General features: G+C 42.5%; 1 long non-coding RNA gene across 6 annotated transcripts; it reads right to left on the bottom strand.

The window, feature by feature from the left end:
• Positions 1-26,150: 26,150 nt before the first annotated feature.
• LOC122466718 lies at positions 26,151-53,534 on the bottom strand. 6 transcript variants are annotated; one of them, XR_006292455.1, is made up of 6 exons: positions 53,052-53,534; positions 33,330-33,466; positions 32,588-32,638; positions 32,066-32,366; positions 27,581-27,676; positions 26,151-26,608 (listed from the first exon to the last, which is right to left on the bottom strand). It is a non-coding gene; the product is annotated as an uncharacterized LOC122466718 (long non-coding RNA). The 6 variants fall into 6 exon arrangements; XR_006292456.1 differs by lacking the exon at positions 32,066-32,366; XR_006292458.1 differs by lacking the exons at positions 32,588-32,638; positions 33,330-33,466.
• Between the last annotated feature and the right edge of the window lie 18,555 nt (positions 53,535-72,089).

Below are 72,089 nucleotides of genomic sequence, written 5' to 3'. Positions count from 1 at the left end.
TGCTGCCTCCATGATTATTTTTAATTGTGTGGCTTGGAATAAATTTTTACGAAAGGAGCAGATGGATATACAAACAACCAACAAAAACCACCTTTTCTCTGGCTGGAACTCAGAGTGATATTTTTCAAGCCACCACCTTGCAAGCAGGTGTGAACACATACAAACCCAACTGCTGCCTGTCGCTTAGAATTTCATTTCAAACATGAGAAAAGCAGGTTTGCTCAAACCAGAACCATTTCCACAACCTGTGAACCGTTCTGATTAAAAAACAAACCAGCTCTGTTTCAAACAAATGTTAATATTCACAGCTTCATTGCAGGAGTTGCACTCATCTCAACTTAACAAGCAGGCTAGGTATTCAGTAAACAAGCTGAAGATGACACGAGAATGGAAATGCCATGTAGAATAAGAACTACACAGCACTGAAGACAAGTTTCAAACTGATGTAAGTTATTCTCTGCTCGAAGAAACACCCCACTAAAATGAAACTTTGACAACCTAACTGCCATTTCTTCAGCTATAGGGCTGTCCAGTACTGCAAAACTGCAGTTGAAACATGATGATGCTAATATACAAACAGCCAGGCTCAGGAGGATGTTAAGCGCTGGAAAATTCATTTAATGGCTTCATAAGGAAGATGTTTGTACTTGAAATGAAAACACAAAAGTGGGAGGTTTTTAATTCATCCCCTGGTGAGAGAGAATGGAACAGTCAAGTTTAATCAAGTTTCCAATGAATTTATAGTATACTTACTATGCTCTTTTAGACACAATCCCAATGGAGACATCTCTTTCGTCACTGATAAGAAGCATTGGGGGATTGGATGGTTGCATTTCCAGTGCTTTGTGAATCTCATGGTGTGCTGTATTATAAGATTTAAAATAAGTAGCGTGACAAAGCTCTGTCCTTGCCTCCGTGGGTCCCGCATTTCCTGGCGGATTTCGCTAGCCTCAGACGCTCACTGTGACCCTCCACATAACCCTACTTTCTCTAGAGACAAGGGTCACAGTCTACTGAGCCATTTTCATCATACGCCAGCAAGGGAGGTGAGGAGGAGTTATCCTTCCTTGCACAGTCTCTGTTGTCTCCCAGTCTCAGAGATTAATCAGGGGGTAAAGGTTGGGGGGGGAGCCCAGGTCCACCCTCTATTCCAGGCTCCAGCCCAGGGACCCTAATAGTATCAGCTATGGTAGCTGACCTTTTAGAAACATGACATGTACAATTCCCTGGGCTACTTCCCCCACAGCAGCCCTCACTTCCTCACACTCCACTTCACCCTTACCTCAGGGCCTCCTTCCTTGTGCCTGATATGGTGTGTACTACTCAGTCTCTCCAACAGCACAACTTCCTCCCACAGCTCCTGACATGCACACCCACCTGACTGACTGGGAGGCTTTTAACTAGTTTCAGCCAGCCCCTGATTGGCTTCAGGTGTCCCAATCAACCTAGCATTCTCCCTGCCTTCTGGAAAGTTCTTAATTGGCCCCAGGTGTCTTAATTGACCTGGAGCAGCTGCCCTTTCACTTAACCTGGTACCAGGGATTTGTTTAGCCTGGAGCTAATATATCTATCTCCCACTACTTTTCTATAGCCATCTGGCCTTGCCCCATCACAGTAGTTGTAGAGGAAGCTAATCTGATTTGTTGCAGACTGTGTGGGTCTGTGTGATGTCTAAGAATATCCCCTCTTGTTTCTAACCAGAATTTCGGAACACCAGAAAAGAGACTGCTTCCACAGAGTCCATTCCAGATTTTACACAGAGCCCAAGGCCTAGTGGGTCATAACTTTGGACGTTTAGGCTGTGATTTGTGAATTCGTGTTTTATGCTTCATCTTCTGCCATATAAGATCTCACTCTAACCAGGGTTAATTAACAAACTCCAGCTTTATTGAGGCTGCTTACATCATAGCTTCTTCAGCCTCCTAGCTTCTCAGATACTTCCCCAGGAGATGTCATTCCAAAACAGCTTCCCCCTAGTAAACAGTATGCTTCCCCCTAGTAAACAGTAAGAAAGTGTCTTATTCCCTGTAAACATGGCTCCTACCCGCTCCTGCGGCTGGCCACAGCATGCCATAAAGCAACTAAGGCTGTTCTAAATTACATCTGGCTGCTATACAGTAGCCCTGCACCATCCAGGAAATTCACCATGCCAGGGGAATCCTGGTCTGGGCAGATCCATTGGATTTCCAGCTGCTCTGTGCCACTAGAGTGGTATAATGCAGGTAGAACTGGGCCAGGGATCTGGCCCATGATCAACTACACTCAGAGCTATGTACCTCGAGATCTAAAGAACTTATGTGGCCCCTATAACCATAGTATCTGAGCACCTCACAGTCTTTAATGTATTTATCCTCACAACACTCTTGCAAAGCAGGGAAGTGCTGTTATCCCCATTTTTCATATGAGGAATTGAGGCACACAGAGACTTGTGTAAAGTCACAGTAGAAGGGGGGGGAGGGATAGCTCAGTGGTTTGAGCATTGGCCTGCTAAACCCAGGGGTGTGAGTTCAATCCTTGAGGGGGCCATTTAGGGATTTGGGGCAAAAATTGGGGACTATTCCACACTAGAATAAAAAGAAGACCTTTTGACATAGTTTGCAGAAAAGCAGAGCAAGTGAAACTCAACCCCAAAATAGCATGGCGGTGAGGGCTCTCACCTAGGATGTAGGAGACTTAGGCTACGTACACACTACAGCTCAGGTCGGGATAAGTCATGTCACTCAAGGTTGTGAATAAGCCACCCCCTCACCCCCCCCTCCCCCGAGTGATGTAAGTTACACCGACCTAAGTGCTGGTGTGGACAGCGCTATGTCGGTGGGAGAAGTTCTCACTCATGGGGGCTGGAGTAATTTAGGCAATGGGAGAGCTCTCTCCCACAGGCTCGGAGCATCTGCACTAACCGTGCTACAGCATCACAGCTGCAGCAATGCAGCTGTACTACTATAGTTCTGCAGTGCAGCCGTAGCTGTAGGTTCAAGTCCCTGCTCTTCCTGACTCAGAGCAGGGACTTGGGTCCCCCAGATCCCATCTGGGTTATTGGCTGCTCTGGGATGAGTGTGGGCCTCTCCCAATTCCATCCTAAGAAGCCTTCTTGACAAGTCAGCATTTTCCAACAAAAGAAGAGTTGTGCCAAAAAATTCCTAGCTCTAGAGACCATGTACCTTAATCCAGCAAGGTCCAGATAAAAATCCTTCCTTAAAGCTTTATGGAGACTTAAAGTCTCACTCCTTCCTAACAAACATTCAGGGACCTTATCCAAAGCCCAGTCAATCAGAACCTTTCGGCTGATTTCAGTGGGCTTTGGAACAGTCACTAGCTGTACTGAAAGCCAACCTTTCAGCAAAGAGAACACCTTCCCTGACACAAATTTAGTCCTAGTGTCATTACACTTATATTCATCTCGCTTGTTTTCAGCTCATCCCTTTGCACTTTCTTTTTATTTTTTATTCCAGCTGGCTATTGTTTCTTCTGCATTCAAGAGCTGAGCATGTGCCACGGTTACTGTGCATCAGTATTAGTAAATCTTTTCTATTTGCCCCCAGGAAGGTCTTTCACTTTACAAACAAGCTAAAAAGGTTCCAGACTTTGCTTTGCTTACAAAAGGAATATATTACATTTTAAAGGTTATTTACATCATTATTCAGTATTGAATGACATTGCTAAAGTTCAGCATTTATGTAGTTTTCTTTTATATATCAGGTGTTGAAGAAAACAAAGTGGAGATACCAACATGGGGTACTTAGTTCAGTGCTTGCTTTAGTCAGAAACAGAGTCTAAGCAATCCACGGGCTTGATCCTGCAATGTGTGGAGCACCCTCATCTCCCATTAAGTAGGAGAGGAAGGTGCTAAGCCCCACATAGGAAGTGCTTAGCATCTTGCAGGAAACTTATGGGACTCTGTGCTATGGACAGCACCTCATGTACATAAGGCATTCTGCAAACAATTACTAATAATCACCATCCAAATACAACCTGCCATTCTGTGGGGACAGCACTTGGAGTTCAGTACGTCTCAACAACCTTTGTAGGAGAATGAATACTTTCCTGTGGAAAGGTAAAGACAGGTTGAAATAGAAACTAAAGCATGCTCTCGTCTGGGCTGTGACTAATTCTGCTGAGCATTGGTCCAGCCGTACAAGACAGATATAAAGCTGGACTAAATAGTCAGCTAAGTATTGTATTAGTGTAAGCTACACCACACCCACTCATAGCCCCTGCTCAAGGGACATGTCAGATGCGGAAGCGGGGCATGGTTTGAGCACTGCTGCATTCAAGTAAACAGTGTGTGACATAATGGCCCCCATGTAGCCATTACCAAAAAGCATAAGTTAAAGCAGCCCGAATGTTGGTCTAATTTTGGACAGTGGCTGGCCCACCTAGCAGCTCCAGAGATTGGAGGAGTGCTACTGTGGCTCAAAGCCACCTTCCCTCCCACAGTTGTAAACTGTGCTGAGCACAGCTTGGCCACTCCCAAGGATTAGAACCTGAGCATGCCCTGAGGAAAAGAAATTACAGTCATATTCTCAGAGGGGGTGACAATCTATATTAGGCTCTAGAGAAGCAGGTAAAGTGCAAATGGGGAATAGCCTATGTGGTTATATTGGATTTAGGCATTTCTGGAAGGGAAGTTACCAAGCTGAGAAGACTTGAGATAGAAAGTATTGACTGACGACATAGCTGAGTAAGGCAAGAAGGGGAGAGAATTACTGCTCAGGAGACGTGAGTGCTTAGTCTGGAAAGAGCAACAATGCATAAAATATACAGGCTGACAGGCAAAGACATCTCTTGAAGAGGATGAAAACCTGGAGATAGAAAGTACAGTAAAGATAACAAGTGAGTATGGTCCCTTTGGAAAAGCCTGAACAGGGCAGGATGACAGTGTCTGGAGAACCATTGTAGGGAACCACTGAAGTTAACAGTAACATCCACATTTATAATCTCCAGGAGGAACATGTTCTGCTTTACAGCTGCATCACCAGAGAAGTCTGGATCGAAAACTGTATTTCAAAACCTTTAGCTCAGTGTAGTTTCTACTTACAGAGGAGGTGTAGTTTTCATCCAGCTAGGGGAAGGGTCAGCTCTATTAAACCTTATGGTGAATTATATCTAACAGCCTCATGACTGCTCCTGTTTTTCCCTCTCTCTTTCCCAAACCTCTTAATTTTTCACTGGAAGTGCTGTAGGGCTCAACTGTGCCCATAGGATTCTAGGTCTCTTGGAGGGGAGAAGGGGGTAAGTGGCTCCTCAGTGAGAACTCCAATAGAGAGACTGTGCCTCAAGAAGTCATAGTGCCTCTGTGCTCCTTGCTATGCAGAAGGATACTACCTGCTTCTACACCACATAAGGATGTATACGCTTTCCCTCTGGCCATTCCAGCTGGAGAGTCATGGCCCTTTCTCCCACTAACCCTTTTTGGGGGGGCTAGCACCCCAAGGGGCAGTCTTTTTGCTCACAGGAATACAAAAACTATAAACATGGCTGATTTCTGTGTGAGGAGTGCAAGAAGGATTTTTGCCCTGCCCTCTCTGTTTTTCCATACCCACACAGGGGATTAGCCAAAATCTGACCCTTAATAGGGATCACTGTTCCCTGATCCAGATTTTGCCACAATCACATTGAGTGGTGACCGACGCTGTAGTGAAATTAGTGGAACTACTCAGAGATTAAAAAGCACGAGTGTCAAAACTGGACCATATGAATTTGTACTGTGCTAGAATCTCAGAATGGGCATTATGCTAGTGATGGCAATAAGTAACTTTTAGGTTTGATTCTGCTGTCCTTATTCATACTGAGTAGTGCTTTCCTCTGTGAGAAGTCTCAGTCTGGACCTAAATCAGGACTAATATTCATTAGCTTACCCTAATAGATCAGTCAGAGGTAACCATAATTCATACAACACTTGATTGTAGATTGAAATTAAGACAGGGCTTTTCTGACTATGCAAGGAGCAAAATGAAAAGGAAAGAAGTCAATGCCAAGATAAATATGAAAATCTCAAGATTGCTTCCTGTTTTTCTCCTTTTCATGTTCTGACTACAATATATTATAAATGCTTTTATTATCTGACCTTCTGCAAATAAATGAGACTGTCATGATAATGAATAGTAAAGTCAGTCTTCTGTAAGACTCAGGCTGCTGTTGAATATAGATGTATAATTATAACCAAGAAGTAATGAAAGCTTCCATGGAGATGGTGATAGATTTGGATCTGACTAGTCTCAAAACACTGCTATCTGAAATATTAAGCCAAGACTTAGGCGGATTTCACCAAGCAGCCCAACTCTTAGGTGAATTTTATGGTTTTGCATGCATGTAATAAAAAAAATACACAGCTGTTATGTGTTGTTGTTATAGGCTGCCATCCAAAACATGTCGGTCACTGAATCTACAGGGACAGGTACCTTTCCATGGCTTGGAGGTATATAAGATTCTTCTATATGTTGGTTTGATTTATTACTGAGCAGTAGAAATACATTCCATGAAACTGCTTTCTGTTTAGATTTTTAGTATAATAAATAATAGATATGAAAAAATAATTTAGTATTTTTGGTGCCTTCATTCACTCTGCATAGAGTACACCTGGCACTGGTTGTGGGATGAACTACATGATCTAATGCTGTTAGGAATTTTCCATTTCTAATTCCTCTGATTCCATGAATTGAATTACAGGGATATGTTCTCTTGAGCCAGCTAAAACTTTCATTACTGCTAATGGGAGCTTTGCACACACACAGAGAAAAATCGGTCAGTGTGAAACTTTGAACTATAATAATTTACCTCCAGCTGCTTTCATTACCCTACTAAAGGGAAAAAAAATACTACACGGGCAATTTTAAAAAGAAGATTCTTGTTTGGGTCACGTCAGAGATATTTAAACTATGTCCAGTAATTGAACATAAAGTGATTTATTAGCATGTAAGGAAACACTGGGTATGACTATACTGAACTAATAAGGGATGAAATGCTGCCAAAGTTCAGTTGTGTCCATTGTGATTTTATTGAAATGATAACAGTTAGTTCAACCATTCTAGATGTGTCTTATCCAAGGCCTATTGAAATCAATGGTAATTTTTCCATGGGCTTTATATCAGGACATAAAAGGTCACGTGTTATACAGGCAAGACTCTCACTGAAATCCTTGTGAGTTTAGTATTCATTAGGTGTCACTATCTGCGCTCCAGTTCTGCTCCTTGACTAGTAAGAGAAGCAGTGTCAGTTCTTTGGCCCTAAATGTTGGGCTAATCAGCAATAGTGGGAGAACTTTAAAACTGTGTAAATGTTGAGTATAAGCCATCACTGAGAGTTGTTTCTATCCATGGTCCTCACAAAAGCAGTTCACAGTAGGCCAGAATAATAGCCACAGCTGAATGAATTATATTTTTAATGATGGTGATACCTGATAGAGAATTCTATTCTATTGTATGTTGCAGTGTGTCTTTGCCGGGAAGAACGAATTTCCTAACTGAGATCTACATAACATTTCTGAAACATATCACTTCCATAGAAACCTCTGCATTCTGCTGTGAACTTTTGAATTCAGACTCCTCACTGTGAAGCTAAATTAAATTACAAAATGAAAATAAAGAGGAAAGCATTATCAGGAAAATAAAGAGGAAAGCATTATCCACTTGGATGGTTTCTGCAAGCATGAGTTATTAACAAAAGCTACAGAGCCCAATTTTTAGTTGAATGGAATTATTTCTGGATTTATGCTAGTATATTTATACTATTATAGACAGATATAATTTAACTTCAAAAGGGCTATGTAACAGGTGGCCTGGAAGGCCAGACTGCCTATTAGTTAGAGCATGTGACTTCCGGCCCCTTGCTTAGTTGCATGGCCTCAGTCTTTAAGGCTTGGGGGGTGAGGGGGAGCAGGGAGACCCAGGCTCTCCCTCTCCGCCGGGTCCCTGCCCTGAACCAGGGCAGCCCTCACGGTAGGGAGAATAAATTCTCTGCCCTGGGCTACTTCCTACCAGTGTCTGTTCAGTTTGGGACATGGCCCGTCTTGTCCACTTAGCTGTGCAGCCTGCTTCCCAGAGGGTCCTCTCATGCATCTCGAGCACTGCCTTGTCACAGTCCCAAGCTCTTTTGGGTGGGACAGCTGCAAGGTGGTGAGGCTGAGCCCCACAATGTCTCTGGGCTTTGCACACTCAGTCGCCTCCGGTGCCGGAGGCTCCTAGGTTTCCTCCACAGTTTCCTGTGGCTGGGGAGCTCCTGCATTGGTGCAGCTGTGCCAGTGAAGTGCTTCTAGCGTAGACCTGCCCAAAAAGAAGACCGAGAGGTGACTTGATTACAGTGTATCAATACCTTCACATTCACATGAACCCGTGGTTCACTTCAAGAGTTGTCACGATCAGTTATTTGTCAACCTGTTGAAAATACTTGTGTTTGTAAATGGAAACATAGCAGGTTTGTCCAGTGTGTTAGGATTGGTTGGAAAAATGTCATCAAAACTGTTTTGACAAAAAAAATGTTTTTTTTAGAAAATGATTTTGTTGTTTTATTTAGTTTGTTTACTTTATTTATTGCAAGAAGTATTTGCTTTCAGTGAACATTTCTGAATTTTTGTTGAAAATTTCAGTTTCTATTTTGAAAATTTTTCACTATTTCAACAAAAAAGTCTACATTTTCTGGGAAAACCATCCATTTTCTGACTAGCTCTGTAATGCTTATAATAGATATATGTTACGTTGAGTGTATACTTAAGATTAGACTGCATCTTGTGCAACTGAATCTGAAATATTGCATCCTGTTTTAGATACCTCAACCCAGAAAGATATTGGAGGGAATTTAGAGAAGTTCCACAAATATGATTACGAGCTAGAGGAATTGATTTCAGTGGGACTAATTGTGAAAGTAAAGGATTCAAAATATGGCCCTAAATTATTTTAAATAAAATATCCATGAAATCAAACCTCTTCTTTTGTTATTAGACTCAGCATGGGTTAAACACTCTGACTCATAATGCCAAGGAGTGATACTGTTCTAACATCAGATGTATTTTACCAAAGAAAATGCATGTATTTGATTGGTTGTTTTAGCAGAATAAAAACAATTATTTTATGTAGGTGAAGAATTAAGAAATGTAAAAGGTATCGTGAGAATATTTTCTATTAAATAATTTAAAACTAACAGTGAACAGCATCTGGATTGTACTTTACTAGCTTAACAAAGAATTAGTTCTATAGAAGAAGGCATAGCAGAGGACATAAATTTAAGCTCAAAGAGGCAGATTCAAAAGCATTGTACTCTACAGGGAAAAAAAACAAACCTAATCTGTTTCCCTCTGTGAGGAGGAACAAAAGTATCATGCTGTAGACTGGAAGTCATCAGCTGACTAAGAACATACTCTCAAAGAACTAATAATGTTGTCATGATAAGAAATAAAGACCCCAAATAGCTTCCATCAGGAAAAGCAATATGGGTGTGCGGGGAATCAGCTCACCTAGTCATTGTTCCTGGGAGTGGGGCTGAAATTCTAAAAGCCTACAGCTACATATGCCACAATCCCTTGAACGGCTATTAACAGCATGACATGATGTTCCAGAGGGAAAAGAGGAACACAATTCATTTTTGTCCTTTTGATTTTCAAATGCTTTAAGGAACTTACTCTTCCATTCAATGATCTTCTACAAGGCAGTAAGACAGTGGTTCTCCAACCTTTTGTAGACACTTCAAAAGACTATGATCCTCTCATGAACAATCTTCCCCCACAACGTCCTCCATTGTCTAAATTAGCTGTTACCACTCAAGAAAGCTCTTGGAGTCACTGTGGATAGTTCTCTGAAAACATCCACTCAAGGTGCAGCAGCAGTCAAAAAACTAAACAGAATGTTGGAATCATTAGGAAAGGGATAGATAAGACAGAAAATATCATATTGCCTCTCTCTCTATTAATCTTGAATACTGAGTGCAGATGTGGTCAACACATCTCAAAAAAAGATATATTGGAATTGGAAAAGGTCCAGAAAAGGGCAACAAAAATGATTAGGGGTGTGGAACAGCTTCCGTATGAGGGGAGATTAATAAGACTGGGACTTTTCAGCTTGGAAAAGAGACAACTAAGGGGGGATATGATAGAGTCTATACATTTATATGTCCAACTGTTGATTTAAGTGTCAGAATTGATGTGGATCCATTAATGGGCATCCAAATTTGTACACTGGGCTCTGCTCTATGAAAAAAAAAGTATATTCAGCCAAAACTGCAGGGTCTATACAGCTTAATCTGCTTGTGTTACTAAGAAATGCAATACACTGTATAAGATTTGCCCCCACTTCTTCTCCTGCTTCTGGCTGTTAGTATCACAAAATGCTAGGCACAGGTCAGCAACACAATAGGTAATTAATATGATTTTTGCAGCTGAGGTTGGAATATTCCATAACATTTGGTGTGTGTGGTGGTCCGGAACTCACCCCTGCAGTGCCTCCTGCTGGTCGTCTAGGGAATTAGCATTCCAGCCTTCAGAGTGCCCTCTGCAGGCTGATGTCCCGCTTGCTGCTGGGCCCCGAGTCCCTCCTGGATCCCGGTGCCCCCTTTCATGCCGGGGGGCTGCCACCTGAAGTACCCAGCACAGATCTGGGTCTCCCCTCCCTAGGGAACCCACAACCCTCTACCCCCACCTTGCTTCAGTCTGTGGCCACTGCCAGTCATCACCTAGCCCCCGTTCCCTGAGGCCGACTGCAGCATAAGCTCCACTCATCATAGGCAAGGGGGGTTTGGACCTGCTGCCTCTGCATACCCCTTGGGCTGCCCTCTGCAACCCCAGTACCTATTTGGCCTTCCACTAGGCCTGCAGCCTGGGGGGGTTTCCAGGCCGGAGCTCCCCAGCTCCTCTGGCCTTCCCCCAGCCCTGCTCCACCTTAGGTACTTTGACATAAACATAAACTCTTGTTTCAAGGAGTTACAGTGTGTATGGTAACACCCATTGTTTCATGTTCCTTGTGTATATAAAATCTCCCCACTATATTTTCCACTGTATGCATCCGATGAAGTGAGCTGTAGCTCACGAAAACTTATGCTCTAATAAATTTGTTAGTCTCTAAGGTGCCACAAGTACTCCTTTTCTTTTTACGGATACAGACTAACACGGCTGCTACTCTGAAACCTATACATTTCTAGCTCTCTCATTCCCAAACTGAGTTGCCTAAAGCCATTTCCTTGGTGATATCAACATTTTTTTGCAGTCAGTATCATTTTGTATTAGCCTATTATATTTACTGAGCATAATTGCTTTTTTTGTTTTGTTTTTAAAACACATTACTGAATGCTAGTCAGTGATTTAGATTATTTTTTACTTGAACTATCAGGGCAATTTTTTCAGTCTGTATTTTTATATTGGGCTCATCAAAATAGTATGTGAGTGCCTTTTGAAAAAAAATCTTTTAACAGTTTATAGAGTTTTTTTCTTTTTTCTTTTTTTTTTAAACACGGAAGCGTATAAGGTGAGGTAGCCTAGCACCTCACAGAATTGGCCATTTAGGGTAAATACAGTTCAGTTGTTTATGAGGATCGTCATCATCCACTCTTTCTATAACACACTTTGGCACCAATTCAGGAAAGGACTCAATTGAAGAAGTCCTTGAAGTCAATAGGACTTAAAAAGAAAAGGAGGACTTGTGGCACCTTAGAGACTAACCAATTTATTTGAGCATAAGCTTCCGTGAGCTACAGCTCACTTCATCGAATGCATAGCTCACGAAAGCTTATGCTCAAATAAATTGGTTAGTCTCTAAGGTGCCACAAGTACTTCTTTTCTTTTTGCGAATACGGACTAACACGGCTGTTACTCTGAAATAGGACTTAAGTAGATGCTTAAAATTAATCTATCCCAAGCAGCTGTCTTTTCTCCAGTCCCTACTTTAAAGCAGCACAACATAAAATAAAATAAATAAAGGCCTGATCCATCCCCCATTGAATCCAATTGGTGTCCTCCACTGATTTCAATGGGCATCGGATCAGGACGCAAATAAATACAGAAAACAGAAAACTAAAGACAGGAATGTGTGGCAACAGTCTTAGAAGAACTGGCTTATTTATTAAAAAGGAGTTCCCCAATTATATGGCGCTATCAAGTTGTCCTGTGGCTACCTATGTTACTGCATGATCTTATTATCTTGACCCTAGTTTTCCCCTGACCTACTCCTCCTCCCCGTTTGTGAGCCAAACCCATTGAAATCAATGGGAATCTTTCCACTGATTTCAATGGGCTTTGGAAAGGATCTTGTTTCAAAGTAGATTGAAAGCTTGTCAGGACAGAGACTGTGTCTCTCTGTGCGTTTGTGCAGCGCTTAGCCCAACGGAGCCCAAGCCACAATGCAAATCATACATAATATTATATAGTCTAAAAAACAAAAGATTTGAACTTCTTTCCTGTTTGGTGATAATTCATGCAAAGTGCAATGCACACAAACTTCCCACTGAGTGCTGGGTATGCAGCACTTTTGAAAATCATGCTCTTTATTGCAGTGTCTACATAGAGATTTAAGATGCATTTTTAGGCTTCCTTTTTTAAAAATTTTGGTCAAAAGTGTTTTTCCAGACCTTAGCTTTCCCCCATCTTCCATCTCCACCCTGCATTCCTCTTGGCAGCCCAATCCTATTGTTATTCCCCTATATTGTTTTCCACCAGAGTACTCCTAATTCTTGATAATGGGAGTATCACACTTAATTCCTCATAAAGGAGATAAAAAGCAAATTGAATGTTTATAGGAACAATGTGTTTCTGCTGGGGTTTCTACCAAGAACATAAGAACATCAGAATGGCCATACTGAGTCAGACCAAAGGTCCATCAACCCCAGTATCCTGTCTTCCAACAGTGGACAATGCCAGGGCCCCAGAGGGAATGAACAGAACAGGGGTAATCATCAAGTGATCCATCCCCTGTGGCCCATTCCCAGTTTCTGGCAAACAGAGGCAAGGGACACCATCCTTGCCCATCCTGGCTAATAGCCATTGATGGACCTATCGTCCATGAACTTATCTAGTTCTTTTTTGAACCCTGTTATAGTCTTGGCCTTCATAGCATCTTCTGGCAAGGAGTTCCATAGGTTGACTGTGTGTTGTGTGAAAAAATACTTCCCTTTGTTTGTTTTAAACCGGTTGCCTATTAATTTCATTTGGTGGCCCCTTGTTCTTGTATTATGAGAAGGAGTAAATAACAATTGCTTATTTACTTTCTCCACACCAGTCATGATTTTACAGACCTCTATCATATCCCCCCTTAGTCGCCTCTTTTCCAAGCTGAAAAGTCCCAATCTTATTAATCTCTCCTCATAAGGAAGCCGTTCTATACCCCTAATCATTTTTGTTGCTCTTTTCTGAACCTTTTCCAATTCCAATATATCTTTTTTGAGATGAGGTGACCACAGATGCATGCAGTATTCAAGGTGTGGGAGTACCATGGATTTATATAGAGGCAATATGACTATCAGGCTATGTCTACACTTGGGGCAGGGGTGTGATTCCCAGCCTGTGTAGGTGTACCCACACCAACTCTGTTCGAGCTAGCACACTAAAAATAGCAGTATATCTGGGGTAGCATGAGTGGTGGCTTAGGCTAGTCTCCTGAGTGCGTACCTGGGGGTCCAGGCAGATACATATTTGGGGCAGCTAGCCCAAGCTGCTGTCCCCGCTACCCTAGCTACATTGTTATTTTTATCATATCAGCTTGAGCAAAGCTAGTGAGGGTATGTCAATGCAAGCTGGGAATCACATCCCCCAGCTCCAAGTGTAGACATAGCCACAGATCTAAAGACAGTAGTTAACCACTTGAGCTGCATTAACTGTTAGCTATCAGTTTCAGGGGTGATGATATTCTGTCCCAAGCCTCTAACCTTGGGTGAGGGTATCACAAAGGCAGGAACCTGTAAAGAAGAGAGAGATTAAGGAACTGCAAAAGTAAAAACCCTGATCCTTTATAATCCTCTGCCTTTATTCTACATCTTTCATAGACTTACTTGTTCTGTGTCTTCCAAATCCTGACATCCAAAGGGAAAAGGTTTTTTTTAAATCAACATTTAACGTAACTAATTTTTTACAGCCTTTGCTCCAGTTAGCAATAGGGAAGGATTGAGGATATAAGGATCAGGTCCTCAGCAGATGTAAATTTGTGTTTCTCCATGTATGTTATGGAGACTGGCAGTGCTATCTCTCAGCTAAAACAGAATGCTGAAGTGCTGACTACTTGTGCTCATCAGAAATCAGATGATGCTTTTTAATGCTAAGCCCAAATTGATAACTGCATTTGGCCTGTAGTTTTGGTTGACTTTTGTAGCAGGGTGCCATCCCAGAACTTTCCCACTCGTGACACAGTGTACGCCTGCAGGCACCCTACCCTCAGTTCACTCCTAGATGTCCAAATAAACGTATTCACAGTTCTGAATACTTAGGAGTAACATTCCCCTTTTTGGGGGCTAATTTATTCAGTTTTTACAAAATAGTTTCCACTGGCTCTCTAGGGGTTTCCAATTCACCTCTTGTTCCAGGACTGCAGGGTCTTGGTTCCCCTCTAGTTCTCTCTGGGCTAGGGAGCTATGCCAGATCCACTACAGCCCCAGGCTTCTCTGCAGAGGCTTTCCCTCCAGACACTTCCTGTCCTGGTCCCCAGACTCAATTTATTCCCATTGGTTCAAGGATTTCACATTCTTCTTTTATAGTGCTGTACTTTGGTTCAAGCAGGTTTCTCCAGCCTGCTAGTATCCAGATTCCAGCCTATTGCACAGGTCTGCCCTTGGACACCCTCACACGTTTTCAGCTTGGAAAAGAGATGATTAGGAGGGGATATGATTGAGGTCTATAAAACCATGACTGGTGTGGAGAAAGTGAATAAACAATTGTTATTTACTCCTTCTCATAACACAAGAACTAGGGGTCACCAAAGGAAATTAATAGGCAACCGGTTTAAAACAAACAAAAGGAAGTATTTCTTCACACAACACACAGTCAACCTATGGAACTTCCTATGGAAGCTGAGAATGAGCAACAGGGAATGAATCACTTGATGATGATCTGTTTATTCTGTCTGGGCCGCCTGGCATTGTCCACTGTCGGAATACAGGATACTGGGCTAGAGGGACCTTTGGTCTGACCCAGTATGGTCGTTCTTATGTTCCCCTTGGTTCAGATGCCCCACAGCCCTCCTGCTTGAGGCTGTGTTGTGATTCAGACAGGCTAAAGCCCTAAGCCAGCGTCTCCCAGTTGGCCCTTCTAAATGACCTTCACCCAGTTCTACCAAGGCTGGCAGTAAAGTCTTTCAGACAAATAGAACTCAGAACAATACCTTCATTACAAAGTCCTTTTCTCCAAGGCATCTCTCTTGAGGTGCAGCCTTCCAATCATCCTCATAGTTTAGGGACCAGGTCAAACCCCCTCAGTCCTGTCTCCCTGGGCTGGAGGTAGTCAGCAGGCAAGCAGTCCTTCTCCCTCCAGTGTATCTGCCATTATGAGGGGGAAAGCAAATTATATGATACCCTCCTTCCCAAAACTTGTCTTAGCTGTTGAGAAAGAGGGGACCCTTCTCCCACCCTACACTGCAAGTTTCCTGGTCCCAGGCCCTTAAAGGTCCTGGGTTTTTGTCCCTCGGACCACTTCCTCTCTCCCAGCATCTGCTTCTATCATACCCTTGGCCCTCATCTGTCCCAGAACTCCTGGAACCTTAAAGGAATGTGTCATGGAAGAGGGTTGGCTGGCTCCGGTCCTCACTATCCCTTAAAAGGAAAAGATCACCCTGTTACAAATAGCCTGTGTATTCTGTGATTCTCCTTATCTGGAATTTTCTCAAGGTTCCTTCCTCTGCAGAATTGATCACTAGAATTTAAAAAATTGTTTCTGCCCTCCTGGTTGAGAGGAAAGCCTTAAAACCAGAACATTGATATAATCCATGGCAGTGCAGACAGCCTGACAATTGCTCAGAGAGGTGCAAACTGCCCAACATTCATCTCAATCTGAACATACATGTCATCTAAATTCTGAAATATACAGGAGACTGTTTGAATGTTAGGATTGTTACCTGTTTTACTGCTGATCCCTTTAGCTGAAACATCTAGCCAGTGTCCTTATTCCATTGGCCCAAACCACTTCCCACACCTTCTCATTTGCCAAAAGCCCCAATTTCCCGCTAGCAACTTCTCAACACCGCGATGTGTTCTCACTGCAAAAATCTAGAGCAAGTCTGAAGTAAAAATGTGGGGAAAATATAAAACAAATTGAATGTAATGCCAAAATACAGAGCACAGGTGTTACTGTATTGATTGTGCTATTTATTTTCATACTGAATCTATTAAACACTCCGTTTTAAAATTTAAAAGAAACTGCCACAGAATTTCCAGTCAATGACACAGAAATCAGAGAGCCCTGCCACAGAATTTAAGTCCAGTTTGCTACAGAATACAAGTATGGAATCTCTGGATACCATATTCCTCTATACAAGATTCCTAAACATTTTTGCAGTATTGTTGTTTCACTCTAGAGAGGTTTTATCCATGGGCAGTTTCAGTGTAAAGTATTATTATTATATCAAATGAAAAGCTTCATTTCTTCCAAGACACCAAAGGTCATCTTTGGCAAGATGAAACTAACTATTGCAATCCCCCCCCCTCGCCCCCAGTAAGATTTAAAATCCTGATCTTCAAAACCATATCCCCCGAACACTAACAAAAATGGTGACAGTGAGACAAAAACGTCAAACTGCTGCATTACACCCCTCCAGAATAACGGATCTGAGTGCTGGTAGTATATCAAGTTCGAGTGAAATAGATCCCTAAGTGAACATGAATATCTTGTTAATTAAACAGATTACACTGGCCACAATCCAGAACCAAGTGACAGCACTTACATAAAAAGCATTGGGCCCATATTCGAAAGCTATGCTGTAAATTGTACTTGAGCAACCTTGGCAGTGAAAAAAAGGTCTACTCTGACAGCATGTTAAAACAATAATTCAGCAGTTCTGTGCCAAACAGCTGTTTATATCCCTCCCCCTGGACTAAATGGCACTGAAGTTAAACTTCATTAACTAAAGATTTGCTTACAAGACAGTTGTACCTCCCATGTAATAAATTTAGGAGATAATGGGGCATATTCTGCTCTCACATCAGTGTAAATGCAGAGTAACTATTTTAATCAATAAACTTAATCTGGATTTACAGTAGCATAGGTGAGGGCAGAATTTTGCCTTATATGCTTAAGGCCTGGTCTACACTAGGAATTGACCTGGGTATATCTGTGTCTCTCGTGGGTGTGGAAAATCCACACCTCTTAGAGATGTAGCTCTACAGACCTAACCGCCTGTGTGGACAGCACTAGGTCAACAGAAGAATTCTTCCATCAACCTACCTGCTGCCTCTTGGGGAGGTGGATTGCCTACACCAATGGGAGAATCCCTCCCATCATCATAACTAGTGTCTACACTGAAGCACTACTGCAGAGCTGCTATAGCATTTTTGTATAGACCTACCCAAAGTGAGCTGGGAAATTCACAGCCTTAGACATATATACATACAACAGAACACGCTATCACACAGGGGACAGATGCTGGAGAAGGGCTCTGGCTATTCTTTCCCTACGATAAGTCTCCAAGCCATTGTAGCATCAACGAGTCACAGATCCAGGACCCAGTTTTACTCCCACTGACATCAAGGGGAGTTTTGCCATTAACATCAGTGGAAGGACTGGGTACAGAGTGTGCTTTACTTGTGTCCCAATGAGCTCTTTGTTGTTCAGTGGAGAGTTGGTCCCTTCCACTTCCCTCCATTTTCCTCTTTCTGTTGCAAAGGCCCTCTTTCTACATCATGGCCCCTCCATACAGGTGTTATTCTAGTTTTCATTGGACCCTCTCTTTCTCTTGGGCAAAAATAATGCTCAATGGAGGGGGGAAATGGTCAGAAAACAATAGGGTACAATTTCAGCATAGTGTATAGGAAACAAGATACAGGAATGTCCAGGCTCAGAGTCCAACAGGACTGAGGAAAGCACAGATTTCTCCCTGTCCCATTTGCCCTGCCTCACTCCACTGCCCCTACACACAAACACATGCACGGTTCTGTGTTAATAGGACCTGTTTTGCCCTGAAGTAACGTACTTCTAATGGTTCATGCTCTCATGCAGAATCTTTGCTTCTTTTGCCATGCTTAGAAGCATAATGGGAACAAATAGAGAGGGGAGTGGCAAAATACAAGCTTTGGGGACCAGGGGGTAAATTACTAACTAAAATAAGCACTAGCCTAATAGAAGGTTGTTGTAGGAACCTGGCAAATAAATACTTTGCCGGACTAATAGTGGTTCACTCTTGCATTCTTTCCTGTGAGAAGACATCAGTATGAGCTTATATTTTTATGTAATTACTACCTGCAGACATGATATCTGGTAGAGGGTGGAGGTACGAATTGAAGCCAAGAATAGCACTGCATTTTAACTGCATATATAACAACAGTATGAGAGAATTTTTAAAAAGTATCAACATTTGTTCCCATTGTATGATACAGAACTGTCGAAATTTTGCAGGAGCCTCTTGTTTTCATATTTTTTAGGTTAAACTAAATGTAATGGAAGATTAATTTCCACAGTTAATAATCCAGCAAGGCATTTATTCCTTCCTTTAAAACTACTGTTCGATGGAAGAATATTTGAACCCAGAATAGTCCATTTTAAAAAATTCCAAATAACAGGGCCCTATGGACCTGATCCAATACCCACTGAAGTCAGTGGGAGTCTTTCTGTGGACTCCAATGGGCTTTGGATCAGGCTATTAATGAAAGACACAGATTCTCTAAAATCTGGAAAATAAGCCACAAAACAAACAAGCAAACTCACCCATCACTGTCGTATTTTCACACACTTTGGGTACATCTACACTACAGACTATACATGTGTCCATGTGCAAGATTGTGCCATAACCCCCCTATGGTTCACACCTAGGGAGGGTACAACCAAGACCCCAACTGTGGACTTCCCAGTCCCAGCATTGTTTGCAAAGAACATAAGAATGGCCATATGGGGTCAGACAAATGGTCCATGTAGCCTAACATCTGTCTTCCGACAGAGGCTAATACCAGGTGCTTCAGAATGAATGAACAGAACAGGTAATGATCAAGTGATTATTACCATTCCCAGCTTCTGGCAAACAGACACTAGAGACACTCCACAAAAGACCTATAGCTGCCTTGGGTAACCAACTTCCACAGGGCAATAGCAATCCACTTCTGAACTGGTATGGCTTCCCTGAGTTGAGTTTTCCAGCACTTAAGAATTTGTGCAAGCTCCTCGCACAGCTCCATGAAGGTTTGTTTCCTTATTTGGAAGTTCTGATGCCACTGTTGGTCACCCCAGGTTCCCAAAATGATATGATCCCATCACACCATGGTTGTTCTCCTGCACCAGAAGCCACAGTCCATCCAAGGGCACACTGTGTCAATACTAGCATTCACCATATCTGTACCATATAAGCTGAATGAATTGTCACTGACCCCCCCAAGGTCAGCCAACTTCAACGTGTCAGAAAGTTCCGCCCAAATTCCATCCAGCATCTCACCAATCTCCCACTCCACTGTGCAACCACTTGTCCCACAATAAGGAGCAGGAGGAGAAGCAAATTATCATCCCATGCTCCAGTCTTCCAGGGAATAACAGTGAGGGGCAACATGATCAGGAACTGCCATTGGCAAGTGTGTGAAGATTGGACTGTAACAACAGCACACAGGGAAGTGGTTCCTAGAGCGTCTCCCGGTCCTCACAAAACCCTGAAAGGTAGCACTAACATTGCACAGTGACAGTGGCAGTGTGGACATAAGTATACACATGTACACAGGATTAATCCTGTGTCCAGCATAGCATAATATGCACATTTGGTGCACATATGGAGAGCACGGACAAGCATGTACACAGGCCAATAATCGAGAACTCGCACAAGTGTAGATATAGCCTAGACTGTATTTGCTTTACTTTTTTAAATATATTTAAACAATAAAACCTCCCCTAAGGTCTAGGTACCATAACAATTAATTATATGACCACCCAGCAGCAAACTATAATCACATACACACAGTGAATTAACTTTGCTATTCAATAACTCAGATCAGCAAAATACTCCCCTTTAGCTGCACATCCCTCCCAGGCACTTACTGTACTTTCTCCCAAAATACTGTGTCATCATTACTGTATCCTTTGGTACTCACATCCTGTGATATTTCATTTCCTACCTTTAACTATGAAGAAAAAAATTCTAATGCAAAATGAACATATTGCAACAATTTCTGAGGGGCCAGGAAGATACAGACTCCAGTAGTGGGTTACTTCTTAATTCTTGCGTGAAATTAAATGAGACAGACATAGATGACTACATCCTAGTCTAAATCAAAGTATGCATCTTCCTGAACAGGAATATTAGTTAGCAAGACCATCATGCAAGTTATAAGCCCTATGTGTAGCACATCACTTGCTACCCAAACATTTCTTCTATTTTTCAAGCTTCTTTCCTGTCCAATGCAAATATAAACCACTTCCACCTCTCTAAGCATGTCCCTCAGCCTTCTTCAGTCTTATTTCACTTTTAGATCAAGCATCTGCTTCTCAGTTTCAAAGCATTCCCTTCCTCTCTACCTATCTTTGTTCTCATTTTCTTCAACATCCATCCCTTCCCATTCTCTCCCTTAGCTCTAAGCTAAGCTTCTCTCCTTGTTACTCTCTTTGTCTCCTCCCACTTTCATCTTCATGGTTCCTTTCTTGCCTGCCTGTTACACCAGGAACAGCCTTCTTATTTGAGCCTAATCCTGCACCATTGAAGTCACTGTGCAATTTGCTAGTGGGACTGAATCGGGGATTAACGGACACCAAACTCCCTTCCTTTTCCATTCACAGACCTGCCTCTCAGGGTACGTCTACATTGTTATGCTATTCTTGTAGCTGAAGTTGCATATCTTAGGTCAATCCCCAGCCAGTGTAGACCAGTCCTCAGTGTTGTCCGGTTGCCACTCTTTGTATGCTAGGTGCAGTGTTTCCGTTCATGATTTTAGATTGCTTCCTTGAGGAAAAGCTTTGTTTTTACTTTCCACATACAGTTACAGTACCATCAGTATAACAGCACAAACTGCACTGGCTAGCTTCCAATTTGATTCAAGGTGCAATCCAAATAGTTGTTTTTCACTGCTACAGCACTTGCTTGGATGTTGTGTATCTCTCTCGTCATCTTATACTTTGGTAGTTGAGATCAGCAAAGCACCTGAGGTTTGCACGACTGGGGGCTTGTGGAATTCATTTTCTTCCTTGGCCCACTGAAGCTAGCATTTATGACTTTCAGGGGGCATTGCAAAGATTAAAATTATCCAGATTTTTAGGTACTGTGACTCACACTTTTTCCAGTACAAAGAACATACTCTGCACACAATTGTCTTCCTATAATTTTTTTCCATTTAGCAAAGAGACATCATACTTTCCCTACTTAGTGGCTCCATCTCACTTTTCCCCACACTGTCAACTTTCAAGCAACTTTGCCACCATTAATTTGTAGCTTTGAAATCTGCTATAAACCGTCATCCTAAAGATATTTTCTAACTGGAAAGTATACTACTTTCCTATAAACTTTTGATAGAAAGCTCCCTTTTGTCATTTAGCTCCATTTCATCTATTCATACTGAACCATAACAGCATGACTCATTTCAGTGACAAAACACCAACTGCCTACTGGAAAGTGAAGTATTATACTTTTACCTGAAGTTTAGAGTAAGGCTAATTACAGCTAATACCAATTGTACAAAATGGAAAGCAGAAGCCACTAAGTGATGCTATGGGAAAAGTCTGGTTAGTATGAAAAGTGAAAACAGGGTACCATCCAGATTATCAATCTGCCCATTTTTACATGTCTAGCAATCATCTCATTTCTCTAAGTGTAAATGGGGCCCATCGTCTCAACAATGTTATTTATGAAATCTAAGGAAATTGTACATTATACAGTTTTATACCAAGTTGCAGGCTGAAAATTGTGCATTTCAAAGAAGACTCCATGTCAGTGGGATGAAAGATCGAGCTTCTTTATGGAAGGATTTCTAGGAGGCGGTCTTGTTATATCAGATTTCCCCCCACCACCCTCTGATCATATGCCCCAGTAGAGTCAAGATTAGAAGATGGCTTCTCAGCTGAGTGAAACGCCAGCTGAGCTGGGGCGCACCACCATTAATTTCAGACAGCAGGATTGATGTGTTTAACAGATTCTGAAATACTGAAACCACCTTTAGGAGCTGGCTATGTGGAAAAATGCCAGAGTAATTTTTACCAGAGACAGATGTATATAGAAAATTCTTGTGTGTTTTCCAAACATCAGTGAAATTCCAGTCCAGATCTGAATTTTGCAACCTGCTTTCTTCTCTAGACTACGAACCTAATCAATTTCTAGACACTAAATGCTAACATATGTCTCTATGATGATGATTAATGTCCAGCCTGTGATGCCATCCATGAGTTATCCAAAAGGATTTGAAAAATGGCAAGAGTCATTCGAATGCTCCCTAGGCAGCCAACTTCTCTTACAATGCTGAGACGTCACAAACAAATAATACACATAGTAAGTCAAGTATTGCTAGAGAGACCCTAGCATCTTTTTTGCTGCCCAGGTATAAGACTGAGTGGTTTTACTATCTTGCTGGTGTTAATATTAACATACCAGGTCGAGGACACAATGCTTTACAGTTACAGTCCATCAATTTGCTAAGTATCCTCTCAAAGCACCTAATCAACATTCTGAGAGGATGCCTCAAGAGACAATAATGGCTAGGGCTGGCTGTCAGTACTGATGAGTAGGGGTAATCATAATATTTTGCAATAAACATCATCTTCTCTGTCTGCACAGCAAATGAAGGATGACAGCAACACTAGCACCTTCTAGTTATTTTAAAAAACAATTACCAAAGCTGACAATCTTTTCCAAACTAATTTTGGAGGAGGGGGGGCAATTCTTTGACTATTTAAGCACCAAGGAGCAAATTCAATGATACTGTGAACAGTAAACAGTGAAGGGGCAAAGGTGGTTTTAGGTCACTGATATATTCTCTGAATTGTGGCCACAAAGGGCTGCTCTAAGCTGTGGTTGGCTTGTAGAGATAGCTATAGGCTATTAGTAGGTCAGATAGCCAGAGCACACTTCTCTAATCAATGCCCTCCCATCAGGGGCACCGGAACAGGAGGGGGCAAGGGGCCATGGCCCTCTCACTTTTGCAAGTGGAGAGGCCTGGCCCATCCACTTTTCACCACGGGCCTGGCTCACTGCCCCTCTTCTTCCCCCCAAGGCCCTGCCCCCTGGCCAGGCTGGAAGCTGGAGCCCAACCTGGGTAAGAACAGCCTGGGGAGCCCGGGCAGCTGTGGGGAGCTGCAGACCCTCCACCTGCCCTGGGCGGGGGGCCCAGGAGGCAGGAACATAGGCCAGGGACTGCTGTTGGGCCCCCACCCAACCCAGGCAGGTAGAGGGGCCCAGGCTCCCCAGCCTGGCTCCAGCTTATCTTGGGGGTGGGGCCTCGGGGGGGAAATGAGGGGCAGGGCCAAGGAGGGGGTGGGGCCTCATGCCCCCCACACACACACTTTTAGGAAGGATCCATTGCCCCTGCCTCCCCTCCCCAGCCATGCCCCTGGCACAGCTCTACACATAATAGGAAATTCTCCTGCACACCTCATCCAAACACTCCTCCTCAGAGCCCGTGGCTGCGAAGAAAGCTGGAGAATCTGTGTTGGGGAGCAGGAGGACGAGATTCGGGGCTCTAGCCACCTTACAGAAGGGATCAAGATTGGCTGTAATTAGTGCAAATGGACTTAAAAGATGCTCTCTCCCTGGATGAGCTGAGCTACAGGACTGGGGCAGCTGCAAAACAAAATGTAAAGTCATGCCAGTCGGTGTAGTAACCCTGGCCCGGGCGCTAGCTGTGATGCAGCAGTGCAGGAGGCTGTCCAGGGCAGAGAGACAGCCAATGAGAGGGCAGCTCGAGCTGGGGAGGGGGCTTAGAATCGCCCAAAAGGGCTCTGGGAAGGCGTGAAGAGAGTGTGCTGGCCAGATTGGGGAAGTTCTGTTAGAGAAAGATGGACCGTGAAGGGTAGCATGCCAGGTGCCCAGCTCTGAGGGGCACAGAGCGTATGACTGATGAGGTTGACCAACAGGGCACTGACAGAGGGAATCCGGTTTGGGTGCCCGGGGAAATGGGTGTCGCTCTCTGCGGGCGGAGCTGTCGTTCGCAACTGGACCTGCTGGAAAGAGGTGACATCAGTGCAGCGCAGAAGCAAAGGACAGGCGCAGGATAAGAGAGAGGCGAAGGCAGGAGAGTAGGGGTGAAGCTGGACTTGGCAGCCAGGGAGAGAAGGAGCTGATTCTCTGTGGAGGTGACACAGCATGTTGTTGAAAAAATGTCTTTTATTGAGATGGTAATTTATAGTTTATCATTTTCCTAAGCAAGTATTTGATGTTACTTCATATTGTATCATTAGTCTATTATTTATATTACTGTTCCTGCCAGGTTTCTGGGTTTAGAATTTAGGCTTGTTTGTCTCCATCGCATGGGTTTGCCTCTGCCTCTCCTCACAGTAGGCATAGTCTGGCTGACGCCTGAGTCACTGCATAGGCAACAGTTTATACATGCACTAAGATACATTCATCTGCATGCTCCAGGCCATTGTTCTGTGGTAGGACAGCTTGGCAGAGGCATCACTAGAGGGGTCTACAGCATGATAAGAAATCTGAAGGCGAGGAGTTGTGCGTTGGTTTGTTGTGGTTCCCTCTTTGCCCCCCTTCCCAATTATTATGGTTAATTTCTCCATGATCTTTACTTACTCACCAGAGACAAGAAAATCTGATGACCTTGGTAAACATTGCAAGCTCTCAAAAGATGGATTTTCCCTTGTGTTGCTGACTGTTAACATACAGGGATTAAACGTGGAGAGGCTGAGTAACAGAGACACTAAGATAATTCACTTCAACAGCCTCAGGGGAGAGATTGGACCATAACCTGGCACTTGTGACACAGAACTTTAGAACAAGGGATTTTCAAACAAACAGAGGAAGGTAATCTAAAAGCCCCTAAATGTAAAGGAAGGAAATTAAAATCCTGAGACTCAGCTAACTGACTCAGAGAAGGTATCCAACAAAAAACGGAATCAGGAAGGCAAGGAGAAAACCAGTCTGGTAAAATTGCAAAATGCAAGAGAAGAAAGGAACATAAACCAAGGGAGGTGAAAGGTTAAAGAAGCGATTTTAAAGGCATGGACAAAAGCCTAACTCCCACTGACTTTAAAAAGGAGTAAAGACCCTGATCCTCAAAGGTATGTAGGCATCTAATTCCCTTGAGGATCTGAGTCTAAGAGCCTGCCATTTGTGCCTTTGAAAATCTTGACTTGGTAAGTTGACTTGATTTCTAACACTTGATATTGTAGATCCCCTGCCTCCCCCCCCATCTCTTACCACTGTGTTCCCCATCAGAAAACTTCCACATCATTTTCCTTTTGGGTTAGAAACATATTTTAATGCAAATTAGGATATTTCAGAGACAGTCCATTATCAAATGGTTTGAATACAAATGGTAACTAAAGGAATTACAGTGATTTTCTCTAGTCTATCCAGTATAACTTTTATTAACTGTAACACTGGTTAAGCCTGGGGCCAGCAGTTTCACAAAGTCAAGTTAGGAAAACAATGTTGTTCCTATTGGCAACACTACAAAATAGACAGTTTCTGCAGCGTAAACAGTGTCTGTAATTTGAGTGCTCTGGTGATATAACCGAAGGAATTAATGGTATTATGTTACACTGCTATAATTTTCTTCACAGGAATGAATCTTATCCCTTTACAGCCACAGCTCATGGCAATCTCTAGTTTCTGAATGCTACTTAGCAGATGGCTGACTAAGACGTGTGTAGATGCTGAACGGAAGTAAGGTTCTTGAAGCCTTCATTAACGTATTGTTCTAGGCCCTGACACAAGACCTGCTGAAGTTAGTGGGATGGCTCCCATTAACTTCAGTGGGCAGTGGACTGTGCTCCTAGAGCTGTGTGAATTGTTCACAAAACCCATTCCAAGTTATGTGAAGCTCACCCGGCTTTCAGTTTCATTACAAACTCAGCCCGGGTTTGAGCCCTCAAAACAAAGCAATATGAAGAAAGAGGGTATATGTGTAGGTGTTTGTGTGGGAAGGCTGGGAGCAGAAGGTGTGCATCTGCATCACACCTGGGTAAAAACAAAATGCAAGTTTCACACAAATGTCAATTGTTTTATTTATTATAGGTAGACAGATAGTGTAGTTAAAGCTAGGTGTCCGTAAAAATTTCAGACTGTTTTCAGATTGTTCATGGACAGTTCACAAATATGAAAATGGGGCTAAATCTGCCAGTTTCTAAGGGTTTCGCAGCTCTAACTAATGGTCCATTAGCTCTTTATGTCCATATATGTTACCTCCATAGGCCTTCTGTGGCCCAGCTCCAGAAGGATGGCTACCACGTTCTCCAGAATCCTGACCGATACAAAGGTTCACACCCCTCCTTTGTTAGAAGATAGAAGTACATTCTTCCCTTCAAAGCCTCCCACAAATGTTAGATCTGTCTCAGACTGGAGGACTCAAAATGTGCATTTATTTCAGGATACACCTGGGAAAACAGAAAACAAAATGATGTTTAAATACGAATGCCATCCTACCAAAAAAGATTCTGCATATTACTCTATAACCTTTAATTGCATAGAATTGAAAAGTCCCGAGTATGTATTCCCCCTCCTCAATTTCCCTGGGTATGTACTCAAGTGGCTAGCCCAAACTGCTGCCCGCGCTACCCCTACACTGCTACTTTTGCATGCCAGTTGGACCAGTGCTAGCATGGGTACGTCTACATGAGCTGGGAATCACAGTCCCGGCTCCAAGAATAGACATAGCCTGATAGTCCTTGATATATATCCCAGCAGAAAACACATTGCTCCTATAAGAAGGATTGAAAAGCATTAATCATACTTTACTGCTCTTACAGTGAGCACTGATGCAAGTGGGTCCCATTGAAACCAATACATCTACCCACCCAGTGTTCATCAGTGTGATCAGGGATTCTACAATCGAGCACATAATAGATACACTGACCCCATTGATTCAATGTCAGAACCACTTCAGATTACTATTTCTTATTTGTATTATGGAATTGCCGAGAGGCTCCCACCAAGATCAAGACCGCTTTGTGCAAGGCCGCAAGCAATAATAAGAGATTGCAGAGCTTGCAATCCAAGTAGACAAGACAGATAAAGGATGTGAGAAAAGTTGTATTATCATCTTCATCTTACAGAGAAATGAGGCACCCTATTTCGGGTTTTGCCAAAGGGTTTGCCCAAAGGTCATACAAGAAGTGAACTCAAATATTCTGAATCCCAGTCTTATGCCAAAACCACAAAACCGTCCTTCCCCTCCACAGAGTCCACAGAATGTGATTTCTGTCTTCTAGAGCCAGATTTGCTTTCTTATTATTGCAGTTCACAAAAGCGATCCCTGTAGATCATTCCTTTTCCTGGAGCTCTGGTGCATATTGTCTTTTCCTAGAAATTCATGTTCATTATGAGGTCATTTCCTTCCGTTTACACACCTATCATTCATTAAATCATGCCTGTTCCCCTGTTGCTCTTCAGACGTTTTGCCAAAGCAAATCTCATCCCACAATTTACTTCTCTCCTTGCTACCACTGTAAAATAAATCGTTAATAAATAAATAAAAACGCAGAAGGGGAAATAATAATTAAAATATCATTGATAATCATATGGTTGATAATTACATACCAGTGAGTAATAAAATTAATATATAGTCCAGGATTTTCAAAGAAGAGTAAGGGCTTGTCTACATGGCACCAGCAAAGTGCACTAGAGGGGCATTATTTGTGGCACTCAATAACGTGCTGCACTCTTGCTGCTCCATGTAGACCCTGCGACCACACTCTAAAGGGTACTGCATTAAACTTACATTAATTTAGTTCTGCTTGAAATGCAACTACATCAACATGAGCTAAGTCCCCTTTAGAACACGCCAGCAGGGTCTACATGGAGCAGCAAGAGTGCAGCACGTTACTGAGTGCCACAAATAATGCCCCTCTAGTGCACTTTGCTGGTGCCATGGAGACGATCCCTAAGGGAATTAAACATCTAACTCCCATTTGTGCCTTTGAAAATGTCGCCGAGTGTGTAAAGCTCATATCTCGCTCTTAATCAAGAGGTTTTTAGTTAACATAGGGATTATTCTATTAAGTTTAAATTAAAATGAATGATTGGGCATATTTGAGATTCAGAAGTAAAAGGGACACTTTTTCTTTCAACATTATCTGCCACCTTTTTGCTACCAAGAATACAAATCTACTTTCTTTCTTTAACTAGACTTACGGGGTGACATCCCGTGGGGTGAATATTTATGAAGAAGATGCATCAGTGACTGTGACAGAGAGCTCTGGAGATGAGAAATAACATGCTTATACCGCTTAGTCCCCAATTGTTTGCAGTGGAGGGGCATTTGCATGGAAGTCTTTCATTAAAATGATGTATTTCTTCCTCTGCATCCTTTTTTATTGATACCTTTAGTAGGGAATGTGGTGTAGTCTATAAAATTAACTACACTTGGATACGATTTGGAACAGTCGTTTCCTACAGGGCCTCTCACTCTTCCTCCAGAGAGATTAGCAGTCTGGTGCATGGGGCTGCGAGTAATTCAATTGTTTTGAAGTCCTAGAATGAACTGTCTGTCTGTTCAGTCAAAGGAGAGAATGGAGGAGTGGGAGGTGCACCTTGCTTTCCAATATAGTAGCATTAGCATCATGTTTATTAGGGTAGAGCCTAGGGGACAACCGAGAATGGGGCCCCATTGTGCTGGGCTCTGTACAAACAAATAATAAGATACTATTTTGTGTTTATCCCCATCCTGCTTAAGATCAAGGGGAACAGGGTTTTGCTTGTTTGTGTTGAGGTATTGGGAACTAAGTTGCATGACTGGAGGAGGGCAGAAGGTCAGATAAAATGTACTTGTGTGTGTGTGTGTGTTTGTTTGTAAGTGTAGTAGCAGCTAACAGGTTGGGAAGGTCTGGTAGAGCAACAACTGGGAGACAGGGGAAGGTCCTAGAGTGTAAAGCTTGAATGCTGGAAAGGATCAGGTGGGATGGAGTAGGAGACGAGTGGAGCAGATGCAGCAGGAACCCAGGAAGAACTTAGGCTGTGGAAGGAGATGGATAGGCCATCACCAGGCCAAGGAGGAGTCCAAGGGGTTTGCTATGGGGCACTAGAAGGCAGAACATGGGCAAAGACTGAGAAGGAACACGGTCGGACCTCTGCAAGCCTTTGATCAGGGAGTGGCTTTCATACACCAAAGAAGGGGCCTATTGGGTCAGAAGGGTTTGAAAGAATAATCTGTAGTATGTTTGAACAGTGGAATTTTATGAGTCAACAATGTATGATATTGATTATCATTTGTTTCATGCACTCCTGAGGCATCAGTGACAAACGATACAGTCAGCCAGAAAGAGACGTCCATGTGAAATAGGACGGCATCTTAAATTTGAAATTAGAAGTGCATTTAATTACTGGAGCCCCAAGAGAGCCCTGAATTATGAGCTGTGGTTTTGACATGTTTCTGTTAATTAAAACCAAATTTATAAGAAGCTTGGAAATTGCTCCATGATAAACACAGCAGGATTTATTCCGCTCTCTTTTAAGGCTTTACGTAAAGCCAGCCATTCTGTTTTTTAAGCATTGATAATGGGGAAATGGCCACGGATAATCAGTATGGTAGTGCTCTATTTAATGTGTGATATTTATGGCTCACTAAATCCCTCTACCTCCAGTGCCCTACACCCCCTTAACTTGGCTCAGATGGTACCCTGAACTATCAAGAAGCAATATAGTAGCCTTCGTACTATTCACTGAGCTTACACATTCAGGTGCACAGTACACGTGTCACCCAGGGATTCCACTTTTATGTTTGTTCAGCATGACTCTTTCATGCCTGGTCACAGCCCAGCGCTGTAGAAATCTAAATGCTCCCATAAAAACATCAGCATGAGTGGCAACCCCAACAGAGCTGCAGCAAGTTGCTCAAATGAAGAAGGCCGCTAAGTTCACACATCTTCTGCCATTCAGCGATTGTGACCTACCCTTAGGAGGTTGCTCAGCCAAGTAAAGAAGTATAGGTGGGGCTGGCAGAATTCAATTTTTATTTCTGTATCCTTTTGATGGATAGTATCCACGAGTTGAAGCATTTTTTGTCTATTTTTAATCTATTTCAGTTTTCATAGTTGCACAAAATTATGGGGAGACAGGCAGCGGGGGGGTGGAAATCAGACAATAATTATTTAATGACAGATGCTGAAATTCAAAAAGCTAAAGCCCTATATTACCATTAAAACACAAATGGTCAACATCACGCCAAAATATATGAAGTAAATATCCTTAAATCAAACTTTAAATAAGGTCTTAAGCCGCATTTTTCTCACTTTGTCTATCTGTAAATTTCAGTAGTCATCAAGGGAAATATTTTTTTGCCAGTTTGTGTCTGTACCGTGAAACTGATGTTTACAGACACCTACCACTACAAATCAAATCCTTCCATGCCTAGGTAAAATAACCCCTTTACAGCTCTGTTATTTACTTACTTTGTGGCTCTCTGTCCACCTCTAGTGCCTGGTTTATGAGTCTGTACAGAGGTTTATGAGTCTGTACAGTCTCTGAGTTAACACAGAAAGATCTTTTAACTCAGGCACTAGATGCTCATGCTTTTAAGGTTTTATCCCCACTGCCAGTCAGCCTCATTTTACAGGTGGTGTCAGCTCAAGCAGTGAAGCCTCTGAAAGGCTGATACCTCCTCTCTAGCACAGAGGGGCAAGGAATGGGCTCCACACACACCTGCCTCCCAGATGAACAGATGCAGAGGAGGAAATAATCTGTTCCTAGAACAGTCCAAAAGCAAGTTACTTCTCCACTCCTGCTCTGCTCCTGGGGCAGCACAGTTAGGTGTTTCCAGTTACTTAGGACAGATTGTTAAATAACTAAGCCGCCCAGCAATAAATCAGAATAAATTGAATTACTTCCTCGGTCACGGCCAGGATTTTCCTTAGACAGTCCCGAGCCCTCCCGGATACTCCCACCCTTCTTCCCCTCTGTGGCTTTGACACAGTCAGGCTAACAAGAGTTGCATGGCCTCACAAGATTGGGAAGCACAGAGAGCAGAGGTTTTGTTTGGATCTTTAATAGCAAATTCCTTCCCCAGAAGGCCTCCTCCCCCACTTTCATCCTTTCCCACTAGGTAAACCGTAAGATTTGTTAGATCAATTAGGGAACAATGAAAATCATGGAGAATCCAGCCTAAGCTACATGAGCGCATTTCTCCCATTAGAGTCAGATCAGTGACTCCACTTTCTGTACATTTGTTTTTAATAGGCTGGCAAAGGTTGTAAGAATAAACGAGAATTTTCCATTGTGGGCCCTATTCCAGCTGCCCATCCCAGCAAAAGAGGCAAATGTTGATATTATCAGCTCTATGAAAAGCTTTCTCCAGTACAGCCGATTGACAAACACGGCACCAGTTCAAAAATTCAAATGCACATAGTCTCACTGAATAGGTTTGTGGCATACAACAATATGGGCCCCTGGGTCTGGGCAGAGTTACTATAATGATATACTTGTGCATGCTTCTAGCGTACCACTCTCCTGTGATTTCCACGCTCCGACAATGTAAATTTGCTGGGGGGGCGGGGGGAGGAAAAGAAGCTGAGATTTATCATAACTTGGAGTAAGTGATGGGTAAAGGCTTAGATTCTGCAACCCTGACTTTAGTGAGAATTTATTTACACAAATAGTTCAGTTGAAACCAATGAGTCTTCTTGCGAGAGTAATTGCTCACCAGGGAAAGTAAGGGGTGCGCATTTGAACCTAAAATGAGCAAGAAAGAGGAAGGATAGGCCTGTGGTTAGGGTGTTAGGCTGGGACCTGGTAGACCCACCTTCAGTTTCCTGATCTGCCACGGGCTTCCTGGGTGACCTTGGACATCGCAAGCAAGCGCACTGAAATGGATGGGACTGCTTCTGGAATCAGGTACTTACTACTCATTATAAGAGAAGCTTCCATGCCTGGGGGTAAATGTTGAAAAGGGAAATTCCAAAGGACTCGGATGACTACTGGGTTTCACTTTGAGGCCCAAAGTGCTCATAAAAACAGATTGGAGTATTTCCTGGTTCTCCTGGAAATAAATAGGAGTGGGGACAGGGCCTGCCATCTCAGAAGATACTAAGAGGATTTAAGAGGGAGTGAGTCTTCATTGCTGACCCACTGAAGTAGGATGGGGAACCAGATCATTCATCCACTCGCTGAGGAGCTAAGTAGGAAACAGGTCAGTCAGTTAACCTGGAATATGGGAGAGCAGAGGAAACATTAGAAGGCCACTGAGCCTTTCCCCACACCAGATAGAAAGTGAAGGTTAGAGAGCCTAATTCTGAGTGGATCCCATCAGAAATACAGTCTCCTGCCACAGGGAGTTCGGTGAACTGCAGCACGTTGCACAGCAGCAGGCAACTCCCCTCCTCCCCCCACGGGTTTGCCGAACATAGACACGCCGCTGTAGTTACCAGGCGGGTTGAACTAAAACACTTCATGGTATAGTTGAAGGACAGGATCATCTGAAATGAGAAGCAAAACTCAATTGAAAGAGAGAAGAAGGGAGAGAAAAGGAAAAACAAAGGTAGGTAGCAATGCTACGGAAGGCTCCACGGAACAACACCTGAGCACACCCGCCCACAAAAGGAACTCTTCTGATAACCAGACTCATTTGTGTGGTGTGGTACTAACTGAGGGAGTAGAAAAGAGGCTTCTTTTTCGAAGAAACCTGGAATGGGATATTCAGAGGGGCTTAACTTTGGTGTAACATCAGTAGGAGCAGAGTTAGGCCAACGCGGAGCATTTTTGAAAATCCCACCCTCATTGACTATCTTAAAAATTGTGACATTCCCAGGTGCTCCTCTCACGGCAGAAGTAGGGACATGAATAGAATAATCAATTAATAATTAATTACTAATAAGAGGGCTATCCAAGTTCCTATGGAGGATGCAAAAAATCTTGCCCAGGCACATAAAGCAGAAGTCAAACTTCCTGGAGTCTCTGATGGGACTTAAATATTTCCAGACTACATGACAGAGTTAACTCAACGGGCCAGTCTGAAACAATCCAGAGAACAATTAAAGAATCCTCATAAGTCTTATGTGACAGCAGCCTGTCAGTATAATATCATGGTGCTTTTCTCCCCTCTATTTTAAATGAGGCTTCACTTAATTATCTTGCACAACTTGTGTTGGTATCTGAATGATAACTCACCTCCATTCCTGAGACTTGAGAAACTCAGGAGAGTTTCAACAGAAATCACAAACCACAGAGCACTTTTGAAATTCATTTTCATTCAGGCTGATCTTCAATTAAGTCAGATCTAGGAAGTCTTCAAGTCACAGAGGTCACTGGAAAATGTCAGCAAATTCATCAATCAGCACTGAAGTTTAAAAAAACAAGGTCAAGTTCAGCTTTTCTGCTATAGTAATGACTTGCAGTTGCATAAAAGGTCATCAAAACATCTTTAGACATTGGGAAAAATCTTACCATTCAAATTACGACTTAGTTGTCAAATAAATGCTTTCTTCAAGGTGAGTTGCAGTTGAAGTAAATGTATACTATGAAGTATCTAAGAATGTCATTTCCCATCATGACAGCTAGCAAAATGTTTCCCAACTTCATTAAGGAAAAGCATTGTCTTGATATAATCTTTACTGAAGGGAACAAGCACCTACATAGATGTATTTCTTAAGTCTGACCAAAATGCAAAAACACTTTCCATTGAAGAGTCTCACTTCATATAGGACTGAAATCAGCCTGTGTGGTCTGTGCACAGGACAAGCAGCCAGGAAGTCCAAAGTTCTAAACCTATCTCTGACACTGACTTCTTCTGTAGCCTTTAGCAAATCACTTAACCTCTCTGTTTCAATTTCCCAACCTGTAATAAGGAGGTGATATTTACGTATCACAGAGGGGTATTATAAAGATTAATTATTTAATATTCACTAAACACTTTGAAGATGTAAAGGTCTATGAATGCTAAATATTATTGCATCCAAATGTCTAGCTATCTCATGGCCAACAATTCATCGTTCATTGTGTTGAAAAGCTTGTTTATTCCTTTTCTCTTTGGCTCTGGCAGGCCATTGGAGTCTTTTGTAGCCGTACAGGATACAGGCTACATAAACAGGCTACTTTCTGGGCTGCTTGCTACTGTGCTGGAGTACTCAAAGGCAACATATGGTGCATAGCGCTGCTGGGTGTGGGTGCATTAGAACTCTCAGAAACCATGATGGGCACCGTGAGGACTAGTGGTTGGAGCGGTGGGTCAGAATCAGGGGTCCAGAGCAGTCATGGAACAAGGCAAGAGTAAGTCCAGGAACAAGACCAAGGCTGGAACAGAACTGGTAATGAGGCTGGAGCAAGAGCAGGGCTGGAGCAGGCTGAGGCCTGTGGAGTTTGTTATCCCTATCAGGCTGAGGAGAGTTCCAAGCCATGAAGTGACATTAAACAAACTGAGCTGCTGTTTCTCCTGTGAGGCTTATATACCTGCTCTGAGAGTCACATGATCAGCTCCTGCCTTGTGGATTGGCTGGAGCCTAGCACAGGAATGACTCATGATCACAAGTGGTTAAATCAGGCTCTAGTTCAGGTATGACTCATCACCAAACAGTACAGCAATTATACCATGCTGACAAGTACTCTAGAAATGCCTGTATATAAATACAAACACACACACACACACTTGGCTTATAAAGAGGCCATGTTTATGAAAAAGTAATTTGGAAAAATATATTTTTAAGTCCTATCTAGATTGTAACTCTGCATCCCATCACCATGGAATCTGAGTCAACTTAGACACCATACCTGCTATCCCATTTCTGCAGCAAGGAGTTTGGCTGAAGTGAAGTCATGTTGGGTTCTCTTTTCTTACCCAAAGTAGAAGCTGGACTAGAACAGAGCTGAGGTCCAGCAGACCAAACACTCCACCACATGGTTGAATCCTCTCTTCCTCCTCCCAGAACACAGCAGAGAGCAGACACCATCGTCCTGCCAGAAATGTGACTAGCTAGCAAACTGAAGTAAAGAAGTTGTGCCTGCTTTCAAGTTTGACTACAACAGTAGCTCACCATTCTGCTGCCGAAGGAAGGAAGCCTTCAACAGCCAGACGAGCCCTAATGAGATTCCCGCTGCTGTGAAAATTGACTCCATGTCTAGGTGTCTGGTGAAAATGTATTTCACCCTCATGAGAGTCCAAGGGGGAAAGAAAGCAATTTGCAAATGGTGGGGATTTAGTGTAAATATTAATGCAAACCTCAGGCTACATTTTAAAAGTTTTGGTAAGAATCTTAGACTTATTGACGTAACTGTAACATGCCAGTTCAAGATTCCCCATAAGCTCCATATTTCAGGGGGGTTTTGTTTGCTTGTTTCTCTATAAATATGCTAAAACAAAAAGAAAAAAAACACACAAGAGCACAGTGAAAGCTTTTGGAAAGCCAATGTACTAATCAGCGTTCACTACTGATGTTAAGATGGCTAGCTGCCTTATCGGTTTTCAAAACACAAGTCAGCCAGAGTAGGTGTTTAAAATCCTGTGGACCAAGTTTGCTGCGGGGGGGTGTGGGGAGGGGGCGGAGGAAAAGAAGCTGAGATTTATCATAACTTGGAGTAAGTGATGGGTAAAGGGTTAGATTCTGCAACCCTGACTTTAGTGAGAATTTATTTATACAAATAGTTTGCTTTGTAAACAAGGAAGGTGGCATCCGATGCAATCCAGAGCACTCTACAGTCAGAGGAAGTTGACATTGCCATGTTTTGGTCATAAACAGCCTACCATCTTCCAAATTTCATAGAATCATAGAAGATTAGGGTCTATTATCTAGTACAATCCCCTGCCCAAAGCAGGGCCAACACCAACTAAATCATCCCAGCCAGGGCTTTGTCAAACTGGGCCTTAAAAACCTCTAAGTATGGAGATTCCACCGCCTCCCTAGGGAACCCATTCCAGTGCTTCACCACCCTCCTTGTGGAACAGTGTTTCCTAATATCCAACCTAGACCTCCCCCACTGCAACTTGAGACCATTGTTCCTTGTTTATCATCTGCCACCACTGAGAACAGCCAAGCTCCATCCTCTTTGGAACCCCCCTTCAGGTAGTTGAAGGCTGCTATCAAATCCCCCCTCACTTCTTCTCTTCTGCAGTCTAAGTAAGCCCAGTTCCCTCAGCCTCTCCTCATAAGTCATGTGCCCCATTCCCCTAATCATTTTTGTTGCCCTCTGCTGGACTAGCTCCAATTTGTCCACACCCTTTCTGTAGTGGGGGGCCCAAAACTGGATGCAGTACTCCAGATGTATTTGGGGATTGGTCCTGCTTTGAGCAGGGGGTTGGACTAGATGACCTCCTGAGGTCCCTTCCAACCCTGATATTCTATGATTCTATGTAGCCTCACCAGTGCCAAATAGAGGGGAATAATCACTTTCCTCAATCTGCTGGCAACACTCTTCCTAATGCAGCCCAATAGGCCGTTAGCCTTCTTGGCAACAAGGGCACACTGTTGACCCATATCCAGCCTCTCATCCACTGTAATCCCCAGGTCCTTTTCTGTAGAACTGCCGCTTAGCTAGCCAATCCCCAGTCTATAGCAGTGCATGGGATTCTTCTGTCACAGGACTCTGCACTAATCCTTGTTGAACCTCAGATTTCTTTTGACCCAATCCTCTAATTTGTCTAGGTCCCTCTGGACCCTATCCCTACCCTCCAGGGGATCTCTCTCCCCCACAGTTTAGTGTCATCTGTAAACTTGCTCAGGGTGCAATCCATCCCATCGTCTGGATCATTAATGAAGATGTTGAACAAAACCAGCCCGAAGACTGACCCCTGGGGCACTCCGCTTGATACCAGCTGCCAACTAGACATCGACCCGTTGATCACAACCCATTGAGCCCAACAGCCTAGCCAGCTTTCTATCCACCTTATAGTCCATTTATCCAATCCATGCTTCTTTAACTCGCTGGCAAGAATTGTAACAGGGCAAGATTCACCACCATGGTGCCACCTTCTGGCTGCTCTGGGAACTAGCTCTTGTTTCACCAGAGTGCCTCGTCTAGTGGTGTCTCACCCATCATCACTCTTGCCTTCACCTTTAGGACCCACGTCGCTCCCCAGACCGCGGCATCCTCTTCTGGACAAAGCCCTCCAGCTATGTCCCAGTCGGTTCTCTCCCCCCTTCCAGGGGACCTGACAGTCCTCAGTACAGCCACTTCCCTTGGTGGCAAACTGCAGTCTCTGGTCTAGTCACTCACCTCAGTGGCAAACTGCAGTCCATGCACTGTCCACTCCCCAGTGCGGGGGGGGGGGGGGCAGGAAGAGGGCAAAGGGGACGGGGTCCTGGCCCAAGGATCTTATAGCCGGTAGCCACGTACTGCCCCTCCTCCTAATCCGCCATCTGTTTCCCTGGGCCACTTCCCCACAGCCCTAGCACCTTCTCCCGCCTTTGTATCTGGGCCTCCGTCTGGCAGCCATCAGGCTGGAGCTCCCTCTTGCTCCCCTAACCCTGCCCAGAACTGCTCTGTCCATGGTGCGTGTGTTCCATTCCGTTCCCGTTCCGTTCCGTTCCGTTCCGTTCCGTTCCGTTCCGTTCCCCTCCCCTCCCCCAGGGCAGCCAGTCCTCCCCCCTTAGCTTCCAGGGAGAGACTGCCTCTGTTCTGCTCAGCAGTCCTTCTTATATAGGCCAGTCTGGCCCTGATTGGCTGCTCCACTAAGCCTTCTCCCTATTGGCTGGCTCAATAAGCCCTCTTCTAATTAGCTGGGTTCTGCACAGCCTCCCCAAGGCTGCTTTAACCCTTCTTTGGCCTTTGTGGGGCAGCCGTCCCACCACAGAATATTGTGGGAGACCATATCAAAAGCTTTGCTAAATTCAAGGTATATCACATCCACCTCTTTCCCCATATTCACAGAGCCAATCAGGTTGGTCAGGCATGACTTGCCCTTGGTGAATCCATGTTGACTGTTCCTGAAACCATTAGCTTTCAGATACATAAATGTTGTAACAAACACAGCTGGTGCTGAGTGCAACAACTCACAGTATAATCTAGTCCTCTCCAGTCAGAGGTGCTCTCTTTCAGAAGACAAACTGAATAAGCTGGTGTTCCTTTATTTCAGTCTTGGAATTTAAAAAGACTTTACGCTAACAAAAAAGCATTTGGTTTAGTCTTATTGATGCTAATATTTTGATAAGTATGAGAGAAGAACCCAATATAACTACACAATAATTTTGTTACATTGCACAGTACTTGAGATACCGCAAGGACTCAAAGCTTTCTTTTGTTTGTTTTTAGTTTTGCACTTGGACTCTGAAAAGATATGAGCATCTAATTTATTGCAGAAAAGGGGTCATTTTGCTGAAAATTATAAAAACTAATCTCAGTTTAACAAGTTCTCCTTTAACAACTTTATTCAATTTTAAAAATCACGCCACTTTTTTTTGTTCAAGGACTACAGTAGATTCTGTGATAAAATGTGATATATAAATATAAAATACCTGCATACATTTCTAAAGAAGGTTCAAATAGTGTTATAATTTGTTTTAAAAAACTATTTAATTTGGCATACTCTTGATTTTTTTTTCTGTGCATAATTCCTTCGGGTGTAATGGAGGAATACAATCTAAAAATTACCACAGAACATACCTGTATTACCATGTATGCATTGGCCAGAAATAATATGCCCAGATATGTCTCAACAATGACCTTGAATAGGAAAAGAGATCCAACATTCAGCTAGGGACAGACTGGGTTGATGAGTTAGCACAAGCACTTAGGAGGTGAAAAATCACCACCTTAAAACATCATCATTTTTCCCCCAGGATGATGAAATGATGTCAAATTAGGCTGCAAGATCTTTGAAGCAGGGACTGTCTTCCTAAATGATTTTATAGCACTTAGCATGATGAAGCTCCAAATCTTGATGGGGACTTTTGGGCACTCTCATAGCAAAAGTAAAAAGAACAGGAGTACTTGTGGCACCTTAGAGACTAACAAATTTATTAGACCATAAGCTTTCATGGGCTACATCCTACTTCATCGGATGCATAGAATGGAACATATAGTAAGAAGATAGATAGATATACACACACACACACACACAGAGAAGATATACATACATACAGAGAAGGTGGAAGTTGCCATAAAAACTGGCAGAGGCTAATTAATTAAGATGAGCTATTATCAGCAGGAGAAAAAAAAACTTTTGTAGTGATAGTCAAGATGGCCCATTTAGACAGTTGACAAGAAGGTGTGAGGATACTTAACATGGGGAAAATAGATTCAATATGTGTAATGACCCAGCCACTCCCCGTCTCTATTCAAACCCAAGTTAATGGTATCTAGTTTGCATATTAATTCAAGCGCAGCAGTTTTTGAAGCTTTTCTGTGGCAGAATTGCCACCCTTAAGTCTTTTACTGAATGGCCAGAGAGGCTGAAGTGTTCTCCTACTGGTTTTTGAATGTTATGATTCCTGATGTCAGATTTGTGTCCATTTATTCTTTTGTGTAGAGAATGTCCGGTTTGGCCAATGTACATGGCAGAGGGGCATTGCTGGCACATATCACATCGGTAGATAAATGGACACAAATCTGAAACTGTAGATGGAGGAGCTCAGAATCTCTCAGAATTAGGTCTTAGGTGAGATACACACCCAAAAAGCTAGGCACCCAATGACTGGAGTATCCCAAACTAGAGGCCACCTATGAAAAATGTGGTCTTAGATCCTAATTCAGATTGGGGGGGGGGGGGGGGGGGGGGGAGATTTAGCACAGTTGTAGACAGTAGAATAGACACCTTGTTCCACCAAGTTTCCATGTAGTGGTGCTGAAAACAATTCTTTTCCTGTCTACATTAGCAGCCAATTGTTTTCATTTCCAGTTGATGGGAGGCCTAGGGAGAAATTCTTGCTGACAACCATTGTCAGTCATGGTTTATTTTAAGTACTGTAAACAGACCCTGTGTCAAAGCACTACAATAGTCCCACCAAAAACACTGCTGGTGCATAACTGCACTAACCTGCTTCAAGGACCAGTGATGTAACAAAGTATTTCATGAAAGCAATGTTCTTGCAGCGATTTTCTTCCTTAGTGCAGACAAGATTATAGTCAGATTCTCATTCTAGCTGGAGGTTAAAAAACCCAGGGAAGTAGTGCAATCTTATCTTATAGGTGGCAGGAAAAGTTATAAGTGTAATGTCACCTTAGAGAACTGGTCTGAAATCAATGAGATGAAATTCAGTGAAGACAAGTTCAAAGTACAACACTTAGGAAGGAAAAAAATCAAATGCACAATGACAAAATGGGGACTCACTGGCTAGATGATCATACTGCTGAAAAGGATCTGGGGTTCTAGTGGATCACATACGGAATACAAGTCACATATGGAATATGAGTCAGCAATTGCAAAAAAAAAAAAAAAAAAAGGCTAATATCACCATAGGGTGTATTAACAGGAGTGTCATATGAAAGCCATAAGAGGTAATTGTCCAGTTCTACTCAGCACTGGTGTAGCCTCTACTGGAGTACTATGTTCATTTCTGCGTACCATGCTTTAGGAAAGATGTGGATGAACTGGAGCGAGTCCAGATGAGAGCAACAAAAATGACAGAAGGTTTAGAAAACCTGACCTATGAGAAAAGGTTTAAAAAAACTGGACACATTTAGTCTTGAGAAACGAAGACTGAGGGGGGAGGGGACACACCTGGTAACAGTCTTCATATATGTTAATGGCTGTTATTAAGAGGATAGCGAACAATTGTTTTCCATGTCCACTGAAGATAGGAGAAGAAATGATGGGCTTAACCTACAGCCAGGGAGATTTAGGTTAGATATTAGGAAAAATTCCTAACTATAAGGGTAGTTAAGCTCTGGAAGAGGCTTTCAAGGGAGTTTGTGGAATCCCCATCGTTGGAGGTTGGACAAACTGTCAGAGATGGTCTAGGTTTACCTGGTCCTGTCTCAGAGCAGGGGCTGGACTCTGTCCTCTCAAGGGTCCTTCCAGCCCTACATTTCTATGATCTTGTTCTAGGTAAGCAAGCATGTAACATAAGGAAAACGCAGTTGGTATGGAGCTCTGGAGGATATAAATCAGAGCAGAATAACGTGGATGATAATAATGCTAGCACTGCTTAGCACCTGCAGAGTGCTTTACAGTTGCACAGAACTGTACAGACTCTCTAATTAACCCTCACAGCATCCCTGTGAGATAGATCAGACAAGCCTGACAGAGACCTTTCATGATGGACAGTTCACTGTGGGAGGGGGGGAAGCAAACACAGCATCCCTGTTACTGGGGAGCTTGCTCATGGGGTCCAGCATAGACCCAGACTTGGGTGTTGATGGCCAGGAAGGGGGCATCGTCAGGGCAGCACCGCATCCCTTCAGCAGCCTCTGTCCTCAAACCACTGATTTAGGGGTGAAGGCTCCATGTTGCATTATCAGTTCTAAACAAACAAGTCCCCTTCCACTCTCATGAGCAGCTGAACTCGCCTGGATAGAAATGCAGCAGCAATAAGGTCATTTAGAGATTAAATTCTGAAGGAACTAGTGTTTCCCAGCCTTTGGAGGAAGAAACTGAATTGTTTTTCAGAATGAAACAAATCTAGCTAATGTCAAATTTCCACACAATTGGTCTAGATGAACCGTCCTGTTTTAAAGCAACTTCAGTGGCACATAAATATGAGGAAAACTTTCTTTCTCAAAGGACTGTTAGGCTGAAACACATCATTTATTGGCTAATATACCTAGCTGCAGCATGAATCATGGCACAGTATAACAATGAAATGGATGCTAGTCTCCACTGGGGCCAGGGGGCAATAGCTATTTCATGCCAATGGATATCACCAAGATCAATTCATCTGGAATACACAGACACTACAGAAACAGACTAGGGCTCTTATGTTGAGGCATTCAGTGTACATGATGTCCTTTTGGGTTAATGTTTTCAATTAAAGTTCCCAAATTGGCATTTGTGGGCACCCAGCGATATGTCGGCTGCAATGACACCTTGCAGAATTGGGCCCTTAATTAGGTTTTAATAAGATGTTTATTGTAACGGCGGAAGTCTCATTACCATGACGTGTCCTTAGAGTGAATGCAGACTGTTCTGAGACTGCCAATCAACCTTGCAAGCCTTTCAGAACAGTGCACATAACTAGAATTGAGTAAAGGCGACAGTGATTTGGAAGCAGATATTTTTTAATGTGAAAGCGACTTAATTTCCAAAGCTGAAACTTCAAGCAGTTTATAACCATTCCATTTTAAAATGCCTTCATTAAAAAAGAAAAACAGTGACAGTAAGTGGATCCTGCTGTTCAGCATAAATCCCCTACCGAAAATGTAAACAGAGGGAGAAAGAAGAAGAATTCACAGTAAGCACTATATGAGATTCAGGATACAGTCACTGGTGTTAGGAAGCAAAGATGGGATTTGGTGCAATAAATCAAATAGTAGTCATATACACAGACAGGCCAATCTCCAGGCAGAACTTCATGTGGTGTTCTTATACAGTTATGATGTTTGGTATGGCTATGTCACATTTCTCTGGAAAGCCAGCATCACCCAGTATCCTCTCTAGGCTGTCATTTCCCATTCTGTAGTTGTGCAATTGATTTTTCCTTCCAAAGTTCATTTGTCTTTATTGAATTTCATCCTTTTTATTCCAGACCATTTCTCCAGTTTGTCAAGATCATTTTGAATTCTAATCCTGTTCTCAAAGTGCTTGCAACCCCTCCCAGCTTGGTATCAACCTCTCCTTCCTTCAAGCCTCTCCTGAAGTATGCATCTCTTCTAACGGGTCTGAAAATCCTAGTCCTCCCCATGTTATGTGTTAAATATTTAAGGTTGATTTATGAATTCATTAAAGAGTCTAAGTCAAAAACACAGAACTAACAAGACACACACCAGTTCCATCACTCTGTTAGTTTGTGTGCTAATGTCACATACCGTCAGCTGTACATATCGTATATAGAACCTGATCCCATTTAAGTGAACTACAAAACTCCCATTGATGTCTGACCCTTAGATCTGGCTTTTGGGGAAAAGGTGTATCTCTATATTTGTCCATAAAACACCCAGCACACTGTAATGATACAAAACCTACTGCTGGCTGTGGCTCTGCATAGTTCCCTACACTTACAGCTCATACAAAAAAGCAACTTTCATTTTCAATTAATCTTATTAAACTTCCTTTTAAAAACTGTGAAAGGCTGTGCAGTGTCTAGAGTAGATTGTGACAATCTTTGACAGAGCTTCCACATTCTCAGAAGCTTTATTTCCACTTCATTAAACTATTTTCCAACAGGCTAAGACTAGGACAAAATGTCTTGCCTTCAGCGAAGCAAATTGGACTGCCAACAGGACTAAGGGCCTGATCCAAACCCCAGTGAAGTAAAAGTCTTTCTACTCATTTCAGTGGGCTTTGGATCACATTTTTAGCACATCTTCTGAAGATCCAGGCAATAATGGAGTAATGGGATCTTTTGGAAATACATTTCAAACTAACTGATAGCATGACAAGTGCTAATAGCCTCACTGCTTTCTTTTAAATCAAGTAAATCAAAAGTTTTCTTGAGAGGAAAATAATGCATTGAGTAGGCCATGATACACTTTTCCATTGAAACTGTTTCTCAATGGAAAATTGGGTTTTCAACAAACCTAAGTTTTTTGCTAAAAGCACTTGCTTTCTGCAGAATTTTTTGACTTTTTATTGACAGTACAGAAACCTGAAAACCAAAAATTTCTGTCCCCAAACCAAGAAGTTTCAGTTTCAGGCAAAGCAAAACAAACCAACCAACCCATTTTTCAACAAGAAGTTGATATTTTCCACGGGGGCCGGAGGGATGGAATCTGACCAGCTCTTGCACCAAGGAACTCAGAACAGTCGCTTTTAAACAAGAAAATATTGTTTTCCTGTAACTCAAAGTGGCATTAGTAAGGAGGGGAAGAAAAACAATAGCACTATGTTTTGTTCCTGCATCTGAGGATCTGGGGGGGGGAATCAACTCAGGGAGGGGAGGACATGGAAGGATAGTCAATTCAGGCTGAGGGAGAGGAGCCAGTGGTGAGCAGAAATGTCCTGATGCTACCCTTGTTCCATTCACTTGCCTTTCTGTGGATCTATGTACAATGGAGCTGGAATGTGTAATTTCCAGGTAGAGGAGACGTAGCTGAACTAGCTCTCATATAGCTAGCATGCTAAAAATGGAAGTGCAGCCACCACGGCACTAGGGGGTACCTTACCCTGAGCATGCACCTAGGGCCTCAGAAAGGATCACACATGATCCTCCCACCACTTCAGCTACACTTCTATTTTTAGATCAGAACCAGACCAGTTACCTTTCCCCAAGCTGGAAATGACACCTTCCTGATCCTGTGTAGACTAACCTTGACGCTGAGACAGCTACTGGCTTTGGAGAACCATCAAAAAGGGGCGAGCACTGGAGCTGGTGGAGTAGCAGCAATGGAAATGTGTTACACAAATGGACTGCATGTACAAATGCAAGGCTGTGGCAATTACACTTCCTTCTAACTTGTTGCAGACTTAAATCCTACTTGCTGGGTAAGATTGATTGGGAAGTGGCAAAATAATTCTGAGAACACTAAGTTCCTTAACTTGTTGCTACTTCAGAATTTGCCCTCTCCATGTGCCAGAACAGCCGGGAAGAGAAAGTTTATCCTGCTAATAACCCCTATCCACCATCCAGGTTTCGGTTTTTCCTGGGTTGTAATCAAGACAGCTGTGACACATTCAACCAATAGTGTCGTCCGAGCAACTGTAAAGGGGATATGCCATGCTAATAGAGTCCACATGGAAAGAGGTGTACAATTGTGTATAATCAATATATTCTACCCCACATGTATTGTAGAAGATCATTTAAGTCTCCTCTTTCATCACTGTTAGAGAGCTTATTCCTTCACTCTCCCACTTCCCTGGTCCTTCTCGCATGAACAGAGAGCAACAATACCCGAAGTCCGAAGATGCAAACAATTCGATGTTTGTTGGGGTGAACTTCCAGCAAGCTTAAATCCAAGTTCCTTTTTCCTTATTTTCGAATCCCAACTTACTTCCTGTTTGCCCCTAATCTATATAGTAATATTCTTAGCTATACCTTAACCAATCATTCTACTGAAATTTACCTAACCAATCCTAACACATTGTAACATGATTAGCTAACCAATTATATCCCACCACCTTAATTAGTTTACACCCAGCAAAATTAATTATACAGCAGACAGAAACTATCACAGAACCAGACAGAGACCATGCAAATAAACAATAGCAAAGTGGGAACTATAATGACAAAACAATACAGAAGTGAGGATTTCACAACTACATCTATAAAGACATAAGGTTTCCCAGCTGTGTCTATTGATAAGTGAGTTCTTCCCAGACAGAAAACTATCAACCTAAATTTCCTTTTACATCTTCTAGGCTCTTCCCTTTCTCTGGAGGTGATAGATCGGATCACCTTCCTAACAGCCCCATATTGACTAGTTTGGAACGTGAGGATGTGACCGGTCGCTTCCCAGCTTATGGCTGCCTCTGCTGCTTAGCCAAAGACATTGGCCTAAGAACAGGGCCTCAGACTGTCACAGTGAGAAAAGGCTCTTACACAGATTCTTTCTTGTATACCTCTATTACTAGCTAAATGATAAACATATACCTACATTCTTAGAGTATAGGCCTTTCCAGGCAGGCCTGAATATCTATATCCTAACAATCACCATAAGAGATTAATTAATAAAGATGTATGAATGATATAAACTGGTATGAAATGAGCTTGAAAAATCATACTATCCTTTTTAAAAAGTGGCAGCAGAAGAGCTGTGACCAAGTTAGTCCAAAATCATTTTCAATAATAACTAGTAATTGGGGGGAGGTCAGTATTTGGGATGTCCAACTAGAGATACCTTAAAAGATTCTGAAAATCAATGTGAAAAAAGGTTTCAGAGTAGCAGCCATGTTAGTCTGTATTCGCAAAAAGAAAAGGAGTACTTGTGGCACCTTAGAGACTAACCAATTTATTTGAGCATAAGCTTTCGTGAGCTACAGCTCACTTCATCGGATGCTTATACTCAAATAAATTGGTTAGTCTCTAAGGTGCCACAAGTACTCCTTTTCTTAATGTGAAAAAAAATCACTAGTCATGTTTGAAAATCTCACGTTTGTATAACCTTGCAGTCAAGAAAGGATGAAAGCTTTTATAGATATGTAATCATATATAAAGGTTAATCACAAAATCATTCTAGTAGGTAAATACTTGCTGCCTGAATCTTTATATGAGTGACATTTCATTTCAAGAATAAAACAAACAACCTTGAACAGAGGGTAACCAACAGCGTCATTTTCTAGAAATATTTTACACCAAGACAATAATTGTCACAGACCACATTTCCAAAGAGACCTTGGAGAGACCGCAGACAATTACACACTGTACCAATCATAATAGATAGACATCACTTAACATTGTTGTTATGCAAATCTGTTTTTTTAAAAACCCCATCTGATACAGTCGTGACACCTACTGTTTAATAAATAGAGAGATCTGTTTGGAGTTTTCCTTTACAGTGATTTAATGCAAACAACAGTGGGGAAAAATTCAGAGGGGAGATAAGGATTATTTGGTGGAAGAAAAAACCAAACAGAAAACCAAATGCTCCAAAACGTTATTTTATAGGGCTTACACTAACAATTTTGCACAGTTCTTGGGTGGATCGCTGGATCACTCTGCAGTGGAAACCAAAGATTACCATTTCTAGGATCCATTCTTACCCTAAAACTTTTGATGATTTGGATAGATATTGCTAAACTGTGTAGCTCAGATTAAAGTTTAACTTCATTTTGTGACTCCCTAATATAAAATTAAACAAAAGGTAAAGGAAAATAGGTTAAGATACTGTCGCATTGCATCACATAGACAAGGAACTGTTTAAAGTGTATAACCATGGAGAGATAATTATAAATGGATAGCACTGTCAGGAGACAGAGACTAAAATTTAGTGGTGAATTCAACAGCTGAATAGAAGAGGATACAAGGAACAAATGTATTGGGTAGTTTGGCCATCCTTATTTAAATTATAATGCTGGGGGCTACCAGAACCCAGCAATGAGGAGGATCATGGAAAGATTTTAAAGGAAACTGAATGTCAAGGCCTGTGTTTTGTAAACTGGCAGCAGTATTAATAATTTAAAAATTATTAAAGCTAATGTTAAAATTATATGGTACACAGGTTAAGAAAAGAGTGTCTGTACATCTGGGTATAGTGCTTAAATTATCCAGAAGGACAAAGGTTTGTTTAAAAGCCACACAATACATCTAGTACATCATCCACAATAACCCAAATTCAGATTAATAAATTTAAAGAAGTCTAGTTATTAGCATCCAAATATTCAGGTACATCACTCATGGAAAAAGTTATTTAGAGAGTTGATTGTGAAAAGCAAATACAGCCATGTATGAAGATTGTCCTTGATACTACTACTAAATTACTTCTATGGATGGAAAATAAACTGCACGCTATGGTATTTTTCTCTTGCCTTTTCAACCTCTTAGTCCATGTGTGGGGGAATTCAAGTTAGAAGCATTTTGTTTAAAACAAAAGTAATGAATGATGACCCAAACTAATTATGTAAATGGAAACATTGTACCTTTCTTAATCAGAACAACAGTTATTTTTCCTTCTCTGAAAGGAAGTGGTTTAGTAGAAAGGCCCTCTCCATGTTCAAAGTGCTTGCTTAAACACAGCTTGTTGTTGCTACAGACGGCAACTAGATGACTCCGGTGACTGACAATTAGATAAGCAGCCTTCTGCTTCCAGGCCATCACTTTGAATTGACCTAGATCAATCTGATATAAACATCATCATTAACAGACAACTTCAATAACTTCCAACAACATCTGAGAGGTAGCAAGGTCCATAGGTCTAGGCATTAGGAGAACCAGGTTGTTCTGCCTTGAACTCCCTCTGGGTTATCTTAAGCAAGTGACTAAATGTATAGACAGTTTCATTGTCTACAGAATAGGGACATTTATATTTGTCCATCTCTTTTCAACAGGGAAGATGATAGTCTAGTGAATTATTTTATTATTGCTCATGCCCCTCCCCCCCAAAAAACCTCAGCCAACCGCAAACCATTTCAGATGGCACTAATTAGCATCCTTCATCTTGTTGGCAGCCTCAGCAGGACAGTGTGTAATTGGGTGGTAGGGGATGGAGAAGTGGGACCAATGCCAGATTAGATATTTTCCATGACATTATTCTTAAAGCTCCAGAAGTATATCCACACAAAAATCTCTGCTTTGCTCAGCAACCCAGTGATAGAGGAAATTAGAGGAATGTACTTTCTTAAAATGGGAACTGCAACCACCTGGAGAAATAAAACAAAGGTTCCCTGGCTTCATGATGTTTCTGTAGATGTGTGTTAACATTACTATAAACAAAGGCTTTTGTGTCTTCTCAGAACACTACTAACATGTTCTTCCTTATGCAGGGGAGAAATGCTCCAACCCAGATCCTTCTCAGCTGGTGCACATTGGTGCTTCTCTATGCAAGATCAGAGCTATGGCTGATTTATACCAGCTGATATTGTGTCCCCTCCACTAACATCAAATTGGGCTCAGGTGAGACTTGTGATTTGGCTAGGCCCCCAAGCTGATCAAGGTGAAGATCAGGTGATGAGATGCCTCTGACACTGGTGCTGTTGCTGGGTGTCAGACATTTTAAGGACTTGGGAAGGGAGCTGTAAATCCCTTCTCCTTCCAGTCCTGCTGTTGTAGGGGAGACTAAATTGGCCCACAAACTGATTGTCTATGTGTTGCCTCAAGCACTTGTGTTGCTTATGCTAATGGCCTGACCTAGCTGTGCTAAATCTGACAGCATGTTGTGTATTTAACATAAAGACTTAAATGTCTGAATTAGATGATATCTTGTTAACCTGCTAGGTTGTGCAGAACACTCAGGAAACATCAGCTATTTGTTCATAATCCCTTGTGCTGCGGGGTGACTAATTTTTATTGCCTTGAAAAGATGCTGAGCTGTGGGGAGGAGAGAGGCCCAGTGGTGATGTCATTGACCCTCATTTATACTTTCTCTCCAGGTGCTAAAAAGATCCTTGCTGTGACATGGGCATTAGGCAGCCCCCATTTTGCACATGCCTGAGGAGTCTCTGGGAGAGTGGATTCTTCTTGATGGGCCATCAACACATGTGGTTGGTCCTGAAATAAATTTGTCTTGTCGCTGTTTGTTACTCCTTTGTTGCCACTGAAAAATTAGCTGTGGGCGTTTCCCACTTACCACATGTTTCAGTAACGAATATATAGTAATACTTCATAACTTTGCATACAACTCAACAAGATAGTAATGTTCAACAGATCAAGACTTTTTAAATGATACCTTACAAGGCATACTTTGTATTAAAAAAAAACATATAAATCATATCTGTGGTGAATGTGAGGGTTCCAGGGTGCTATTTTGAGGTACAGAGTGTCACACCTCTGTAAACTTCAGCTCTTAGAAGGAGACACTTGAGAAAATTTCATTCCATCCAGTTGAAGGTGCACATACAAATGTTTAACAGTTAGGGTAATCAGCCATTGGAACAACTTACCCATGGATTCCCCATCACTGGCAATTTTAAAAAACACGAGTGGATATTTTTCGAAAAGATGTGCTCTATTTCAAACAGGAATTAATTCAGGAAAGTTCTATAGCTTCTGTGATACAGGAGGTCAGACTAGATTATCACAATGGTCCCTTTTGGCCTTTTAATCTGTGAATATATGAAAATATCCAGTACATTACAGTTGATACTAATTAATTAGTATCCCCAAATTATGTAAATATTTACACAGGTGCTTCATTTAGGCACGGTGAGAAGTCCCATTGACTGTAGAGCATGTAAAATTAAGGGAATCTTCACAAGATCAAGGTCTTACTGTGTGTTTTGTTCTGGAGGATCTGAGGAGAGTTCTCATACACAGGATTGTCATAAAACTGATCTATATGTGAAGGAAAAAAACAAACAGATCTACTTATTCCAAAGCGATATATATTACAGGGAGGAATCATCATACATGCAGATTTTTGTAACACAGTTCATCATAAAATTGCATTACTCTATTGTTAATTTTATTTTGATGCTAGTGAGGCAGTTTGCCTTTCATAGTTTAATAAATTTATACTGAGTAAGATTTGATTTTCAAAGAAGGAACGGATAATTTGACCAGGATAAAATATCTCCCTCCACCTTATGTTAAGAAGACCACAAAATTAGATTTAAATTTATAATCAGAGAAGAGGCTTTTTGTAAAAGCTATAAAGTTCTAAGTCGAGAGGCCTTTGAGTGCCGCGGAAATGTTCTGTTATTAACAAATTCTCATATAATGGTGCTAACACAATCAGTTTGCAATTTGGAGATGGTAATTTGAACAATTGGCATTGTCATTACTTAACTGTATGTCAAGCTACCCACAGAACATTCAGATTCTCAAGCAAATGCACAGTAGAGGATGAGCAAAGATCAGAGAGAAATCGTTGATGCAGTGTTGAAATTGAGTAAATTGCAAAGTGGGATAAAACCCATATTAGGAGGTCCAGCTGTATCTAACCCTAAGCCCATTTTTGTTAGAATACCTACCGTTTGGTGTAACCTGATACACTCCTAAGACCAAAAAAAATTGATCAGAGGTAATTTTGTGAGCTGGGGCTAAATTTATCCCCATCTGAGATAATCTAGCAGGCTAAAGAGAAGAAGGAAGGTCCCGTGGTTAGAGCATTAGACTCTAGAGACCTTGGGTCAAGTCCATGCTTCCTGTGGCCTTTGGGCAAGTCTCTTGGCTTCAGCTCCCCATCTGCGTACAATAGAGACAATTTTACATCCCCACCTTGTGAGGGGTGTTGTGAGGTTAAATAAAGATCAAAGATTGTGTAGTGCTCAGATACCCCAGTAATGGGGGCCAAAAATGTACCTAAGATGGATAGAACAACACTGGAAACAGAGAAATACTCTTCCTTATCCCTTCAATTTGAACCATAAGTAGCAGATTGGGTGTAAAGTGCCAAGCTCTCCAATGTACCTCATTTCAATGGACATCACTCAGTTAGTACCAAATGTTTTTTGTATCCCCCTCACATCATGGTAAAAATCAGATATAAAGAATCACGAAGCTAAGGTTATAGAAAGTTATTTACACTGAAGGGATAATCCAGCAGCATTTTAAGTTTAATTCTTGAATAATTTGTTCTCTTTCCCCCCTCCCCCCCCCCATTCCCTCTCACATGATGTGCTCCACATTTGGGCACTGGCAGGTAGGGAAACAGGAATTACACAATTTCTCATTTCATTTTCCTGGGACATTTTACACCTAAGTTTATATTTTACATCCTCCCACCCAGTCTTTGTTCTCAACACTAGTACCTGCCATCTCTTGGCAAGAAGAAAAAACAAAAACATTCTTTATGTTCATATAAATGGAAATATTAATTATATAGATTGTGGGCCCAACCTTCATATTTTAAGTTGATGTCCAAACTCCTCCTTTAGATGCTCAGACTGAAACATAGACATGTACTATGAGGATATTAGGGTCCTGATTCGAAGTGCTGGTTTGAGCATCCGAATGAAGGATTTGGATGTCCTATTAAAGTGCACACATTTAGTATTGGGCTTGTGATTAAAAGGAAAGAACTTCAAACAGCCACCCGCTTTAGAAAAAGCCATAAAAGCAGGGCAGTTTATCACCTCATCAACGCTCAAGTAAGTCTATAGCTATGACACAGGGAACAAAAATTTGATAACAGAGCATTCTTCAATCTAGCAAAAAAGGTATGACAAGATCCAATGGCTGGAAGCTGAAGCTAGACAAATTCAGAGTAAACACTTGCGCCCTATTTTTAATCAATTTTTAATCAACCATTGGAAGAACTAACCAAGGGCCATGATGGATTCTTCATCACTGGGAATTTTTAAATTAAGCTTGGTTGTTTCTCTAAAAGAAATGCTGTAGATCCAACAGGAATTGACTCAGGGAAGTCCTATGGGTAGTGTTATACAGGAGGTCAAACTAGATGATCACAATAGTCTCTTCTGGCCTTATAATCTATGAAAGCAGCATCAGATTTGTGAAAAGCATGACTGCCTACCCCCCAATAACATAAAAGCACAGTCAGGTGAGTATTTAAATAGCTGTTCGGTGTACTTATCCTTGTGGTTTCTGTTAACTAAAACAAGAGAAGCCAAGTTTTTCAGGTTGTGTGAATCTGAGATTTTCGCTAATAATGAATTGTCAAAAGCATTATCTGGTTTAAAGCATCTCACTCTTTGTATTGTCCAATATTATCACAGGTCTAGCATGCCCCAGCAGTCACTTGCACAGGTTTCAGTGCTACATTATGTTCTTTTATTAGATAAGACTTAACTTTGTACTATTGCCAGTCAATCAAATCAGCAAGTCACCAGCTTCGACTATGCTTTCCCTAACAATAGACAGCTCTGTTGTCTGAGAAGGAAATCAATACACTATGGAATTGAGGTTCCTCACAGGATTTGGGCTGTAATAGCAAACAGTACCAATAAACCAATTGTGCCTTTATTCCTCTGCAAGACAGCACTTGTCAAGACACAACAAATAGGCCACAAGCCCCTAGCAATCAAATGTACCGTGTATCCTGCAGATATAGCACATTGACTGTTTATATTGCCAAATAATTAGTTTTCATTTCAACTCACTGTTGTTATCATTTTTCATGAGCTAAAACCCCAGCACAACACTAAGTCACATTTATTATGCTCATGCTGAGCTTGTTTATCCCTTCATAAAGTAAGCTTTCATTTGGAAAAAAAATCTGGATTAATTGCAATAGTTAGAGAGATGCAGAACCCAGCCAGATGCCGGAGAAGTCTCACACAACGGTTCCGATGCATTTCAATTCTAACTTACTACTCACCTGCTGTTTGATTGCTTGGCACTGGTTGAGCAGAAGCAGCCAGGTGTTTAGGATAAAGTCGTCTTATACAACCTAACCCTCATGGATCCCTGATGGATACGCTATCATTTAAATGGAAACATCATTTTCAGGCTTCTTATAGCCTATGGCCAACACCTCAGCTGGAGTACATCAGAATTTTTCCCCTGACTTCACTGGAGCACTGCCAATATAAACTAGCTGAAGCTATGTCTCTATAACTTTTATTTCTTTGCAGTTCTTTTCTGATGACAAATGTCATTCTATTTTCTGCCAGCCTTTTTGAGAGGTTTGATTTTTAATCAGCCAAAGTGCCAATCCCTCCTGTACCTGCTCCTGCACTAAAAAATGTTCTTGTTATCATCCAGCAGCCTGTATTACTTGTGCTTGATGAAAACACATTAAGTCTTAGGTATAGGGCAGCAAAGTGATGATAGAGTCAAAGTGGTCTAACTTCTCCATGCTACAAGCCATTTGGGAAATAAAGGGTACACTTTGCATTAATCTGGGAAATCAACAGCCTGCAAGGAGCTTTGAGTTAAACATGTGCACCTGTGCACAGCCCAAGTAAATTAGGTTTGTGCTGGGAACTATGCATGGGATGAAATTCACCTGGAGGGCCAGGCAAAGAAGTGATCCCTTTTCATGGCTATTGGCTCAGTGATGTCATGGACTTAGCAGCGATGCCCAATTTGTCCCTGAAGTCCTCTCTAGGGAGGGTTGTGTGCACTTGGCAGGGGCTATCAAGTCTCCTTTGTGTACAATTGTGTAATTGTTTGTGTAATCCTTTGTGTAATTGTTAACAATCAATTACTCCAGCCCTTCAGAACTGTTATGGATCCACAGCCCCCAAGGTAATGGGTGAATTTCATCCTTTGTGGACATCAGAGCTGCTATCTGATACCCGTGACTATACACACAGCAGTTTAGGAGACTAACTCTCTGCTTCCATGTCCTCTTATTTCAATTGGCTGACCAAGCATGGAGGAAGGATTCATGTGACTGTAATCATTACAGCTAACAAAATAGCGGAATTGATCAGCATCCCCCAAATCACCTCTTCCCTAAAATCATTCTCCCTTCTCCTCTTTCTCCTTCATAGTCACTGTATAGTTTTCATAATACTCTTAGGGTGCAGCAGAGTTCTGTTGTATTGCATGTACCTTTCACTGGTTTGTGGTAGCATTTACTCACCCTCCCAGCTACTAAGAGAAATAGTTAACTGCCACCCCTTTAAAGACCTCTGACAGAATCCCCAGTGCCCTTGCCAGATTGACTAATTATGTTCTGTCCATCTCAATTCTTCACTGAGGCCATGACTCAGTAGACTGTCCCTATTCAGCAAAATACTTTGCCTGTGCTCAGTGTTAGATATGTGTTTAACTCCCATTTAGTTTGTTGAATATGGATGGACTTATGCACATGCTTAAACACTTCGCTGAATTGGAGGCTCAGGGTGAAACCTTGGCCCCATAAGTCAGTAGTAAAGCTCCCACTGACTTACTCTCTAGTAGATATTTCATGTCCTAAATTGTGGTTAGTTTTGCTGTTTTCTTTAAGCAACTGCTTCCCCTAAGGAAGCTGTGTTTTCAGTGTTAAACATAATGGGGGGGCGGGTTTGAGGTTAAAATAACACTATGAAGGTAATAGTTTATTGTTATTATTAAACAGACATGTGAAAAGTAATCTCTAAAAGAAAAAGAAGAGGGTTAATCTGAAAAAAAAAATTAAATCTACCCCAGAATGAAATGGTTATTAGACCATACAGAGTGGAGTATGACTGGAGACATTGATTGCCCCAAGCCATGTTCTGTTTAGCCATGTCGTCTTTTCGATATCAAAGCATGGGTCAGTTCTTAGCACTAAACAGTCTGAGCCTCATCACAGGGGGGAAGACAAAGAGAGAGAAAATCCTTACTGCCATTGTGGTAACTATGGGATAAGGGGCTTTGGGGTTTCGCCCCTTCCTATTTCCTTTTCGGTAACATGCCTGGGATTGTATTATTTATGAAGCACAACAGAACATGAATGTTGACCCCAGAGGATGAGATTTTCAAAGCTAAGGGGTTTAGCCACACAATTTCCATTAACTTAAATGACTGTCTCAAGCATAACCCAGGCCCCAAATGTGCTTTCAGTCCAAGGGCTCAAGTGGGTCCATGGAAGTTGAGTGCTTACAGCACATCACCATACATTTTAAAAACACAAGGCACTATTCACTTCAAAGCCAGCAGGAACAATACCAGGGAGACTTCAAAGAAAAACTGTGACTCGCCCCTTAGCCAGCTAAAATCATGTCTCTCAAATGTACTACATTATGAGGGTGTCAGCCATTTTAGTCTCAAAGTTACATTCCATAACAATTTCGTGCCCCCCGCTGCACTTCTGTTGTTAAAAATGATTCACGACATACAGTCATTTACTGAAGGTTATGGAAACAGTAATTCACATCAAAGGAATAAGTCACATGGGGATGGCATGTTCAGTTTCCTGCCCAAATACTCTGTGTGTCCCCCTCAGTTAGGGTCTTTTTCACACTTTGTGCCCCACAATTGGGCTCTGGCAACTTCAGAGGTATGGCCATAATGGGCAGCAATAGCAGCAGCCAGATTTAAGTGCATCTTTTATGGAGGGACCCAAAAAGGGATGTAGTTTATACTTCCCAATTCAGCTTCTTAACTTAGAAGTCTAAAGGAGCCTAAAGTTGGGAGTGGTGCAGACAGAAGGGTCAGTTACGGGGTTGAGGGCTGATCCAAATCCCATTGAAGTCAATGAGAGTCTTTCTATTGACTTCAAAGGAGTTTGGATCAGGCTGGTGGAGACAGAAGACATTTCTGTTTTTAACTGCCTCACCAGTTAATCCAGCCACCCTTCCTAGCCATGCCCATTCCTTTATAGAACAAATGGAAATACCCCTTGTGAAACTCTGCACCCCATATTCACCATAGGGTTATGATTATGACATAATTATGATGCACTTTGTCACATAAGGTGTTAATGCTGAATATGATTATCCTATTTGTATGCATGTATCATTTTTGTATCTGGAGTTATGAATGTTGACTATGTATCTGTATTTCAAATGTGCTTGCTCTGGGTAACACCCACAAAGCTTTACTTTTAGTCTGGCCAGCACATTAAGAAGGAACTATTCAAGTTGAATGGCCCATCAAAGAACACTTAACTCACAATGGACCATGGAAGACTCCTATCCACACCTGATAGGCCTTCCTGGGGATGTTCTAGCTAGAATATGGGTAATGGCCCCTGCTATGACTCAGCGAAGCATGCAAGGGAATGAGACTAGACCACATGATACTGAACTCCATTTTGGTACCTGTATTTTTCCACAAACTGGCCTGGGAACTTGGCTTGGAACAAAGGGGGTCCCACCCTATGGAATAAGCTATAAAAGGGGGAAGTGACATCACCAAGAGTCCTCGCTCCCTCTACAGCTCAACACCTGAAAAACAAAGACTGAACGGAGGAAAGTGCTGGTCCTAGGCAGGAAAGAAGAAAGCCGTGCCTGTGTATGAAACATCTACAAACTGCTTGTACTATCTAACAGGGTAAGACACTGTTTGATTCAAATCCTACGTAGTGTATAAGATTTAGATTGTGTTTTGTTTATTTCTTAAGTAATCTACTTTGATCTGTTTGCTATCACTTATAATCATTTAAAATCTATCTTTCTGTAGCTCATAAATCTGTTTTATATTTTTACCTAAAACAGTGTGGTGTAAGTGAAGTGTTTGGGGAAAAATCTCAGCTCAGTTAACAAAAGTTTATGCATATTCCTCTCCACATCAAGGGAGGGGCGGACTGGGTAATTGTAATAATCTTTACTGGTCAGGCTTTTGACCAGGGCAGAAAGGTACAGGTCCAAGGAGCTGGGGGGTATTTTGGCTGGAACCTCTCTATCATTGGCTCATGCAGAGGCTGGCAGAGCTTTCATGTAACTTCCAGGTGGGTGTGTGAATGCTGGTGGGAGTGCAGGATCAGGAGCGGTCTGCAGCTGGTCATGGCAGCACAGTATGAGAAGGAGCCCAGGATGGTAAGATAGAGGGCTGAATGGTACACCTGTTCCAGGTCACACCCCTCAACAGAGTCTGTGCACTTGAATATGAAGTGAATATGTCTGCAGAGCCACATAAGCTGGAGGAAGAGGAGGAAGGAAAGTGGGTCTGAAGCCATGTCCTTCATCCTCACACCTCTCTGTATGCCCCAGGCACACATTTTAGCTGTGTTAAATGACACGGCATAGCTCCTCTGGAAAATCAGTGAGTTACCTATTGTCCCAGCAATTTCATCTAAGCCAGTGTCTCCAGAGGCAGGCAGGCATTCCATTGTGCTCCTTTTATAGGAAATCTACTTTCCGGTGTGATTTTTTTTTCTCACTTAGAAATTTTCAGTCGTTTCTAGCACAGTTATAATGTTTTCTTTGTAACAATGAGGAGAATGGTAGAGCCAATTCAAGGGGGAAGGTGAGGGAAGTACAGTTTACAGTCCCCTCCCCCTCTAAAAACATCAGTGACATTTCAATTGAAGCACATATTTCTTAACTATGACTTGATCATTTTCTAGTTTGTGGGCTAAGTAATTAATTTTAGTCGCATGGTACTCCCATGCATAAGTGTTTGGGACCAGAATTGTTAAGGTAAGTGTATATTCTCTAAAGGAAACTAAATCTTCAGCTGATGTAAATTGGTGTAGCTCCGTTGATTTCAATGGAGCCATGTGGGTCACGTCAGATAAAGATCTGATTACACTGTACTTCCTTATCTATTGCATCGGGAAGATTTTACTCTTAGCCTTGTAATTTTTACCAGTTTGTTCTGTTTTCCCTTCATGCAAAATGTTTGAGTCTGTCTAAAATAATTGTCATTGGAACAAAACAGAAAATTTAATGTTTTATTTATTACTTTCAAAATAGTCCAGAAAGGAACTAAATTCCTGGAATTTTATTTAGTATTCTCTGACTGCAGTCTCTTTTAATTCAGTGCAGTCCTATGATATACATTACCTTTCATTTACATAGACTCATTAATAACTCATTAAAGAATCATGTTACAAAAACAAATCCAGTGTAACATGATGAAAATGAGCTCAATTACTGGAAAAGAAAATGAGTAGATCTTTTTAATTTGCCTTCAGCTGAATTTTTGATGATTATTACTTCATAAGTATATAGTGTGAGGTAGGAAAGGGAGATGGGAGTGATGAAAAGACTAGTAAAAAATTTAAAAAAAGATTTCCTTCTGTAGTGTAGGTCAGACATCTAGAAAAAAGGACCAAACATCTTCAACACCTCACAATCAGTCCATTTTTTTCATTTAGACTTGCTGAGTTCTCTCTCCTGCTTTCAGAGAATCATCAGAACTGTATAAATATGGAATTGCTAAATTGTGTGTTGGCTTTCTAAAAACTTGGCAATTGAGTCATGATCCCCTTAAATCTTACCTTCAGGCTAGCAGGAGGCTTAGATATCATTGATCATGAGGTGATGACTGGCTTGCTGACCTGAAGTTAGTTTTTTTTTTTTTTTCTCTCGTAGACTTATCCTAGTAGGTGGTTTTTGGACCATTATTTTTCTACCCCAAGGGCTATCTCCCATTTTGTTCCACTGAGAGTGGAATATGTGAGGGGAGGCCCTCAACTCTGAAGTGCCCTCTCCATGCCTTGGGCTGAAATAGCCCAGATTTACCACTTCTTCAATGTATATCTGGGGCCAGTGGGAAGGTGTGGGCTAAAGTCCTTTCAGTATGCTGATGACATTCAGTTCTCTCTCCCTCCATCTTCCTTGACCCAAAGGGTGTTGCTGAGTTCCTCTCTGTGTGTGGTAGTAGCTGGGGCATGGATGGGAAAGGCTGCTAGAGGCTCAATCTACAGAAGATGGAGGTGATGCAGGTAGGCAGGGGGACGCATCCTAAGAACTCAGCTAGAGATCGATACGGGTGGTGTTCAGCCTGCAAGGAGGCTACATCCCTAAGGATTTGCCATGATGATAATGGTTAAGAAATTCCATTGCTAAGCCTGTGTCACTTGCTTTCCTGCCACATTGTCACCAAAGGGTTTTAACTAGAAGCCCAAACTGACCACAACTAGGTGGAACTCTGAGGGAATGTGTGTGTAAGTGACTGGCGAGGGGGCCGCAGGAGGTGTTAGACACAGGTATGGCGTCAGACAAAAGGTCTGAGCATGGAGAGTGCCCTAGAATTCCAGAGCTAGAAACAATGACTAGACTCTACCCAGACCCCATTGGCTCAGATACATGTGGGACCTCACAACTGGCTCCACTTGCAACAGCCCGGTGATGGCGCAGCAGAGTAACAGGCCAGGTTGCAACACCACTGACCTGCAAGGATTAAATGCAAAGAATGGCTTACACTCACTCCACCACCCCTGCCATTCTATTTCCCCATTTCTGAGAGCGCACAAGCCAGCACGCTGGACTCTTTGACCGAAGGAATTAAACGGCTTCGTTGACGCTGATAGCCTCACAACTCTGCAAGCGCTACAGGCAGAGAGGAATTTAATACCCAGGAGGTGAGAAGAGCTTTGATATTCTTCATAAGTCCTTTGTCAGTGTTAGAGTACAAACCTGACACATCTCAGCAGACTACAGGATGCCAGCAAAACAGGAGCTGAACAAGAACTGGCACAGGTTCTGGGGCTATGAGCCTGATGACCATAACGAACATTTCTTCTCTGAACTATTAGAATTTATTCATGAGCTGCCAGGGTTCAACTGTGACTTAACAACAATACTGGCAGCATGAGGGCCTTGGGATTGTTTGAGTTAATTTGTACTCCATCTGCTTCCTAGTGGGATTTGCAAGCAGCTGAACAGTTGTCACCCATATATAAAAATGGTGATTACACTTTGCTTCAAACACAATTATCAACGGATTGATGGATCTGAGAAAGCAAGGCAGAGATTTTTTTTTTTTTAAGGGTGCTGCTGGGTGCTCAGTGCTTTATAAAATAAGGCCAATTAGGAGCCTAACTTTAAGCACCCATCTTTAAAAATCTTGGCCTATAAATTTGGAGTTTGGGTTTCACAATTAATCTCTTTTTGTGTATGCGCCTGCAATTAACCGTGCTCACCTTATTGCACCTGCAAATTGGGTAATTAGACAGCCATCAGTAGACATGTGGCCCAGAGCCAAAAAGGCACTTAGGGACAAAATTTCTGTTGATCCAGTTGAAGTTTGGAGCCTAAATACCTGTGAGGATCTGGGCCTGTGTCCTCCCAAAAGGAGGCTGGCTTGAGGATCCTTTAAAAATCAGGCCTTGAGAATCCAGAAGATCTTTCCCACCATGTTCTTATTATTGTGAAGCAGGTGAAATAATCAGCCTGACTATTTGAGTTCCCCTTTAAGAAGTCTACTGGAGTCGGACAACAACCTGCTTATGAAATTAAACTTGTAAAGAAACAACTTTGGATTTTTCAGAAACAGATATATGTTCATGGCTGGCAATCTAGAGGTTAACAGAGAACCCACAGCATAGGTGTAGCAAGGAATTAAAGGGGACATATGGACCAGAGAACCTACCCAAGAACAGCAGTGAACTACATTGGCTTGCCAGCTCCTGGAGCATGAATGCAGCAGCATATGGTAACGTCACTGGTGCTGAATACGAGGTAAAAAGTCGTTACAATGATTCTGCCTAGACATCTGTTTAATACACAGCAGTACCTACAGCCACTTGGAGCAAGTCTGCAGCTGATAGGAATTGACAGCTCCACTGAAATCTAAAGCATGTCAATTTACACCAGCTGAGGAGTTGGCCTTTCCTGCCTCACAACAGAGGTGTTACATGCACATTACATTTTTCCAGTGACGTCTTCAAAGCTGCCTATTTCAAAAGATTTGATATAGTGGTGGCCTCAGTGGAGGCTTGTCTATGAGCAATGTAAATAAAGCTTAAAGAGACAGGTATTGTAATGATAGGTTACTGACCCCAGGATTGCTACCCTCCCCAGGGACTGCAGAGGTCTGCCCTGGCTATTTTAGAGGAGCGTCTGGAGTACAGTTTTTCCACAGCTATTTCAATGAAGGTTGGCACTACCACATTTTGACTCCTATGTGTGTAGCTCTCAGTATTTTCTCCCTTTTCCAAGCTGATTAGACATAATTGCTCCCCTTGTTCAAGTGCCATCTTCTCCCCAGTGGGATCAGCTAAGATGGTCCAGTGGGTAGGGCATGAGCCTTGGACTTAGGAAGAGTGGGCGTTCAATTCTCTACTTTACTACAGACTTCCTGCGTGACCCTGAGCAAGTCACATAGTCTCTCTGTGCCTCAGTTCCCCGTCTCTAAAATAGTGTAACAGTACTCCCCTACCTCAGAGTAGCACAGTGACGCTACAAACCTTAAAGATTGTGAGGCACTGTAATAATGAGGCCACCAAAGGGAAAAGCATGGAACAAACAGTTTTGAATTGTTTTTAAATATTTGCTTAGATGAAGGGGTAATTAGTCAAACTGATGATTTCATTTTTAAGTGTACTACAGTGGTAACAGAGCTGTTTAGAACACCTTGGCTTCCTTCAATCGCCATTCCCTTTATCTGTTCTTTGAATGTAGTTAAAGCCTTTTTGATAGCTTATTTAGAGAGGCACTCAGAAGCACAGATGTGTTTATCCAACTCTGAGGCACCCAGTACGCTGTCAGATCTATCAATCTACCTGTATGGGCCTCTTCACTACAGTATCTAAGCAGCATCTAAATATTAAATTTCTCCTCACCATAGGTCCGAAGTAGTGAAATATCATCCCCATTTTACAAAAGAGAAACGGTCTTATCCAAGGTAACGCTGAAAGTTTGTAGCGGAGTATAGAACTGAATCCAGATCTTCTCAGTCTCAACCTAGTGCATTAAGCAGATAACTGATCTAAAACAAAGCCTTCACTTTAGAAACTCCCATGAGAGTTGAGGGTTCTCAACAACCACAGAATTGGGGCTTTAGGTTCTGTTTGGCCTTGAATATTATTAAGGCCCTGACTCAAAGTCCACTAAAGTCAGCACGCATCTTTCCATAGTCTTGAATGGATTTTGGATCAGCCCAAAGGAGAAGAAATGGCTTTCATAGCCTAGCTTGATGCTGGATTCATAGGTCAGCTAGCTACTGAAGCCAGATGGAGTAGTCGAAGGCAGGTCACAGACCTGGGCCAGTCATTTAAGTCAGCAGAGTAATATTTTATTATTTTTAAAATTTAGTCTATGGGGAAATAGGTATAACATTAGAGTAAGGAAAAACTTGACACACTGCCCATCTGTTTTTTAAAAAATCTGTTGCCAGTTCATGTACATAAAATGTGATTTTATAAGAGCACAACAGACCTTGGGGAGAGAAATCAAATACGTGCTGTATTATTACATTTGAGAGCTGCACAGTGATGGATATCAGCTTTGTAAACACAACTGGTTTTGGAAAAGCGTCTGCATTCAAACAGGATAAAAGGGCTGAGCATAAATCAGCTCCCAATACTATCCAATTTAATATCACTCAAAAGCTGACATTGATGGCTGTTGGCACAGAAAAAGGGAGTAGTACAGCTGAAGAATGAAGAGGATGCAGTTGTTGCAATGGAAAATTAGGCCTGGAAAAGCAAACATAAAACCAAAGGATCAACACCTTCCAATTTATTTTAAAATGCCTGTTGTGATCATTGGCCCTACAAATTTACCCAAATTGTGAGCTCAATTCTGAAAAGTGAATGAAAGTTCATAAAGTGTCACAATAACCTATAACAATAAATGTTGATGGGAAAAGTTGCAAGATGGAGACAAAGACTGAATTAGTAAAAACAAAAAGGCCTACTGCTATAACACAAGGACTTGTGTTAAGATCATGCCTGATAAACAAGACAACATGAGACCAAAAGTCAATGTACCAAAATTCGTGGGTTAGAAATTAGGCCGACTGGCAGACAACCTAAGGAAAGGCTAGACTATTCCGCCCATTACTCCTTTGGGTGTCTTTGTCTTTAACACACACACACACACACACTCTCTCTCTCTCTCTCTCTCTCTGGGGAATATGGACAAACAGCTGGAGGCTACTGTGATGCTGGCTGACTGAAAGACAGAGAAGGGGAAGGAGTGAGCTTCACCATCATGGCTGCCACCATCTCCTGGCATCCTAGACTTTCTCCATCCTAATCCGAAGAGATGTCCTCACCAGACCGGCACAGGGAGAGGGACCAAGAAAATACTGCCACCTTTACCAGCTCCATAGAATCATAGAATATCAGGGTTGGAAGGGACCTCAGGAGGTCATCTAGTCCAACCCCCTGCTCAAAGCAAGACCAATCCCCAACTAAATCATCCCAGCCAGGGCTTTGTCAAGCCTAACCTTAAAAACTTCTAAGGAAGAGATTCCACCACCTCCCTAGGTAACGCATTCCAGTGTTTCACCACCCTCCTAGTGAAAAAGTTTTTCCTAATATCCAACCTAAACCTCCCCCACGGCAACTTGAGACCATTACTCCTTGTTCTGTCATCTGCTACCACTGAACAGTCTAGATCCATCCTCTTTGGAACCCCCTTTCAGGTAGTTGAAAGCAGCTATCAAATCCCCTCTCATTCTTCTCTTCCGCAGACTAAACAATCCCAGTTCCCTCAGCCTCTCCTCATAAGTCATGTGTTCCAGTCCCCTAATCATTTTTGTTGCCCTCTGCTGGACTCTTTCCAATTTTTCTACATCCTTCTTGTAGTGTGGGGCCCAAAACTGGACACAGTACTCCAGATGAGGCCTCACCAATGTCGAATAGAGGGGAACGATCACGTCCCTTAATCTGCTGCCAATGCCCCTACTTATACATCCCAAAATGCCATTGGCCTTCTTGGCAACAACGGCACACTGACTCATATCCAGCTTCTCGTCCACTATAACCCATAGGTCCTTTTCTGCAGAACTGCTGCCTAGCCATTCGGCTCCTAGTCTGTAGCGGTGCATGGGATTCTTCCGTCCTAAGAGCAGGACTCTGCACTTGTCCTTGTTGAACCTCATCAGATTTCTTTTGGCCCAATCCTCTAAATTTTTCTAGGTCCCTCTGTATCCTATCCCTACCCTCCAGCATATCTACCTCTCCTCCCAGTTTAGTGTCATCTGCAAACTTGCTGAGGGTGCAATCCATACCATCCTCCAGATCATTGATGAAGATATTGAACAAAACTGGCCCCAGGACCGACCCTTGGGGCACTCCACTTGATACCGGCTGCCAACGAGACATGGAGCCATTGATCACTACCCATTGAACCCGACAATCTAGCCAGCTTTCTGTCCGCCTTATAGTCCATTCATCCAGCCCAACTTCTTTAACTTGCTGGCAAGAATGCTGTGGGAGACAGTCAAAAGCTTTGCTAAATTCAAGGAACAGCACGTCCGCTGCTTTCCCCTCATCCACACAGTTATCTCGTCATAGAAGGCCATTAGATTAGTCAGGCATGTCTTGCCCTTGGTGAATCCATGCTGACTGTTCCTGATCACTTTCCTTGCCTCTAAGTGCTTCAAGATTGATTCCTTGAGGACCTGCTTCATGATTTTTCCAGGGACTGAGGTGAGGCTGACTGGCCTGTAGTTCCCAGGGTCCTCCTCCTTCCCTTTTTTAAAGATTGGAGTTAAATCCCAAATACCACCTGGGAGAGAAACAAAGTCTCAGATCCCCTTGTGCCCCCTAGGTGTCCTTTTCATTCCCCACCTAAATTTCTTTTCTTTCCTATCCCCAGGGCTGTCCTTACCCATATGCAAAGTACGCAGCTGCGTAGGGCACCAGGAAATTGGCACCAAATTTCCTGGTGCCCTGCGCAGCTGTGTGCTGCTCCAGTCCCTACTCTGCCTCTTCCCCAGGGCCCCCGACCCTGCTCCCCTCCAGCCCCACCTCTTCCCATCTTGTCCCCACTCCCCTGAGCTCTGCGGCAGAGCCAGGGCTGCACTCGTTGGCAGCAGGAAGTGCAGCGACCTGGCCCCAGCTGCGCTGCTGGTAAATGCTGGGGGGTGGTTCCCCCCTGCCCCCCAAGCCAGCCCCCCATGGAGGCCTGGGGCCCCACACACACCCCTGCTCCTCCACGCAGAGGCCTAGGGCCCACCCCCACCCCTGTGGTGGGGGGAGCGGGACGGCATAGGGCCCCTGAATAGCTAGGAACGGCCCTACCTATCCCTCTCCTTTTCCATTTTGTCTAATAAGAGTCTGGCTCAGCCGGCCAAGACTGCATATTTTGCAACACTGCTGGAAAGCTGTGACGGAAAGAGGCAACTAAAAGCCAGTCTTGAGTTTAGTCCTGTGTGTCTAAACTCCTCAAACACATTAAAGTGGGGGGAACTTTCCATTCACTAAGAGAACATGCCAAAACTATCACGCAAAATCACTGTGCTCATAAGGCCCAGTCAGCATCCACACTAGTATACATCCACAACATCCCCACTATTTTGGCAAACACACTGAAGCAACATAATTATACCAGTAAAAGCTGGGTGCACCAAGCCTTCAAAATCTTTAAGCACTGGCTGCTAACCCAGCTCGTTAATGGGCCATGTGCAGATTCTCATTTACTTGTTCCACTCACATGATTGTTTTCGTATTTTTTCTTCACTTGTGGTGATATTGCAGCTATGGCCAAAGGCTCCTGCACCTAACAGTTAGTTGTTTCTATTTCAATAAATCCAGGGATTTACCATGCACTAAAACAGGCCTTTTTGAAAAGCTCTGGCTCAGAATAAAAGATAAAAGAGGTTATGGGTTTGAAAGGCTTTTGAAGAAATTCAGCTTAAATAAAAAAAAATCTAGGTATTTCACTTTGAATCATGGCACTGCTGCAAACCCACCTCTGATCAGTTCCTTTTTATCTGAGTCACTGACATCAGACATGCATTACAGTGAATTATGAAAGGAGATCAATGGCAGAATCTCATATATTGTAAGAATCAGTGAATCATGAGTATTTGAATGACAGCATAGTAACACCTAAGGAATCATGAACCAGCCCTGACTATGGAAGATTTTAATACATTTAAATTAATTCCCCTTTACCACCACTTCAGAGAGCCCTATGTCTACACAGGAAGTAGCTAGCGCTATTTTGACACTTTCAAGGCATCAATATTTTCATCTTTGATGCTTTAGCACCCAGTAACAAAAATTAAATCGAGCACCCAAATGTGTTGGCAATTGTTTTAAGTCAGCCAAAGGTGATCAGAATTAAAGCTGCCACACCATCCTTAACTCACGTGCTGTGGCCAGGGTACTGCCCAAGGTCTGGGCCCTATATCTTCGACTGTGGCCAAGGCATGCAACTCAAAAAGAGGATTGCAAAGGTAGCTTTAATGCACATTTGCTCTCCCCACAAAGTAAGTTAGGGCAACTAAATTACACAGGTTATCAAGGGGTTATAAAGGCAGCCAAGGATTGCTTGGACACAGAGAAAGCCTCAGGTCATGGGGGTGGGGGAAGGCATGGGGAAGGGTCTGAGACAAGACTCCACCTATTCCATTCTCCTCTCTTCCTTGCTGGGGTGGGGGGGGGGGGAGGGGGAGGGAGAGGAAAGTAGTTGCATAAGGTTCATCCAGCCCCAGTATCCTGTCTTCTGACAGGGGCCAATGCCAGGGGGAGAATGTGGAAATCATGGCTGATCAGAGCATACATTTACAACAGCATTAGACACTCTCAGGATTCAGTCAGTGACAAGTTCACCCCCAGGAAGGAGTGCTCCTTAAACATCAAATCTCATCATGAATTGGCATATTAATGTGCCCTTTGGTTTTAAATTATGAATTAGTTCTTCATGATGGTAAAGAACTGAACTGTTAGCCAGTTATTTCTTGGAATTTATCTTGTTACCTGTCAATCAGGAGAACCCACTTTCGATTAAAAAAAAAAATTAAAAATGCATCCGAGTTGCATCCGAGAGTGCTAAAGGAATTGGCGAATGTGATTGTAGAGCCATTGGCCATTATCTTTGAAAACTCGTGGCGAACGGGGGAAGTCCCAGATGACTGGAAAAAGGCTAATGTAGTGCCAATCTTTAAAAAAGGGAAGGAGGAGGATCCTGGGAACTACAGGCCAGTCAGCGTCACCTCAGTCCCCGGAAAAATCATGGAGCAGGTCCTCAAGGAATCAATCCTGAAGCACTTACACGAGAGGAAAGTGATCAGGAACAGTCAGCATGGATTCACCAAGGGTAGGTCATGCCTGACTAATCTAATCGCCTTCTATGATGAGATTACTGATTCTGTGGATGAAGGGAAAGCAGTGGATGTATTGTTTCTTGACTTTAGCAAAGCTTTTGACACTGTCTCCCACAGTATTCTTGTCAGCAAGTTAAAGAAGTATGGGCTGGATGAATGCACTATAAGGTGGGTAGAAAGTTGACTAGATTGTCGGGCTCAACGGGTAGTGATCAATGGCTCCATGTCTAGTTGGCAGCCGGTGTCAAGTGGAGTGCCCCAGGGGTCGGTCCTGGGGCCGGTTTTGTTCAATATCTTCATCAATGATCTGGAGGATGGTGTGGATTGCACTCTCAGCAAATTTGCGGATGACACTAATGGGGAGGAGAGGTAGATACGCTGGAGGGCAGGGATAGGATACAGAAGGACCTAGACAAATTGGAGGATTGGGCCAAAAGAAACCTGATGAGGTTCAATAAGGATAAGTGCAGGGTCCTGCACTTAGGACGGAAGAACCCAATGCACAGCTACAGACTAGGGACCGAATGGCTAGGCAGCAGTTCTGCGGAAAAGGACCTAGGGGTTACAGTGGACGAGAAGCTGGATATGAGTCAGCAGTGTGCCGTTGTTGCCAAGAAGGCCAATGGCATTTTGGGATGTATAAGTAGGGGCATAGCGAGCAGATCGAGGGACGTGATCATTCCCCTCTATTCGACATTGGTGAGGCCTCATCTGGAGTACTATGTCCAGTTTTGGGCTCCACACTACAAGAAGGACGTGGATAAATTGGAGAGAGTCCAGCGAAGGGCAACAAAAATGATTAGGGGTCTGGAACACATGACTTATGAGGAGAGGCTGAGGGAACTGGGATTGTTTAGTCTGCAGAAGAGAAGAATAAGGGGGGATTTGATAGCTGCTTTCAACTACCTGAGAGGTGGTTCCAGAGAGGATGGTTCTAGACTGTCCTCAGTGGTCGCAGATGACAGAATGAGGAGTAATGGTCTCAAGTTGCAGTGGGGGAGGTTTAGGTTGGATATTAGGAAAAACTTTTTCACTAGGAGGGTGGTGAAACACTGGAATGCGTTACCTAGGGAGGTGGTAGAATCTCCTTCCTTGGAAGTTTTTAAGGTCAGGCTTGACAAAGCCCTGGCTGGGATGATTTGATTGGGGATTGGTCCTGCTTTGAGCAGGGGGCCGGACTAGCTGACCTCCTGTGGCCCCTTCCAACCCTGATATTCTATGATTCCGCGGTCCATAGCGCACTGCTGTGACAATAGAGATGAGTTAGTCCTAACAGTCCCAACTAACAGCAGATCAGGTCTGTTTTATTTTGCATATCGAGATGGGCTGGGTGGGGGGGTGGGGGGAGAAAAGGGTGACAAAATAATTTTTACTGGTGGTCAGGGCATTTTTTTTATTCAGTTAATGAGTTCACCATGATCGGGGAGGTAGCTGTGGGGTTTGAAATAAATCACGTATTGCTGTAGAAATACATAGCGGAGTTCGTTTCAACAAGGAGTGACAGCTGTAAAAAGTAATTTGTGGTGATAAATTAAGCGTAAAAATCAACGTTACTTTTAAACTAGTTTAAAAATGCCCACATCAGTGACTTGCAGTAGTTTAAATCAATTTAGAAAATGATTAAACTGGTGAAATGTGTGCATCTGTAAGTCGCCTAATAGTAAGCAGATACCACTCATTTTTTATAATTACATTTTAAGCTGAATTTTAATACTGATTCCCCACCCCTGTAAAATTGGTGTAAACAGATATTCATGATTTAGGTTTAAACGTCACATTTTATCGGCAATTTGTATTACTGCCTATACATTGCATGGTCAGGTTAATTACAAACAGACCATTATTGTATGTACAAGGGAGACCGTGCCACTGTGGGGATCTAATCTTCTGAATTTCATGCTGTAGCTGTGATTGAAATATCAGTGTTGATGAAGAATTTTGCATATGGCTTTGACCAAGGTCACCACCTCTCTGCTTTGAAATTTTCATCTTTCCCCCAGCTCATGAAAAATAATCTGCCGTAGGTTGGCTAATTAGTTGGGGCTTGACCATCCCTGTAGGCATTGCCCTGAGTAAGGACTAGGGTGTAAATGCACCAGCCCAAAAGTAGTACTGAGGCATGGGGCCTCACAAGGGTGTCTGATGCATAATTCCTTCCTTAGAGGATGCACTTTACTTCTTCCCCTCCATGCCTGAGCCAGCACTCACTCTTCATTCCCCACAGAAGGGAACATCTGTACAGCAAGGATTTTACTCCTCTAAACCAGACCCAGACCCAAGTAGATTTAATCAGGTAAGAGACTGGCAAGCAGGGCGGCCTTGCTTCCCTACTCAGTTAAGTGAGGCCAGGGCACAGTCTAGCTGCCCATCACAGATTAGCAGTACAGTAGCTTCTTCAGTATTGCACAAGCCTCAGGCTTAGATAGCCAGAATAAAGATTTCTTTTGAAAGATCAGATGTTAAGAAATTAAATAGGTTAAAATCAACTCAGACAAAAAATATGGTAGAGGGCTAATTCAATAATTATTTCAACATTTATTTTGTATGAAAGAAGAATTCTGAAGCAATGGTCACAGATATAAAAGCTGAATTATGGCAGTTTAATTCTGCCTAAACTCAGTCTACTTGGTTTTGATTGGGTCTTTAATTATAATTGTGATTGAAGGGGAGTTGGTTTTGTTGGCAGCAAACTAGCAAGACTCAGAGTAGTGAAGGAGAGCTCTCTTCCCACACTACTACTGCCAGATGACAGTTCAAAGGACAATTACTTCCTACTTAAAGAACAAGCAGAAAACTGAGAAGCACAAATTTCTTGGCTCCCTCACTAACTAAGCATTCAGCACGTGTGAGCACACAAAGTTTTCTCTTGGGAAATAATCCTAGTATTTCCTGGTTCACTAACAATATCCCAGAGTGTGACATGACAAACAGCAATTCTCATTACCATTCATGCTGCTTGTGACGTTACAATGGTGAATTCTGGAGTCTCTTCATTGATCCCTAGATGCTGCAGTTAATACATTAGAACTAGAGTAACGAGGGTGTAGGTTTCCAGAGTGACTAGTAGTTTGAAGGCTGTTTTCAGGTACCAAATTTGACACACCTTAAAGGGGTCTGCTTCTCAGAAATAGCTGAGCACCTATTCTTTGAAAGTCAGGCCCTTCAGGTTGTCTCAGATTGAGCACCCAAAAATCACTAGTCCCCTTTGAAAATGTAGACTCACATGGCTGCACAGGTAGGAAACTTGAGTGACAGTCAGGAGACTCGGGTTCTATTCCCAAGTTGGCTGCAGGCTTGTTGTGTGATCTTAGGTAAATTGCCTCTGTTTCCTCTGATTCTTTTCCAGTCTTTGGCTATTTTAGATTGGAAGCTTTTCAGGGCGGGGACCATCTCTTATGGGTTTATACAGTGTCAGTCACAAGTGGGCCCCAAACTGTGGCTGTGCCCTTAGGCACCACTGTAACACAAATAGAAAATAATTTAGGAAAATATTAATAAAGCTCTAACTTATTTTTTGTGCTGAATGTTCCCTCGACCACCCCTACCGCATAAAACTAATTAATAGGTACACCGAGCACAGAAATCTGTGGTGAATGCATTTTCAATGTAAAGGTCATCATAAATATAACTGCGTGTGTTCAACACAATATTCCCTGTAACTCTGTGGCCATGAAGTAGCAAGCTGTGTGCTTTGCAGTTGCTTCTCTGATTCTTAGAAAGCTCTCTGAAGAGCTGTAATTGAGTGAACAAATACTATAAGATTGTGTGCATTATAAATAGTTTAAGCACCAGAAATTGTAGATTCTTATGTTTTAAAGGAAATTAATAAGCAGGATTATGAAATCTTAAGTGAGACAGATTCCAGGAGACTGGAAAGCTGCCAGCATAAGAGCACTGGTCCCCCATAATAGCAACTGCAACAATAAAAGGGCTAAGAGATCTCAAAATGTTAATTAAACACACATTCACCTCCTATGCTTACCCATGTGGTTCAGACAAAAGAATTAAACAGTATCTTCAGGTGTGCAGAGGCAAAGATAATGGAGGAACAATACAGACAGATTCTAAAAGGAGCTGGATTGCACAAGCAGCAGATGGGAAATGCATTTCAGTGGAGACTCAATATAAATCAAGTTAGTCCTGAAGAAGGACCCAAAAAACACACATCCTCCTCTTCCTGCACAGGAAGAGAGGTCGTGCCTTGCAAGTTCTACCTCAAGCTCCCCTTAGCAAAGCAGGGTAGGAAGTACAGGCAGGGCCTACAAATGTTCCCATTGGATGGCTATCCACAGGAACACAATACCCAAACCTTGGGGATCTCCAGTCGCTGGCTAGATGCTGCACCACTGAAGTCAATGGAATTGGTGCTATTGACTTTACATGGAACAGGATCAAGCTCAAAAGAGCAAAACCAACCTCCTACGTACCATCTAGCTCCTCTCTCAGAATACTGACGGCATGGCTGGTTCAGGGCAGCCAGTTACTTTTTAGGTCAGAGAAGATTATGCCATTCAGGGCAACTGCTCCCCCCAGCTGCCCATATACTCCCCCCATTCACACAGAACTCTGCATTACAGGCATAGAAGAAATCTAAGGAGGGAGCCGTGTTGCGTGGCTGCATTTCCTGTCTACTCCTTTTTCTGCTGAATTTCAGTGTTTTTGCTCCGTCCTGTGCAGCAGAGAGGAAAGTGCCCAAATGTGCTAAATGGAACAATCCTCCAGAACACTGAGGGGAGTGGGGGGGGGGGGGGGGGAAATAACTTATTAGCAGGGGAAGAGAAGAAAATAAAGGTGTTACAGTTATACAGACACTATGAGGGGCAGAGATTCT

This window comes from Chelonia mydas, chromosome 7, assembly GCF_015237465.2.
Source record: "Chelonia mydas isolate rCheMyd1 chromosome 7, rCheMyd1.pri.v2, whole genome shotgun sequence".
Taxonomy (NCBI): Eukaryota; Metazoa; Chordata; order Testudines; family Cheloniidae; genus Chelonia; species Chelonia mydas.
Note: the sequence above shows the minus strand (reverse complement) of the source record. Positions and strands in the feature narration are given on the sequence as shown.